The sequence below is a fragment of the Zea mays genome, chromosome 7 (assembly GCF_902167145.1).
Source record: "Zea mays cultivar B73 chromosome 7, Zm-B73-REFERENCE-NAM-5.0, whole genome shotgun sequence".
Classification (NCBI taxonomy): Eukaryota; Viridiplantae; Streptophyta; class Magnoliopsida; order Poales; family Poaceae; genus Zea; species Zea mays.
The window spans coordinates 125,592,368-125,664,456 of record NC_050102.1 but is presented as its reverse complement, the minus strand read 5'-3'; the positions used below and the strand labels follow the sequence as shown (position 1 = coordinate 125,664,456).

General features: G+C 43.6%; 2 pseudogenes; both read left to right on the top strand.

The window, feature by feature from the left end:
- Positions 1-16,296: 16,296 nt before the first annotated feature.
- On the top strand, positions 16,297-18,060 carry LOC103634141 (pectinesterase 31-like; annotated as a pseudogene).
- A 23,410-nt stretch (positions 18,061-41,470) lies between these two features.
- Positions 41,471-54,281, top strand: LOC103634140 (methyl-CpG-binding domain-containing protein 2-like; annotated as a pseudogene).
- Positions 54,282-72,089: the final 17,808 nt, after the last annotated feature.

Genomic DNA, 72,089 nt, shown 5'->3' with positions numbered 1-72,089 from the left:
GTCGATGTAGGCTTGATGACCGAGGACCCTTTAACTGGTCACATGCCTCGTCATGGGTAAGCTTTGCCTCGGGCAGACTAAGGCCAGAATAAGATACCACGCAATGGGAGTGGAGAGATGGCGAGAGTAGCGTGTACCCTTCGTGGCAAGAGGCTGGACGGTGGTGTATCTGTGCTCTCGGTTGGCGTGAACCTGATCTGGTCTTAAGAACCACGGTGGCGAGTTGACATATGCAAGGGTTAAGTGCTACATATGTCGTGTGATTGGAGATCCTCAACTGAGTATAATCGATTCGGATCGCCGTACCTTTGCGGTTATGAAGACTTGGTCACTGACCTATACGTAGAAATCCAGTGAAAATAAAGGGTTGTTAAGAAATTGGCTAGTGTAGGCCAAGTGATTGAACTAGGGTAGCAAGAACTCTAGCTGCAGGAAATTTTACTTAAACTTGATAAATAAAACTGGATTTTAAGGATCCACTTTTAGTAAGCATTTCTGCAGACAGTCATTGATCATTGAGAAACCTTACCTTGACTCCCTGATAACCAGCATACCCTTGAGAGTCTTTTCTTTAGTCGGGTAAGACTTGCTGAGTAATTCCATACTCAGGGTTTTATTCCCTGTTGTTTTTAGGTGAAGAAGCGACAAACTTTTGTTGTTTCTGTTCTAAGGTGGTTTCAAAGGAAGAACACCAGGAGTAAAGCTACGGGAGGAAAGGATCCTCCATAAAAACTTTTGTTTGAAACTTATCGGGAGGGGTTTTTGCCTCCCTTGGTTCTATAATAATAATAATACTCTACACTCGTTTAATTATATCCTGGTCTATAATATATAACTTTGTCTTACTTTTAAATAATGGTAAGTTTATGTAATTGCTTCCGCATTTCTGTATCTTCGATGATTTATAATGTCTGCGTGACGGGTAAAACGCTCTTGGGAAAGATGAGAAAAGCAGATACCGAACTTATCAAGTGATTCAGGAACACCTGCAGGGTTGTCTGAAGTCTGTTAGACAAAGACAACTGTAGGTGGGCCAAATGACTTGAGAGGTTCTGTCACATGTACTAAATTGGAACAATCCAACAGCCATATAAGTGTGAAACAACATCAACATCTTTTAGTCTCAATCTAAACAAGTTGGGATAGGCTATAGTTAAAACCCAACAGAAATCCAAGAAAAAAAACCAGTTACAATAGCCTGAAAATAGATGTTCCAAATATTCTGAGCACAAACCCAACTTGATCTTTCCATTGTAGGTTACTTTTCAAATTCATATATAATTAGAAACAAAAAGTGTTGGGCTCTCAAGTAATACACTAATACTTCATTCATGATTCTGTAGGCTACCCGTGTGTTGTCACGACAGCTTAAAAAGGAACCCTAAACAGTGATGCAATAATTGCAACCTGATGTAATTGATGTTGTTTACTTGACAAATAATAGTCACATTATGTAATTGAATATGCCGATGACATAACGTAAGGCGACGCCGAGGTTGTAGATAGGCGATGCGTCGCGATGGCAGCCGCGCCACAGTTCATAGATACTTTGAGTTTGGTTTTTGGTGGTGAACTTGGCTATCAAAGTTCAAGTCTGAACTTGATCTGGGTGTTCATATTTTTATGCGTTTATTTTAGGTTATAACGATGTTGATCTTTCAATGGTAGGCGATAAGGCTGTGATAACTTCGTTAATCTTGAGGATTTACCTTAATTCTTCGGAGCAACTAATAAGGATAGGGTGTGCGCGTATTCATTGGGACACGAGTATCTGCGTTTATATTGGTTCATATTGGTTCTAGATTACAGTTATTACTTCAAATATCTCTACTATCTATTAAGACGATAGTGTAGACCATATACGTTCCCCCGCCTCCCCCTCCCCCTACGCTCATGCGATGCCACTTCCCACGCCCACGTCACATCCTCACTCGCCCGCCTGCCTCGGTGTCCTCCGCATCCATGGCCAAGCCACCGCCACGGGATCGAGCTGGGCTTGTTGGCCTCGCCTCGGTTGGTGCCCTCTCTGCCGCCACGGAGGAGAGTCGCCACCACCACCACCATCCAGCCAGCTCCTTCCCTTTCCCCAGCAGCAGTCTCCAGTCGCAGCCATGGCCAAGCCACCGCCGCCCACCTCCACCTTTGACCCCACGCTCCCCACCACTGCTACAACCACCTCATTGGCCCCCAAGTCATCGTCTCACCCCTACCCCCGCCCCCAAGGCCTCCTCGATCTGCTCGCAGCCTCCGCGTGCTCCCTCCTCGCCTCATCGCACCGCTCCCCGGTCACCACGCTAGCCGCCGCCTTCTTCCTCCTCGCGCTTGTCATGTACGGCGAGGACGTCTGCACCATCGCCGAGCTCTCCATCGATGACTACCTCTACCCGGACGCCGACCTCTACAACGTCTCCGGCCTACCGCCCCTCACGCTGCCTCTGTTCACCTGCGACCTCTCCCACAGTAGATGGGTCTTCGACAACGTCTCCGTTCTAGCATATTGGGAGAAAGACTGCACCTTCCTCACCAAGCAGGTCTCCTGCCTCCCTAACGGCCGCCCCGACGACATGTGGCAGTACTGGAGATGGCAGCCCAATGAGTTCTCCCTCCCCATGTACGTCTTCCTTCTCCTCCAGATCGCATCTTCCAAGCCCAGTTGGCCAGTTGTGTGATTCGATTGATTGGCAAAGCAGGTTCGACGCTCGAAGATTCATGGAGGCGATGCGCGGGAAGCGGCTCATGTTCGTGTGGGGGACTCGCTGAACCGCAACCAGTGGGAGTCGCTGGTGTGCCTCGTGCAGTCCATCCTGTCCAAGGGCAGGAAGAAGATCGTCAAGCGGGGCGCCTTCAACACCTTCTACGCCAAGCTCGAGTTCTACTGGTTAGGGTTTGGGTGATGGAGTGATACTCGATCTGGCGGATTCAGATTTGATTTTCTCCTTGCCTTTTTGTGCAGCTTGATGGCTTGCCAACGATGGTATAGGTCATCCTCTCCAATGACCCCACTGTGCAGCTTGAGGCCACAACATAGTTCAAGAAGTTGCTCTCCATTGGCGAGGTTTGGATCTTATGTGCACTTACCTATTCCAGTGTAGGTAACTGCACATAATCATTGTGGCAAGGTTTTTGAAGCGAGTAGCTGAGCCTCGGCAGTCAGTAATTTCTGTTGTTGCTTCGCCACCCTCAGCACGCGATGAAGTTGTTGTTCTGAACATACAGTTGGTTCAGAGTAACTGAAAAGCCTATACCAGAAAATATGCCCCCACTAAATGCATTATCAGCAACATCAATGATTTTAACAGTAATATTTCAATACTATGTTTGTGGCACTTGCGAACTGTAATACTCAAAGTTGTATACAAAGAATAATAGAGAGAGAGAGCTCCTCATTTTGTGTGCCTTATTTGCATCATAAAAAGAGCACCTATGTAATTGAGAGTGACTAAATAAAACAATTACTCTAAAATAAAAAAAATGCATTTGTTGGAGTTTTTAGGTTTGTGCATTAAATAAAAGTAATAATAATATAAAAGTGACTAGAAATTGGATTAAGCCCTACATTGAAAACTAGGGTTTAAAAGTAAGAAGAGAAATGATATGAAAATAAAAATAATATAAATATATTTCTAGAATTTGTACTTTTCATTTCATAATATGATTTGATAACAAATTTGTACAAGGTTTGAAACTAAATTTGAATTCAAACTAAAAAAACCTTAGAAATGAAGAAAATAGAAAGAAAAATAAAAAGAAAAAGAATAAGAGCTTACCTGGGCCGGCTGCTTCATTTCTGGCCCACTTCCGCTTTCACAGCGCGCAGCCCACACTTACACCGCAGGCGCCGACACCTGGGCCCCTCTCGTCAGTCAGCTTCCTCGCGCCCACACTGTGACCGCGTGCGCCGACAGGTGGGGCCACGTTGTCATCTCTCCCTCGCACTCGCGCTCTGCCTCTGGTCCGTGGGGTCCACTTGTCAGCCGTCTTCCACCTCCCTCAACAAACTCCCTCGCGCATGGCGGGCGCACGGAGACCGCGCGCGGTTTGTTGTGCGCTTGACCACGACCGCGACCTTATAGGGAGATAAAAGCCGGGCGCGCCCACGATCTCCTCCTCCCCTGCTCTATCCCATCACCCAGACCGCGCCGCATCGTCCACAAAAGGCTGACGCCACCATTGGGCGAAGGTTCCGCCGCCGGTGAATCTCGCCAACCCGCCTTGTATACCCTCTGCGATAGGCCAGGGCGATCCGCCTGGGCCTGTGGATCGTGACCGTGGCGGATTGGGGCCGGAAGGCCTCGGTCGTTGACGGAATTACTCGCCGGAGTAGAGAGAGTACCGCCGAGCCGCCATACGTCGTCAACCGAGCTGGGCGCAACGTTATCTCAAGGTGAGAACCCCCTTTCCGTAATCGCCAGCACCCCCTCTAGGTTTGGCACCGACCAATTTTGGGTTTGGAGTGTCCGAGCATTGGATTGCGCGTCCGCCGACGATGTTCCGCCGTGGGCGGACAGTGCGCCGCCGTCGCGGGGATTTGGGGAAGGAAGAAGAACCGTGGGCCATAGGATCTCAGGTTGACGGCTCAGATTAGATTCTAGGATACCCCCTTCGCGATAGTCAATCTGCGACGTCCGTTTCTGATCGGGCGGGCGCGATTCGATCTGGTTACTTTAAATCCAATGCGTTCGCTGATAATCGGACGGCGGAGTTCGGATACCGGTTCGCGAGGACTGTGATTTAATCTGGACACTCGGTCTGGGATCCAACGGCCGAGACTCGCCCGTACCCCTTCGCGGGTCAATTTTTCTAAAGAGACCCTCACCTCTCTGGAAATCAACCCGCAGTCCACCTGGTGGGTCGTCTGAGTCTTAGGATTAGTTACACCTAGGCCCCTGTGTTTTCTGGAATTCGAGGCCTAGTCCAGGGGATATTAAAAACCGAGAAAATGATTATAGAATTTAGTTTTTAATACAAAAACAATTCTAGAAACTTGTAAAATTCATAGAAATTCCATTTTTGACCCAAATTGAGCCATTCCAATTTCTAAAATTTTGTAATAATATTCTCTACCATTTAGAGTCACAGTTTTGACATGAACTCTGTTAGAACATTAATTTAACATTTAATCCTAATTTAATCACATTAAATCTTAGAAAATTCACAACTTGAAACCTATAACTCCAAATTTAGTGATTCCAGTTCCTATGATCTCATTTTAATGTGTAGATTTTTACTGTATATTTTATTTACATGTTTGGTGTGATGTTGATTTTGGCTATACTATGTATGTATTGTGTTGATGCGAGTAGACGAGCAAGCCACTGTGGAAACTGAGGTTCAGCAAGTAGAAGTAGCTGAGCAGGAGCTCATTGAAGGCAAGTTGTGCCCTTGATCACTTACTTTTCCCAGCCATGTTCTTATTAATTTTAATGATCTGCATAGGTTAATTTTGATGGGAGCCTTTATGTTACCCAGTTTTGATTACCTCTATACCTTGTTCACCCCTGAAACATTTTTGGGTAGTACTTGCTATTGCTTTATGTGGATTGGGTATGGAGATACACTACTCATGATTATTCTGTTATTATCTTGTTATTATTACTGTTCATGTTAAGATCATTAAATTAATGGGAACATGGAGCGACCACCCGGGAAAACAGTGCTACCACAAGGGTTTAATGGGACGCCCTTGGCTGATTAACTAGGAAAGCTAGTGGAGGGCTACCTTACCCGAAAGGGGCAAGGGCAGTAGGGGAGTGGTTAGTGTGGGGAGGTCCTTGTTTGATTTTGCTGCGATGGCGGTCAGGCAAGAACCCTGCACTGGAGCTTCCTATAAACTGTAGCGGGTAGTCTGAAGCTAGTGGAACTTTGTAAAGGCCTCGTAGTGTTACCCTGCCTCGCTTCCTTGGTAGAGGTGTATGGGATTCATGACCCCTTGGCAGATGGGTAACACGGCTTGTGGGTAAAGATGCGCAACCTCTGCAGAGTGTAAAACTAGTATACTAGCCGTGCTCACGGTCATGAGCGGCTCGGACCCTCACATGATTAATTATGGAACTTAAATTTAATTTGACATTTGCATCGCATTTGGGATTATTTTACTATTACGGTTCTTTATTATTATTAAGGTTTGGTATTTACTTACACTTAGTAATTGCTAATAAAATTTTGACCAACTTATAAAAGCAATGCTCAGCTCAGCCTTTATTTCATTGATCAGCCTTACACTTCTTGAACTCCCACCTTTGGTGAGTTCATGCCACATTATTCCCCACGACTTGTTGAGCTATGAACGTATGTGAGCTCACTCTTGCTGTCTCACACTCCCCCCACAAGTGAAGAACAGGTGGTCGAAGAGGAGCCGCCTAACACTGAGGAGTTCGATCTGATCTAGGTGGCGTTTCTCAGTCGACATTGGCGCCGACGATCCTTAGTTCGTTTTATGGTTATACTTTTATTTTGTAATAAGTCTTCCGCTATGTAATAATTACTCTGATGTTTTATGACATTTATCTCTATACACTCTGTTATTATATATGTTGTCTTCTTGGCGCATGTATGAGATGCACCCGGCTTTGTCCTTTAAAACCGGGTGTTACAGAAGTGGTATCAGAGGAAATGTTGACCGTAGGACGAGACCTAGATAGAAATGGACAAACCCTTTCCTACTTACCTTACTCTGACTCATTCTATACTTATCCCATCTTGATCTTGTCTCACCCTCTGCTAATCCACTCTGGTTAATCTTATCTTTTCTCCTCTAAGACAAGATGGATTTCATACCTTGGAATCCTACCACTATGATCTTTTTAAGATATAGGGGACCTAAGACAAAATTCAAAAACTACTTTCTTTAAAAATGTTGTTTGATTGTGCTGATGCTAAATGCCTGATTTGCTTCTTTGATTGATTGAATTATTATAGATGGACATCTTAGTATGTACCACCATAAGGTGTTGAATTAGCTTTGGTAGGTAAAATATTAATCTGCTTAGCTAATAAATCCCCCAAAATAACCTGATTTGTAAGTACCTGCCTTGGCTACTATTCTCTTACCATATGTATCTAACTCAGATGGTCAATACCAGGAAAGGAAAGATTATCACACAACAGCAAACAGAAATGAATCCTCCAAATCCTCCACCTGTTGAAACCGATCAAGTGATTGCAACCCAAAGGCTGGTAATACAACAATTGACAGACATGGTGACCGAAATGCAAAACCAGATAAGACAAGAACGCGAGGAAATACGTCAGGCCCGTCTGGAGATACATCAAGAAATAAGGCAGTCACGGTTGGAGAGACAACGACAACAACCACCATCTCCACCACCACCAGCTCCACCAAGCTACATAAACATATATATAAATTACTACTATTTGTAGGATCTACAGGTTCCTTTAGTTAGTATTCGGTACGATACTATTTTAGGAGGAATAAAAAGGTCTATCTGTCCCCATGTGTTGCTAATAAAATTATGCGTCATGCTGAGATTTTGGTTTGTGCAAATGTGTTGGACAATATGAGAAAACCCATGAGAGTAATTACACCTAAAGGACCTGTTGAGGCGAATCAAATGACCTGTAGATTGACCTTGACCATTATGGGTAGAGAATTTGGAGCTACTGCTATAATATTAGAGTCAAGCGGTATAGATCTGATCCTTGGTATGTCATGGCTAAGAAAGGCAAAGGCCGTTATAGCATGTGGTAGAGGTACTGTAGAGCTCACTACCACTAAAGGAGAAAGATTTCAAGTTAATATTGCAGTAAACTCCTCATCCATGCGTGCAATGTTCATTATGCCTGAGGAGTTTGTTGGTGACAACATCCGGGTGGTTAGAGATTTTCCGGATGTCTTTCCAGAGGAGTTACCAGGGATGCCACCTGATAGAGAAGTTGAGTTTGTTATTGATCTCTTACCTGGAACTGCCCCTATTTCTAAGAGACCATACAGGATGGCTGTAGAAGAGTTGAAGGAGCTTAAGAAGCAGTTAACTGAGTTACAAGAAGCGGGGTTTATTCGTCCGAGTTCCTCACCTTGGGGAGCACCGGTGTTATTTGTATAGAAGAAGGATGGATCGCAGCGGATGTGTGTGGATTATAGATCTCTTAATGATGTTACGGTGAAGAACAAGTATCCATTGCCCCGTATTGAGGATTTATTTGATCAGATGAGAGGTGCAAGGGTATTTTCGAAGATCGATCTCCGATCGGGTTACCATCAGATGAGGATTAGACCATCAGATATTCCTAAGACGGCTTTCTCAACTCGATATGGATTATATGAGTTTACTGTTATGTCATTTGGATTGTCATTTGGATTGACCAATGCACCAGCTTATTTCATGAATTTGATGAACAAAGTGTTTATGGAGTATTTGGACAGATTCGTCGTGGTGTTTATCGATGATATTCTTATCTATTCTAAGAATGAAAGTGATCATGAACAACATCTAAGGTTGGTGCTACAGAAGTTACGAGATAATCAACTCTACGCTAAGTTCAGCAAGTGCGAGTTTTGGATTGACAAGGTGCCATTCCTTGGTCATATTATTTCTAATGGAGGAATAGCAGTGGATCCTGCTAAAGTGAAGGAGATTATGGAGTGGAGAGTGCCCACTACAGTTACTGAGATTCGAAGTTTCTTGGGACTCGCAGGATATTATCGGAGATTCATTGAAGGGTTCTCTAAGATTGCCAAGCCTATGACATCGCTTTTGGAGAAAGGAAGAGAATTCAAGTGGGATGAGAAATGCCAAGAGAGTTTCGGTCAATTGAAGGAGAGACTAATGTCGCCACCAGTATTGATTATGCCAGATCTACAGAAGGGATTTGATATTTACTGTGATGCATGTGGCCAAGGACTTGGATGTGTGCTCATGCAAGAAGGACATGTGATTGCCTATGCATCTCGTCAGTTGCGGAAGCATGAATTGAACTACCCCACTCATGACTTGGAATTGGCAGCGGTTGTGCATGCACTTAAGATTTGGAGACACTACATTATGGGAACTAAGTGCCAAGTATACACGGATCATAAGAGTTTGAAGTACATATTCACTCAGAAGGATCTCAATCTTAGGCAACGCCGTTGGTTGGAGCTCATTAAGGATTATGATTTGGAGATTCACTATCACCCAGGCAAGGCAAATTTGGTTGCAGATGCCTTGAGTCGGAAGGAACATGTTCACTCCGCTTTCGTTGTCCAGCTACCTGATGAATTAGCAAAAGATTTTGAGAGGCTCAACCTGGGAATTGTTACACATACGGAAGGAATGATTATTGAATTGGAACCTACCTTGGAGCAAGAAATTCATAAAGGTCAGATTGGTGATGCTAAGATCTAGGAGATCAAGGATCTGATAACAGAGGGTAGAGGCCCGGAATTCACGGAGGATGAGCAAGGCACGATATGGTTCAAGAATCGGATCTGTGTTCCCGAAATTGATAGCCTTCGGGAAACTATATTGAAGGAAGCACATGACTCAGTTTATTCTATCCACCCTGGGAGTACTAAGATGTATCAAGATTTGAAGCAGAAATATTGGTGGTATGGACTAAAGAGAGATGTGGCTGCACATGTGGCTATGTGCGATGTGTGCCAAAGAGTTAAGGCTGAACACCAGAGGCCAGCCGGACTACTGCATCCACTGAAGATACCTGAGTGGAAATGGGAAGAGATTGGCATGGACTTCATTGTTGGATTACCCCGCACGTCTGCTGGATATGATTCGATATGGGTGATTGTGGACAGGCTAACTAAAGTAGCCCACTTTATTCCAGTGAAGACCACGTATTCAGGAGCCAAGTTGGCAGAGTTGTACATGGCACGGATTGTATGCCTGCATGGTGTGCCAAAGAAGATTGTGTCAGATCGAGGATCACAGTTTACCTCTCGATATTAGAAGAAGTTGCACGAGTCCTTGGATACAAGATTAAATTTTAGTTCGGCTTACCACCCACAGACTCATGGGCAGACTGAGAGGACTAACCAAGTACTGGAAGATATGTTAAGAGCTTGTGCCCTTAAGCATGGTGGAAGTTGGGATAAGAGTCTGCCGTATGCGGAGTTCTCATATAATAATCGCTACCAGGCCAGTTTGAAGATGTTACCGTTTGAGGCTTTGTATGGCAGAAAGTGCAGGACTCCCTTGTATTGGAATCAAACTGGTGAAAGGCAGTTGTTTGGACCTGAGATTATACAAGAAGCAGAGGAACAAGTTCAGCAAATAAGGGAGAATTTGAGAACTGCGCAGTCAAGACAGAAAAGCTATGCTGATACCTGGAGAAGATTGCTTGAGTTTAAGGAGGGTGATTATGTTTATTTGAAGGTGTCACCACTCCGGGGTATGAGAAGATTCAAAGTCAAAGGAAAGTTGTCCCCTCACTTTATTGGACCCTTCTTAATCTTAAAGCGAGTGGGAGAGGTTGCATACCAATTGGAGTTACCGGATCATCTTGCGGATGTTCATGATGTCTTTCATGTATCTCAGCTGAAGAAATGTCTCAGGGTGCCTGAAGAACAGTTACCAATGGAAGACCTTAGTGTTCAAGAGGATTTGACTTATGCTGAATACCCCATCAAGATTTTGGATACTTTGACTCGAGTTACGAGGAATAAGGTTATAAAGATGTGCAAAGTGCAATGGAGCCACCATGGTGAAGATGAAGCAACTTGGGAAAGAGAAGAAGAGCTTCGTATAGATTTTCCCCACCTTTTCCCTAGATCTTCTTAAATCTCGAGGACGAGATTATTTTTAAGGGGGGTAGGATTTGTAATACTCAAAGTTGTATACAAAGAATAATAGAGAGAGAGAGAGCTCCTCATTTTGTGTGCCTTATTTGCATCATAAAAAGAGCACCTATGTAATTGAGAGTGGCTAAATAAAACAATTACTCTAAAATAAAAAAAATGCATTTGTTGGAGTTTTTAGGTTTGTGCATTAAATAAAAGTAATAATAATATAAAAATGACTAGAAATTGGATTAAGCCCTACATTGAAAACTAGGGTTTAAAAGTAAGAAGAGAAATGATATGAAAATAAAAATAATATAAATATATTTCTAGAATTTGTACTTTTCATTTCATAATATGATTTGATAACAAATTTGTACAAGGTTTGAAACTAAATTTGAATTCAAACTAAAAAAACCTTAGAAATGAAGAAAATAGAAAGAAAAATAAAAAGAAAAAGAATAAGAGCTTACCTGGGCCGGCTGCTTCATTTTTGGCCCACTTCCGCTTTCACAGCGCGCAGCCCACACTTACACCGCAGGCGCCGACACCTGGGCCCCTCTCGTCAGTCAGCTTCCTCGCGCCCACACTGTGACCGCGTGCGCCGACAGGTGGGGCCACGTTGTCATCTCTCCCTCGCACTCGCGCTCTGCCTCTGGTCCGTGGGGTCCACTTGTCAGCCGTCTTCCACCTCCCTCAACAAACTCCCCCGCGCATGGCGGGCGCACGGAGACCGCGCGCGGTTTGTTGTGCGCTTGACCACGACCGCGACCTTATAGGGAGATAAAAGCCGGGCGCGCCCACGATCTCCTCCTCCCCTGCTCTATCCCATCACCCAGACCGCGCCGCATCGTCCACAAAAGGCTGACGCCACCATTGGGCGAAGGTTCCGCCGCCGGTGAATCTCGCCAACCCGCCTTGTATACCCTCTGCGATAGGTCGGGGCGATCCGCCTGGGCCTGTGGATCGTGACCGTGGCGGATTGGGGCCGGAAGGCCTCGGTCGTTGACGGAATTACTCGCCGGAGTAGAGAGAGTACCGCCGAGCCGCCATACGTCGTCAACCGAGCTGGGCGCAACGTTATCTCAAGGTGAGAACCCCCTTTCCGTAATCGCCAGCACCCCCTCTAGGTTTGGCACCGACCAATTTTGGGTTTGGAGTGTCCGAGCATTGGATTGCGCGTCCGCCGACGATGTTCCGCCGTGGGCGGACAGTGCGCCGCCGTCGCGGGGATTTGGGGAAGGAAGAAGAACCGTGGGCCATAGGATCTCAGGTTGACGGCTCAGATTAGATTCTAGGATACCCCCTTCGCGATAGTCAATCTGCGACGTCCGTTTCTGATCGGGCGGGCGTGATTCGATCTGGTTACTTTAAATCCAATGCGTTCGCTGATAATCGGACGGCGGAGTTCGGATACCGGTTCGCGAGGACTGTGATTTAATCTGGACACTCGGTCTGGGATCCAACGGCCGAGACTCGCCCGTACCCCTTCGCGGGTCAATTTTTCTAAAGAGACCCTCACCTCTCTGGAAATCAACCCGCAGTCCACCTGGTGGGTCGTCTGAGTCTTAGGATTAGTTACACCTAGGCCCCTGTGTTTTCTGGAATTCGAGGCCTAGTCCAGGGGATATTAAAAACCGAGAAAATGATTATAGAATTTAGTTTTTAATACAAAAACAATTCTAGAAACTTGTAAAATTCATAGAAATTCCATTTTTGACCCAAATTGAGCCATTCCAATTTCTAAAATTTTGTAATAATATTCTCTACCATTTAGAGTCACAGTTTTGACATGAACTCTGTTAGAACATTAATTTAACATTTAATCCTAATTTAATCACATTAAATCTTAGAAAATTCACAACTTGAAACCTATAACTCCAAATTTAGTGATTCCAGTTCCTATGATCTCATTTTAATGTGTAGATTTTTACTGTATATTTTATTTACATGTTTGGTGTGATGTTGATTTTGGCTATACTATGTATGTATTGTGTTGATGCGAGTAGACGAGCAAGCCACTGTGGAAACTGAGGTTCAGCAAGTAGAAGTAGCTGAGCAGGAGCTCATTGAAGGCAAGTTGTGCCCTTGATCACTTACTTTTCCCAGCCATGTTCTTATTAATTTTAATGATCTGCATAGGTTAATTTTGATGGGAGCCTTTATGTTACCCAGTTTTGATTACCTCTATACCTTGTTCACCCCTGAAATATTTTTGGGTAGTACTTGCTATTGCTTTATGTGGATTGGGTATGGAGATACACTACTCATGATTATTCTGTTATTATCTTGTTATTATTACTGTTCATGTTAAGATCATTAAATTAATGGGAACATGGAGCGACCACCCGGGAAAACAGTGCTACCACAAGGGTTTAATGGGACGCCCTTGGCTGATTAACTAGGAAAGCTAGTGGAGGGCTACCTTACCCGAAAGGGGCAAGGGCATTAGGGGAGTGGTCAGTGTGGGGAGGTCCTTGTTTGATTTTGCTGCGATGGCGGTCAGGCAAGAACCCTGCACTGGAGCTTCCTATAAACTGTAGCGGGTAGTCTGAAGCTAGTGGAACTTTGTAAAGGCCTCGTAGTGTTACCCTGCCTCGCTTCCTTGGTAGAGGTGTATGGGATTCATGACCCCTTGGCAGATGGGTAACACGGCTTGTGGGTAAAGATGCGCAACCTCTGCAGAGTGTAAAACTAGTATACTAGCCGTGCTCACGGTCATGAGCGGCTCGGACCCTCACATGATTAATTATGGAACTTAAATTTAATTTGACATTTGCATCGCATTTGGGATTATTTTACTATTACGGTTCTTTATTATTATTAAGGTTTGGTATTTACTTACACTTAGTAATTGCTAATAAAATTTTGACCAACTTATAAAAGCAATGTTCAGCTCAGCCTTTATTTCATTGATCAGCCTTACACTTCTTGAACTCCCACCTTTGGTGAGTTCATGCCACATTATTCCCCACGACTTGTTGAGCTATGAACGTATGTGAGCTCACTCTTGCTGTCTCACACCCCCCCCCCACAGGTGAAGAACAGGTGGTCGAAGAGGAGCCGCCTAACACTGAGGAGTTCGATCTGATCTAGGTGGCGTTTCTCAGTCGACATTGGCGCCGACGATCCTTAGTTCGTTTTATGGTTATACTTTTATTTTGTAATAAGTCTTCCGCTATGTAATAATTACTCTGATGTTTTATGACATTTATCTCTATACACTCTGTTATTATATATGTTGTCTTCTTGGCGCATGTATGAGATGCACCCGGCTTTGTCCTTTAAAACCGGGTGTTACACGAACTCTCATTTCTTGCAAGCACTCTTTTTTGAGAAATGCTTATTGATTTGAAGGTGCTTTCAGATCATGTTTCCTTCAACACTACAAGGAACTGGTGAAAATTGGACAATGATGAAGACCATTTGTGTCACTGAATATCTAAATTATGAAGGAGGTACATGCTATGGATGCTATTCTATTTGTTATTTGTGAATTAATATTTGTTCATTCCATCACGTAAGCTATCAACATTTGCTGAAAACAAAGGTTCTTTACTGTCAAGCATTGGAAGATATTTTTGGTCGTTTCCTCAATGTTGATCTTGCACTGCTAGATAATTTAAAAAGGACAGATCCAGTACTAATTGTTCCCACTTAAGTGGGGTATAGGGAAGGAATAACCAAGGCAAGCCTTAACCCTGTATTTTTTAGAGAAATTGCATCGAACCCAGGACCTTTGGCTCAGTGTAAAGGCCTTTCACCACTGTGTCAAGCCTTTGGCTCAGTGGAAAGGCCTTTCTGATCATAGGTATATTCTCAACTTGATCTATAATTCTGTATGCTTGCATTTTTCTTGATTTTAATTTAGGATTCAATGCAGTCACCAACTATGTTGGAGACTTGGATTATTAAAAAATGACCACATCCTTCAAATTTCTTCCCTAAGGTATGCTGAAGACAAGTTGCATAGATAATTTCATCCAAGGTCAATCGCACTATTTAAACAACTAATCCAGCTTTGGTATGCAATCGGTGAATCTGTGTTGATCACAAGGCTCATGATTTGTCTATATTTTGTCAAGTTCTATAGATGAAGGGACCCATGGCTCACCAAGTCGTTCCCCCGTTCCCTTTTCCCCTTCAGGAAACCATGCTCAGCTCCCAAGTGGAAGGAGATGACAAGAAGTGGCATATTTGTTGCTAGGGGCGAGACTGAATGAGATGAATCTGCCAATACTTTTGCAACTCCCATTCCGATGACTCCAAAGAATTATCAAGTACTACTTATGTAGGTTGATTTCTATTCTATCTTGTTCAGGCTTCATAGCTGGCAACCCTTCTATGTTGAATTGTTGATATTAGGAGTATATTTACCTTTTCTTCATATAGTTTAACTTTTTTCATAACGACATTTCCATGTGTACCTCTTTATGCAAACTTTATCTATGTTTTTCTTCTTTTTTTTAATCGACATGCCCCCTTATTTTGTTGAAAACAATCGTTATAAGTTATAACACTGTGATCAGCTGTGCAAATGTTCAGGTGAATTTGAGTTCCATCTGGACTCTGAAAGTCATTGGATAATATGCTTCTAGGCCAGAAATGAAATTGGATTGTTACTTGACAAGGCTAATGATTCACATTTCACAAGCACATAATACATGGACCTATGTAGTTCCTAGATGAGTTAGTTCATGCATGTGCATAGCTTACATGACTACAAGTCTGCAAATATATATAGACAAAATTAATTAGTTGACACTACATATCCTTGCTATCTTGATCTTACTCCCTCTATTTTGTAATAATTATCAGCATGCCCTGTGCGAAAACAAGGAAGTGTTAACTTCAAGAAAATAATGTGAAATGACCAACCATTAATCATACTCCTATTTAATGTAACTATATAGAACCATATCTCTTCTATCTGAGCATTCAATAGACACTGCAACTAAAAGGACTTGTCTATTTTCTTTGCAACATCAGCTGGTTTGCTTCTCTTTGGCTAGGTCTTGTTTGTCAGGACCATTTCTTTTTCGCAATTTGTGAGGAATACACACAATTTCAGAGGTTCAAGAGTTTTGCTACATAACTGAATTTGTTAGGAGCACACATTTCAGAACTGGATTTTTGAGTTGCACACACATTTCTTTTGTTTCAGAACTGAATTTTTGAGGTGCACAGACATTTATTTTATTTTAGAATTGAATTTTTTGTTTTAGAACTGAATTTTTAGTGAAGAGCACACATATTTAATAGTTTCGGAGCACGACATTTTAAAACTAATACAAAAATGAATTTATTACAGAGCGCACACATTTCACTTTTTGGTTGCTTGCTAGAATTTACTCTATGGAGAGATGCCATTGCATACGACAAAAGCTAAGAGCAGCTTCTAAAATGTGTGATGTGCAATAGTTATCATGTGCTTCAGAATCGAAAGATCAGTCTTCATAGAGTAGAGTATTGGAAGATTAGGCTTCATAAAAACCAGATCCTTCCAACATCTGTATAGGCCAGAAAGTTTCAACGACCAAAGACTCGAAAGAAAATAAGGAGCGATGGGGGATAGGAGGGTTCTGCTTGTTGCGTCTCCTGAGGTAGTAGTCCTTTGTTATGATGGGGTCGTCTCATTCGCAAGCGTTCAGGACGTCGTGGATGTTGTTCCGTCGAACAACCAAGTGGGCACCGTCATCAGGATCAGTCCTGGTGTGCACCGGCAGCAGGTGCGCATTCCTAGGACCAAGAACTTCATCACCTTGTGTGGATCTTCGATAAAGGACACTGTGATCTGTTGGAACAACAGGACTACGACTTGCATCAAACACACTCAGGTAGCTTTTCTGAATACCCTTCACATAATCGGATGCGATCATGTAAAGTTCTTGTACTGGGATTTTCTCCTCTTGTATTTTTTTTCTGAATACCCCTCACATATTCCGCATCTGTTCTCTCACCAGCCATCAGGAGCGATTGGCGCAGGGACACTGAGCAGTGCAACAGTTATCATGGAAGGGGACGAATTCATCGTAGAGAATGATGTTTTTAAGAACTCAGCTCCCTAGGTACTATATATCCTAGCAGGCTTGTGTTTATGTGGTACCTATGGTGGAGGATCTGGTTAGTCACTGATGCTGGTGTGGTGTGTTGTGTAGGTTTCTGGACAAGCAGCAGTAGTTCGTGTGACGGCTGACAGGTGTGCCTTTTACGGCTGCAGATTCCTCGGCTGGCAGGTACTTTCCTTTCTTTTACCCTATTGGTTGTATGAGTTCATTGTTTTTTGTTATTTCTCTTTTTATTAGTTCATTTCCACGCTAGCTGTAGGTGCCTCATCACATTGTGCTATTTATTCGATGTTTGCTTCTTCGAAAAATGCCCTAGCTTACCTGAGCTTCCAAGTCGTATGGAGATATAAACATAGCTGCCATTATTTAGTTCTATCATTCTGTTACTATAATATTCTAACTTGCTATGCAAATGATCCAGGAAACCTTACATTTGCATGGGGAAAGCAGCTCCTGAAGAACTGTTACGTTGAAGGTAGTTGTGACTTCATCTTTGGAGATTCCACTGCCCTTCTGGAGCATTGCCATATCCACTACAAATCAACGGGGTATATTACTGCTCATGGCCAGAAATCCTCTTCAGAACCAACTGGATTCGTGTTCTTCAAGTGAGTCGTTCGCCACTCACCAGTGTTCTTACACATAATGTGTAAATATGCCTGCTACATGATTATCTAGAGACTAGGCTAGATAATCTTCCAAGATGTGTGTTACCATTTCCTTCTTACTAACAAACTTACCTGCCCAATGACATGACATTATCCAGATGTATTATTACTGGTAACGGAGAAGCTACCTACATGTAGCCGGTCCTGGGAGCCCTTCGGGAGGGTTCTTTTTGTAGAAACTTTCGTGGATCGCTGCATAGAGCCTGCTGGGTGGCATAATTGGGACAAGCCTGAGAATGAGCAAACCGCCTGCTTCTACGAGTACAGGTCTCAGACTTGTGTCTTTCTGTTTCTCATTGTTCCTGAACACGGGTGTTACTTGAACCTCAAAAGGGCGATGTCTTTGCTGGTTGATCATTCCTTTTCTATTGTACTTTATAGCTCTTCCTGGCTAGCTCTTATTAGCATTCTTCGCAGGTGCTCCGGTCCAGGATCAAGCGTATCAGGACAGGTACCTTAGTGCAAAGAACTGTTCGGTGATGAAGCTATGTCGTTCCTTTTACAGACTTTCATTAATCCAGATATCGAGAATCCATGGTTGGTCCATAGGTTGGGAACTCTGGTCCCAGTTTCAGTGTCTTCGCTTCAGTGACTTTATGTAGATGAATAAATTATAAAAGGGATTGTAACGAGAGGTGAGCAGTAGGTACTGCGATCATGTGTACGAAGAAACTGTCTTTCTTAGCAATGCAGACTTGTTTTGTGATTGCTAGGAAATGTGAACTATACATCCTATTCAAGGACTTCTCGATCATATAAATAATACAGAATCCACATGGAAAACTTCTTCCTTTGGGCCTCTTCGGTTGTCCAGGATTAGACCCAGAATTATTCCACCTTCCACCTGATGAAATCTCTATCTCCAATAGTAGTCTGCCTCTGACCTGTTTTGCCACCAGCTATTCTGCCTCTGAACCATGAACCTGTGTTCTGCCATCTACCTGCCCCCACTAGCCGTACATGCCTCTTACATGTGGGCCCCACCGACCGTACACCCTCCAAAATCACCCAAGCAGCCCCGCGCAAAAAGACGCACCTCAGTGTGGCACTAGAGCTAGAGGAGTTAGAGTGAGCAACACATGATCCACGACAATGCTTATAAGCCACGTTCCGTCTCTCTCAGTGGCCGGTATGGCACTAATCAAACAAATCATCTAGCCGACTGAATACTTAAAGTGTACTTTGCTCTGTGGCATTAATCCCTTGTCTAGCATTATCTGGTACTTGAATACTTAAAGTGTATTTTTTATTCCAAATGCTACATACATATGTTTTTCAATCAACACAACTCCATCTCATTTTGTATTTTTCTTAGTGTTCAATACTATTTGGATTCTATTAAGTTAGAAATAGCAAAGATAACATAGAAAGGTGGACTTCCAAATGCAGAAGCAGTTGGAAAAATTGTACATCTTATGCAACTTGATCGAACCGTTATATTTTAGATCTTTTGTTTAGCATTTTTTAATCCACATGTATTTCTCTATCATATAAAACTCTATATTGACTATTTAAAATAATTTATGTGAATTTGATAATTTCTGTCACACGGATTCTGTATACCATAGTGAATTGATGGTTGAGAGACTATGCACGAGGCATGCAAATTAACAAGACTCATACAAGCGTCGAACAGTGTGCTGATGATGATCAGAGACACAAGGACAGCACATGATCAGGTCTTAACATGTTTGGCTTCCGAACAGGCTTTTCTCTAGATCCCCAAGGAGGGAGAAGATCCGGTCAGATATGTGTCGATGCTCATCCCCAACGTACATAAGTTATTAATGGTATTATATGTTCCCGTTGCAACGCACGGGCACACACCTAGTATATATTATAAAAAGAGTAGATATATAATATAAGGAGTACCACCACTGGTCAGGGCATGTGGCGAATTTGGATTGGATACAAGTGTGTTTGGTTTGAAAAATAAGTTAGTTTATCGTCTTCTTACTACTCACCTTTTACTCCTCACTTTTTATTTGGTTTGTGGGATGGAATAAGTTGATCTATCATCATTTGTTTCGTCATAGGCTAATAATTAGTAATAATACGAGGAAATGAATTAATCACACCAAATTTGTGAAATAGGTTTATGATGCACCACCTAATTTAGAATGTATTGATTCTTCAAACCAAACACCATGTAAATATATTATAGAGTCTATACTAAAATTTGTTAACTTACGGTGTTTGTTTTGAGGAATCATGTAGTCCATCATCTTCTCACTACTCACTTTATTGTTTGGTTTGAGAAATAGAATGAGTTGACCCATCACCATTTTATTTCTCATAGATTAATAATTAGTAACTAGGTCTGTGCCCATACGTTGCCACGAGGCGGCGAGCGGCGCATAGGCTACAAATATAATTATTGTTTATTTTTAAACACTAAGGTATATAAGGTCTGATGATTAGCCTCAAATTTCTAAAGCAGAGGGGGTTGTGGGTTTGAGTGCTCGCTTTGCACTATTTTTTGCGGGCGCTAGACATGGAGAGGGTGAAGGCATAATAGCACCAAATGCCCACATTAGCAGTGGCAGATCTACACCCCGGGCCACCCGGTCCGTGGCCCGAGGCTTGATCCATGTAGCTCTATATACCTCTATATAAGTCTCTATTTAATATGGTAGAAAATAGTTAAGATGAAATGAAGAGAAGGAAATTTGGTAGATTTGGCCTGGATCATAGAAAAATTTTGAATCCGCCCCTGCACATTAGGTTCTTAATAGAGTAGTATAGATAATGAGTAATGAGTTTTGCACTATTTTTTGCGGGCACTAGACATAGAGAGGGTGAAGGCATAATAGCACCAAATGCCCACATTAGGTTCTTAATAGAGTAGTATAGATAATGTTGGGGACTTGTTCTCAGATGCTATGAATCCAGAACAAGGCAACACAAAAAATGTTAAATATCAAATGCTCTTCGTCCGCTGAAGCATTATCTCCCCAAGGATTTAATGAACTTCGGACGAAGACCATGAACATAATATTACGAAGGTTTCACATTCGTAATTAAACTTACAAAGATAATATAAAGTAATGTAAAATGTAAAACATCAAAGATAAATATGTCAGAAATAGATGGCACCATTCACATATTTTATTATATGAATATAAAATGTTTGAATACAATGTTTAAGGTACATGTATACCTTCGCCTTGGCAAGTAATAATTCTCGAGTGATGCACTTGCAATTACAAGAATGCGTGAACAGTAAAGAAATATTGTTCACTATTTATAGGCATAGGACACAGCCTGTGAAGAATTACAATCATGCCCCTCATAAGAGTTTACAACATTGACTCAGACCCTTAAGGACTAAAAGGTCATTCTATCTTTAAGTCGGTTCGACCCCCATCTTCGGACATGCTGTAATACCGAAGCTTCATGAATGGTGCCTTCGGCATTACGTTCAAGCAGCTTCAGCCGAAGCTGTTTTCTTTCCATAGGACCTTCGGCGATGAAGCATGGTCCCAACAGTAGCCCCTTCGCGGTGCTAGATCGTTTTTCGTAACGAGCTTGATCCGTAAAAAAAGTCTCTTAGACTTCAGGAAGCCGAAGGTCCGAAAAACACCTTCCCTGAGCTCGTTGTCGAGAAACGATACAGTTTTCTAGCGCGTAGTGGTCCCACCATGTAGGTTCACTATTTTGATCTTTGCGGCCCACCGTGCAGCGGGTGCGAGCAACTGTTTGCGTGGTGTAAAAATCCTGACGATTCACCTTCTTACCTGCAGCACTATATAAACAGACAGGTAGGTGTGAAGTTACCACAGCATTCATTGCTATTGCACTGTTTTGCTGCCAAAAATTTAACCATAGCCGAAGCTTGACTTTTGCATTCAAACGAAGCTCCAGTTCGGTGCCTGCTTCGTCAGAAGAAGAGCTTCGGAAGAAAGGTTATTAATTTCCAAGAAATTTTCAAGAAATTCAAAATCAAATGGCCAGAGTGCGTTCTACTGCTAGAGTTGAGCACGAAGGAGACGAAGCCGAAGCTGCTGAAACTGTTCCGATTTCTGAAGCGATGAAGCGCTCCGGGCTAGTTACAGGAGAGGACACACCTGCTGCCGAAGCAACACAAGCTGATGTTGAAGAAGTTGGTTCCGAAGATGAGTACAACTGCGGGATGCCAAGCAAACCTAGTCATTTGGACTTTGCAAAGTCCACCATCTCTGAAGCTGATCTTCCAAAAATGGTGAAGATGGGCTACTTCAGCGAAGCAAAAAAGAAGCTGGTTCATTTTGGCGGAGAGGAAACTACTCCGAAGCCGGAAAAGAATGAGGTGGTAGTGTTCAAAAGCTTCTTCAAAGCAGGATTAAGATTTCCTTTGAATGGAATGATTGCTGATGTGTTGAAGAAGTTTGGGGTTTACCTTCATCAGCTGACCCCTAACGCTATTGTTAGATTAAGTGTTTATATCTAGGCCCTTCGTAGCCAGGGAGTGGAACCGTTCGGCGAAGGTTTCTGCCGAGTCCATGAACTACACTATCAGACTAAGGCCAGAGGAGATGGGTTACATGAAAATTTTGGATGTTACAACTTTGCTTATCGTAAAACTTCGAAGTTTCCAGTGATAAGCTACCGAAGCAAATGGCCAGCCGGATGGAAGTCTGAGTGGTTTTATGTTAAAGTTGATAAAGATGAAGATAAATTGGTCCAGAGTCCACTAGAGCTAACCTTCGGAGAAACGAGGCCCCGATGCAACATGATAAGTGGAAGCCCGAGCCAAATTGCTTTGGGTGAATTTCGAATAATTTCAGAACATATTGGCACTAGGGACTTGGTGCAGGAATTTTTGGCTTTTAAAGTGTTCCCAACAATGAGGGATTGGGAGATGCCGAAGCTGAAGGGGAAAAGAAAAAGGGCAAACTTGTTCGATTACCCTATTACTACAAGTTTAAGAAAAACTTTAAAGAACCCTGCCAGGAATGGTTAGACACAATCGATATTATGTGCAACGATATCCTTGGAAATTATTCTAAGAAGGAAGATCAGTTGATGACAGCAGCCTTCGGTAGTCGCCCGAAGCGAAGGTTGAATCGGGTGCTAGATGCCTTGAATTTTGACTATCCTGATTACGAGCAATTGGGCGGAGATGCCGGAGGACAGAAGAGAAAAAGAATTGCCAGCGCCCTTGACGAAGAAAGCACCAGATTGGCCAAAAAGAAAAAGGAAATTTCTGAAAAGGTGAGCCCTGAGCCGAAGGTAGCTGCTTCAAGAAAAAGGAAAACTGCATCTCCAGAACCAAAAACATTGGTCCAAGAGGAGGAAACTCATGTGACACCTTCTGCTGCCGAAGTAGAAGAGATCCTGAAGGTAATGACTGAACCCTTGCCTGTCAAGCTAAGTACGCTGGCGCCGCAACTGACGAAGTTTTTTCAGAAGGACAAAGAAGCTTCGGTAGTAGAAAGCCATGTAAAGCCGAAAAAACGAAGAATTATCCAAGTAACAGATGTGATTCATCAGACACCGCCACCGGCAATGGAGTCAAAAATTGTTTTTGCCGAGACCGTCGAAGCCGAAGCCGCCGCAGCCGCCGCTACCGGGGCCGAAACCACTGAATTTGCAACCGCCGGAGCTGAAGCTACCGGCACCGAAGCCGGGACCACCGAAGATTCAAACCTGGAAACCACACTTGAAGTTATTGACGATATACTTCTGAAAATGGCTGAAGAAGAAGCTGATGTGGCTGCAGTGAGCACGGCTACTGAAAAAGGAAAAGAGCAGGTTGAAGAAATTTTGGAGGGAGGAAATTTTAACTTTCAAGATTTACTTGGACAAGAATTAACAGGTGCTGAAAAAGAAGAGCTGAAAAAATATGCCACATCCTGTGGATATAAACCAGGGTCTATGCTATTTGGTGGGGTCAACGAAGGGAAGCTAAGATGCCTTTGGAATCGCACTGAGGCCAAAATTGTTAGAACCTTCTCCAAAAGCGTTGGCCTGCCGAAGATAGAGGCGGACCTCTGCAGGTACCAGCGACACCATATCGCTGGTAGCCTGCTTTATGCTAATTTTAAGGTAAAAATTATTATTACGATTTTATTGTTATTATTATTTTTAGGTCGTTTTCTGACGAAGGTTGCTTTGGCAGAGTATACTATTAAGTAAAGTGCTAAAAATGCAACAAGATCTTGAAGAGGAGAAGAACAAAGCTATCATCAAAGATTTAGAAGAAAAAGCTGAAAATTACGAAGCTGTTCTGAAGAAGAAAGACTTCACCATTCAAGACCTTGAAATCATAGCTAAAGAACACGAAGGTGCCTTAGAAAAGAAAGACTTTGTTATTCAATCTATGGAAGGCTCCTTGGCTGAGGTCCAAGCCGAAAATGACAGTTTAAAGAATGAATTACTCAAACAGTCAGAAAAATATGAGCAAGAAAAGAAGGACCTTGAAACAAATCTCAAGACTGAGATCGAGAAAATTCAAATTTGCAAAAATCATTGAAGGAACTTCAAGAGAGATGCCTAAATTTCGGCAGCCGATGCGTGCAGCGGCTGAAGGATGTGTTTCACTCTATCGGAGCCAGTTCTAAAAAATTTACACCTTCAGCTGAAAACCTGCCCAACACATTGGAATATATTGAAGGCGAGGTTGACGCTCTTGACGAAGTTATCGCTGGGCATGCTGACTTCTACGCCCTGGTAGCTTCTCGAGGCACAGCTACCGCTTTTCTGAAGGCTGGCTGTACGCATGGAAAAATTGTAAATAGACCAAACTTCAGCTTATCAGCATCAGATTTGATTGATATCCCAAGCCTAGCCCAAAGCATCGGAAATAGATTTATGACCCAGATTTGGGTAAATGGCGGGCGAAAAATGGCTGGTGACGAAGCTCGAAGTCACCTTAAGCCGGTAAGGAACTTATATTTATAATTTTTACCTTCTCCTTGAAATTTGCACCTTTCTTATTCTGCTCTTTAATATGTGCAGGATGACGAAGCTGAAGTATGACGGTCTGAAGCTTAATAGTTGCTATAATAAACTTTCCTGCAAAAAATTCTAGAGAGATCTTTGTAATATAGTTATGAAAAAACTTATGTAAATTTGTACATACCTTGTAATATATCTTATCTCCTTTATCCGTGTACAGTCTGCTTTGCTGTGGACGAAACTTCTCTTTTGAGCCGAAGGCGAAAAACACCTTCCCTTCTTTTCGTACACAACGAAGCATGAAAACTTCCTCTTTCTACGAAGTTTTTCCTCATTACCGAAGCATCTGTCTTTTTTGTGTGGTATGATGATGATTCTATATGTCTAAATGAATGTTTATGAATGCAAATGACATGATGTAATGTATCGCGCAAATGAATAGCGGAACACATATTCAAACACCATAATCATAGCCCTTCATCCCCTTGGGAATGATTAAAATCTTTTTGCCGTTTACTTTTCGGCTTCACTGTTTACTTTTCGGTGTATCAGCGTTGACTTTTCGCTGTAAGCCTCCCTTAGGAGCTTCTTCGCCTTTTACTTTCAGCGGAATCAGCGTTTATTTTTCGCTGTAAGCCTCCCTTAGGAGCTTCTTCGCCTTTTACTTTCGGCGGAATCAGCGTTTATTTTTCGCTGTAAGCTCTGCATTCCCTTAGGAACGACTTTTGAGCTTCTCCCTGTTTTCTTTTCTTTTTCCTTTGCATTTACATTTACATTTTTGGGGGATATCACTCTTATAGAATTGAAATAAGGAAAATTACATGTTGTGGCCCCATTAAAAACCTTTCTCCCCCTTTGGAAAGGAAAAGGGTGCCACAAAAAAAGAATAGAAAAAATTACATCAAGCTAAACATAATATCGCTGAAGCTCATCCGCATTCCATGACCTAGGAATGTCGTTGTCGTCCATATCCTTCAATCTGTAGGAACCGGGTCTTGACGAAGATACTACCAAAAAAGGTCCTTCCCACTTCAGCTGTAATTTGCCTACTGTCTCAGGGTTGGCTACTCTTCGAAGCACCAAGTGTCCTGGTTCAATATTCTTCAGCCTAACCTTTCTGTCACGCCATTTTATTGTTTCAGCTTGATATTTGTTGATGTTTTCCACAGCTTGAAGCCTGATCCCCTCTATAGCATCTTTTTCCACAGAGTGATCAGCTTCATCTTCGCCTTCTGCCGAAGCTATTGTTCTTATTGATCCTGCTTTGGCTTCTTCCGGGGTTATTGCTTCGTCACCAAACAATAGTTTGAATGGCGTGAAGCCTGTTGATCTTGACACTGTTGTGTTATGGCTCCACACCACTTTGATTAATTCTTCTGGCCACTTTCCCCTGGGCTGATTGAAGATTGACTTCATTATTCCTGTCATTATGATCCCATTAGCTCTTTCGACAAGTCCGTTTGACTCCGGATGTCGAACTGATGCAAAATGGATCTTCGTGCCAATTTGATCACAAAATTCTCTGAAAGCTTCAGAATCAAACTGCGTTCCATTGTCCACAGTGATAGTCTTCGGCACTCTGAAGCGACAAACAATATTTTGCCAGAAAAACTTTTGGACAGTAACCGAAGTTATTGTGGCTAAAGGCTTTGCCTCAATCCACTTAGAAAAATATTCCACTGCCACTACAACATATCTTAAATTTCCTTGTGCTGGTGGTAGCGGACCTAACAAATCAAGGCCCCACCTTTGTAACGGCCAAATGGGTTGTATTAACTGAGTTAGAGACGAAGGTTGTTTTTGATCTCTTGCACATTTTTGACAACCTTCGCACTTTTGGACTAGTTCCGCTGCATCTGAAGCTGCTTTTGGCCAATAAAATCCTTGGCGAAAGACTTTTCCCAGCAAAGGCCTAGATCCAATGTGAGATCCACACAAGCCTGCATGTATTTCCTTCATCAATTCTATGCCTTCGGTTCTGGATAAACACTTGAGCAACGGGGAACAGACCCCACGCTTGTATAGCTCCCCTTCTATTATGACATATGGTCGAGCTCTTGCTTCTATCCTCCTGTTATAAGCTTCGTCATCTGAAAGAAGATTACCCTAAAGGAAAGAGATGATTTCAGTTCTCCAATCTTCACTATAGACAGAGGATATGTTGAGGACCGCTCTTTCAAAAAGCTCGACCGAAGGTGCTTTTATTGTTTCAAAAAATACTTCCGAAGGTAAAGGCAGCCCCTGTGCTGCTGACTTGGCTAATAGATCAGCATATTCATTTTCTCCACGAGGAATGTTTTTAACAGAGAATCCTTCAAAGGAAGCCTCAATCCTTCAGACTGCATCTAAATATTTTTCAAGCTTCGAATCTCTTGCCTTATAGCTCTTGTCAATATGACCAGAAATAACTTGGGAATCAGTTTTAAGAATGGCCCTTCTGATTCCCATTGCCTTTAACTTCCGAAGACCCAAGAGCAGAGCTTCGTACTCAGCAATATTGTTTGTGCAACTGAAATCAAGTCTTGCCGCATAACAAGTTTTAACTTTGGAAGGTGAAACCAACACAGCAGCTGCTCCTGCTCCGAAGGTTCCCCAAGACCCATCGCAAAACACTGTCCATGCTTCGGCATCTTTATTCGTTTCTTCCTCTTGAGCCCCTGACGTCCAGTCAGCAATGAAGTCTGCCAACGCTTGGGACTGAATTGAAGATCTATGCACATAATCAATACAAAATTCATTGAGCTCTGCAGCCCATTTTCCAATCCTTCCAGTAGCTTCTCGATTTCTCATAATATCCTTCAACGGTTGTGAAGAAGGAACAATTATATTATAAGCTTGAAAATAATGCTGAAGCTTCCTGGAGGCCATCAAAACAGCATACAGTACCTTCTCCAATTCTGTATAATTTTTCTTTGATAAACTAAGAACTTCGGATACAAAATATATTGGGGCCTGCTTTTTGACTTGGCCTTCAAGCTTCTCCTGAACAAGTGCTGCACTTACCGCTGAGTGCGAAGCTGCCACATATAATAACAAAGGAGCCCCTGGCGTTGTGTAACACCCACTTTGTAATTGCTAGAAATAATACCAATAGAGAAACAATTTCTCTTTATGTGAGTTTGATCTTTATAAATCATCTTATGTGAACACCATGTCCAAGAACAATTAATAAAAAGATATGCTACTAAATCCTTGCATCATGCTGAATATTTTATTTTTGTGTGCATTTTGTGACAATACAAAAATAATGTAAAAAGAGATATACTAAAGGCCAAAGTGGAATTTAAGATAAAAAAAAAGAAATTCTAGAATTTACAAAAGGGAAGAAAGAAAATATTTTGTGGATGAAAATAAGTATATAAAGATATATTATCCATACACTAGTGAAATGAAGTTGAACATTTTGATCAATGGTGAACCTCATAACAATATTTAAATTCAAATTTGGATTCTAAAGACAAAAGAAGGAAAGAAAATAGAAATAAGAAAAAGAAAAGAGATTTACCTACCCTGGGCCGGAATCCCCTCACGGCCCACTTGCTCGCTTGTACCCGCGCGGCCCACTTCTCCTACGATCTGCACGCGCGTTGTGCCACTGCCCTATGGGTCCGCTCAGTCAGCCACTTGGTGCATCACTCCCTTGGCTCGGGTCAATGAAGTGTGGGCCCAAGGCCACTCTGCATCTTCCCCGCGCCTAACAACCCGCGCGAACACCCCGCGCGATGGCCAGCTGACTCGTTCGCCGTCCAACCACCCGGCCACACCCGTATCGCATAAATTGCGTCCCTGGGCTATCGAGTGCCCCAACCTAGGCCCTTGGAAGCTTAATCCCACCACAAACGGAGGAGAGCGGCACCACCGAGGTCGGATACTAGGGTCTGTCGCGACCTCACCATCGAAGTCTCCTCCGAGCGATTCATTGGGATCCGCGGGGTGCGAGGCGACTTGGGCGTGCAGTGAATCGCTGCCTGCGCCAACGGAATTACCCATCGACGTCGGGTTTTGCTACCGTGCCGCCATCGTCCGTCGCTGGGGCGCTGCGTAGCTCGACTGCTGGTATGAAGTCCCTAATCGGGTTCCCCTATGTCTTTTCTACGTACTGCACACTTCGAATCGGAGTTTGGAGCGGGGGGGTGGAAGAACGTAGTCGCCAGCCATGGTTTCCGCCGTAGGACTCGTGCAGTGCCGTGGACCGAACTCTACGCTCGTCGACGACACAAATTGGTGGGGGAAACAGGTTCATAATGTCACCAATTGGGCGAGGAGCGAATGAATTAGGAAATGGAGGATGGGAGGGCCGGAATCGCGATCTCTGGTGAACTCGCCGCCGTACGGTGACCTGCCACCACAAGGGTTTAATGGGACGCCCTTGGCTGATTAATTAGGAAAACTAGTGGAAGACTACCTTACCCGAAAGGGGCAAGGGCAGTAGGGGAGTGGTCAGTGTAGGGAGGTCCCTGGTTGATTTTGCTGCGATGGCGGTCAGCCAGGAACCCTGCATTGGAACTTCCTATAAACTGTAGCGGGTTTTCGGAAGCTAGTGGAACTTTGTAAAGGCCTCGTAGTGTTACCCTGCCTCGCCTCCTCGGTAGAGGTGTATGGGAAGTCGCGATCCCTTGGCAGATGGGTAACATGACTTGTGGGTAAAGGGTACAACCTCTGCAGAGTGTAAAACTGGTATACTAGCCGTGCTCGCGGTCATGAGCAGCTCAGGACTCTCTGATGTTTAAATTATGGAACTTAAATTCAATTTTGTCATTTGCATTGCATGGGATTATTATTAATTTTGTTCTATTATCTTTATTATGGTTTGGTATTTACTTACACTTAGTAACTGCTAATAAAATTTTGACCAACTACTTAAAAGCAATGCTCAGCTTTAACCCCTATCATTGATTAGCCTTACACATCACATGAACTCACACCTTTGTGAGTTTATGTCCACTGGTTCCCCACAACTTGTTGAGCTATGATCATGTGTGAGCTCACCCTTGCTGTCTCACACCCCCCACAGGAGAAGAGCAGGTGGTTCAGGAGGAGCCACAAGGCGAGGAGTATGATCTGATCTAGGTGGCGTTTCTCAGTTGACATTGGCGCCGACGATCCTTAGTTCGTTTTATCTTTATTACTTTATTTTGTAATAAGTCTTCCGCTATGTAATAAATACTCTGATGTTTTATGACATTTATCTCTATACACTCTGTTATTATATATGTTGTCTTCTTGGCGCATGTATGAGATGCACCTGGCTTTGTTCCTTAAAGCCGGGTGTGACAGAAGTGGTATCAGAGGAATGTTGACTGTAGGACGAAACCTAGATAGAAATGGACAAGCCCTTACCTACTTACCTTACTCTGACTCATTCTATACTTATCTCATCTTGATCTTGTCTCACCTTCTGCTATTCTACTCTGGCTAATCTTATCTTTTCTGCTCTAAGGCAAGATGGATTTCATACCTTGGAATCCTACCACTATGATCTTTTTAAGATATAGGGGACCTAAGACAAAATTCAAAACTACTTTCTTTAAAAATGTTGTTTGATTGTGCTGATGCTAAATGCCTGATTTGCTTCTTTGATTGATTGAATTATTATAGATGGACATCTTGGTATGTACCACCATAAGGTGTTGAATTAGCTTTGGTAGGTAAAATATTAATCTGCTTAGCTAATAAAAATTCCCCAAAGTAACCTGCTTTGTAAATACCTGCCTTGTCTGCTATTTTCTTACCAGATGTATCTAACTCAGATGGTCAATACCAGGCGGGGTGGTGGAATTGATTTGCCTCCTAATCAGCACACTCGGAGGATATATAGACAACCCCAGCAACAACCTGCTGAGATGAATCCTCCTAATCCTCCACCAGGCGGAGTTGACCCACTGGTTGCTGCTCAGATGGCGGTGATGCAGCAAATGGCAGACACTATGGCTGATATGCGTGCTCAGATGCAGCAAGAACGCCAGGAGATGCGATAGGAAAGAGAAGATATACGCCAGGAGTTGCGCCAGGAGCGAGATGAGATACGCCAGGAAAGGAGGGCACAACAACAGCAGCTGCAACAACAAATGCAACAGCAACAACAGCAACAACAAGTGCCACTGCCTCCACCACCACCACCAGTTCCACCTCGTGATAAGCACCGGGAGTTCATGAGTCATAAGCCACCTACATTCGCTAGCTCACCTGATCCACTGGACACGGATGATTGGCTGAAGTCTGTTGAGAAGATGTTGAATATTGCACAGTGCACTGATCGGGAGAAGGTTTTATATGCTTCTGGACGTCTGACAGGTCCTGCTGCTGACTGGTGGGATTCTTATACTGCTGCCCACGATGCTGCTGATACTATTACTTGGGCAGAGTTCAGTACACAATTCAGGAACTACCATATTCCAGCTGGTATGATAAAAATCAAGAAGGAATTTCTGTCGCTGAAGCAAGGAAGTATGTCAGTTAGCGAGTACAGAGACAAGTTTATTCAGTTATCCAGATATGCCCCTGAAGAAGTTGCTGAAGACGAGAGGAAGCAGGAGCATTTTATTGAAGGACTTAATGGACCCCTGCAGTATGCTCTAGTGGCACACACATTTCCATCATTTCCGAGACTGTTGGATAAGGCTCTTGCTATTGAACACAAGCGTGTTCAGCTGGGAGATTTGAAGAGAAAGGCTATATCTCAAGGACAAGGAAGCAGCAGTGTTCGTCCTCGCTACAGTTCACCACAGGGTACACCGACTCGACCAGGAGGACCGCGCCCAGTTCAGCAATCACCACTGAGGACTCCACCTCCTCGACAGGCTACCCCCACTGGCACCCCGACGAAGTTTTCAGGACAGAGTCCAGGCACTACTTGTTTCAAGTGTGGGAAGACTGGTCATTATGCAAATGTCTGCCCGCAGAGGATTGCTACTACTCCAGTACAGAACAGGCAGCAAACTCCAGGATCTGGCAAGGGATATTCTATTGCCAAGGTTAACCAAGTCAGCGTTGATGCTACTCCGGATGGTGGGGACCTCGTACTTGGTATGTTTTATGTTAATGCAATTCCTACAACCATATTATTTGATTCTGGTGCTACACATTCATTCATGTCTGCTAGATATGCCAACACAAATGAAATACCACTGCTAAATATGAGAAAACCCATGATAGTAATTACACCTAAAGGGCCTGTTGAGGCGAATCAAATGACACGTAGATTGACATTGACCATTATGGGTAGAGAATTTGGAGCTACTGCTATAATATTAGAGTCAAGCAGTATAGATCTGATCCTTGGTATGTCATGGCTAAGAAAGGCAAAGGCCGTTATAGCATGTGGTAGAGGTACCGTAGAACTCACTACCACTAAAGGAGAAAGATTTCAAGTTAATATTGCAGTAACCTCCTCACCCATGTGTGCAATGTTCTTTATATCGGAGGAGTTTGTTGGTGACAACATCCGGGTGGTTAGAGATTTTCCGGATGTCTTTCCAGAGGAGTTACCAGGGATGCCACCTGATAGAGAAGTTGAGTTTGTTATTGACCTCTTACCTGGAACTGCCCCTATTTCTAAACGGCCATATAGGATGTCCATAGAGGAGTTGAAGGAACTTAAGAAGCAGTTAACTGAGTTGCAAGATGCTGGGTACATTCGTCCGAGTTCCTCACCTTGGGGAGCACCGGTCTTGTTTGTACAGAAGAAGGATGGATCGCAGCGGATGTGTGTGGATTATAGATCTCTTAATGATGTTACAGTGAAGAACAAGTATCCGTTGCCCCGTATTGAGGATTTATTTGATCAGATGAGAGGTGCAAGAGTATTTTCGAAGATTGATCTCCGATCGGGATACCATTAGATGAGGATTAGACCATCGGATATTCCCAAGACGGCTTTCTCGACTCGATATGGATTATATGAGTTTACTGTTATGTCATTTGGATTAACCAATGCACCAGCTTATTTTATGAACTTGATGAATAAGGTGTTTATTGAGTATTTGGACAGATTCGTCGTGGTATTCATCGACGATATTCTCATTTATTCTCAGAGTGATAACGATCATGAGGAACATCTCAGATTGGTGCTACAGAAGCTACGAGATAACCAGCTATATGCTAAGTTCAGCAAGTGCGAGTTTTGGATTGGCGAGGTGCCATTTCTTGGTCATATCATTTCTAATGGAGGAATTTCAGTGGATCCTGCTAAGGTTAAGGAGATAATGGAGTGGAGAGTACCCACTACAGTTACTGAGATTCGAAGTTTCTTGGGATTAGCAGGCTATTATCGGAGATTTATTGAAGGATTTTCTAAGATTGCTAAGCCTATGACTTCGCTTTTGGAGAAAGAAAGAGAATTTAAGTGGGACGAGAAGTGCCAAGACAGCTTTGATCAATTGAAGAAAAGATTGATGTCGCCACCAGTATTGGTTATGCCGGACTTACAGAAAGGATTTGATATCTATTGTGATGCATGTGGCCAAGGCTTAGGATGTGTGCTCATGCAGGAAGGACATGTGATTGCTTATGCTTCTCGTCAGTTGCGGAAGCATGAATTGAACTACCCCACTCATGACTTGGAATTGGCAGCCGTTGTGCATGCGCTTAAGATTTGGAGACATTATATCATGGGGACCAAGTGCCAAGTATATACGGATCATAAGAGTTTGAAGTATATATTCACTCAGAAGGATCTCAACCTTAGGCAACGCCGTTGGTTGGAGCTTATCAAGGATTATGATTTGGAGATTCACTATCACCCGGGCAAGGCAAATTTGGTTGCAGATGCCTTGAGTCGCAAGGAGCATGTTCATTCAGGTATTGTTGCCCGGCTACCCGATGAGATTGTTGAGGATTTCAGGAGACTTAACCTGGGGATAGTCGCTCATACTGAAGGAGTTACTATTGATGTGGAACCTACTTTGGAGCAAGAAATCCGCAAAGGACAAATTGGTGATGCTAAAATCAAAGAGATCAAGGATCTGATTACTGAAGGTCGAGTTCCGGAATTTACAGAAGATGAGCAAGGCACCGTATGGTTCAAGGACAGGATGTGTGTTCCTGATATTGAAAGCCTTCGAGAGACTATTTTAAAGGAGGCCCATGATTCGGATTATTCTATTCATCCTGGTAGTACCAAGATGTATCAGGATTTGAAACGGAAGTATTGGTGGTATGGATTGAAAAGAGATGTGGCGGCACATGTGGCTATGTGCGATGTATGTCAAAGAGTTAAGGCTGAACACCAGAGGCCAGCTGGACTACTGCATCCACTGAAGATACCCGAGTGGAAATGGGAAGAGATTGGTATGGATTTCATTACTGGATTGCCTCGCACCCAGAAAGGATATGATGCTATATGGGTGATTGTGGATAGATTGACTAAAGTGGCTCACTTTATTCCTGTCAAGACTACTTATAAAGGTTCACAGCTAGCAGAGTTATATATGGCTCGGATTGTGTGTTTACATGGAGTACCAAAGAAGATCGTGTCTGATCGAGGTTCGCAGTTTACCTCACGATTTTGGAGAAGCTTTCATGAGAACATGAGTACGAAGTTGAATTTCAGTACGGCTTATCACCCTCAGACTGATGGACAGACTGAAAGGACTAATCAAGTATTGGAAGATATGTTGAGAGCTTGTGCCCTTCAGCATGGAGGAAGTTGGGATACAAGTCTACCGTATGCTGAGTTCTCATATAATAATAGTTATCAGGCCAGTCTGAAGATGTCACCTTTTGAAGCTTTATATGGGAGGAAGTGCAGGACTCCTCTATATTGGGATCAGACTGGAGAGAGACAGTTCTTTGGGCCTAAATTGATTCAAGAAGCAGAAGAACAAGTCCGTATAATTCGGGAGAATTTGAGGGTGGCTCAAACCAGACAGAAGAGCTATGCTGATAATAGAAGGAGGCCACTGGAATTTGAAGAAGGAGATTATGTGTATCTCAAGGTGTCACCACTTCGTGGGATGAGGAGATTTAAAGTTAAGGGCAAATTGTCCCCTCGTTATATTGGACCATTCCTGATCTTTAGAAGAGTTGGGGAGATGGCATACCAACTCGAGTTACCTGCTAGTCTATCGGATGTGCATAATGTGTTTCACGTATCTCAACTAAAGAAGTGTCTCCGTGTCCCTGAGGAACAGTTACCAATGGAAGAGCTCAGTGTTCAGGGTGATTTGACTTACACGGAGTACCCGATCAAGATTTTGGATACATTGACTAGAGTTACGAGAAATAAGGTGATAAAGATGTGCAAAGTGCAATGGAGTCACCACGGTGAAGATGAAGCAACTTGGGAAAGAGAAGAAGAGCTTCGCATAGATTTTCCTCACCTTTTCCCTCGTTCTTCCTAAATCTCGAGGACGAGATTATTTTTAAGGGGGGTAGGATTTGTAACACCCACTTTGTAATTGCTAGAAATAATACCAATAGAGAAACAATTTCTCTTTATGTGAGTTTGATCTTTATGCATCATCTTATGTGAACACCATGTCCAAGAACAATTAATAAAAAGATATGCTACTAAATCCTTGCATCATGCTGAATATTTTATTTTTGTGTGCATTTTGTGACAATACAAAAATAATGTAAAAAGAGATATACTAAAGGCCAAAGTGGAATTTAAGATAAAAAAAGAAATTCTAGAATTTACAAAAGGGAAGAAAGAAAATATTTTGTGGATGAAAATAAGTATATAAAGATATATTATCCATACACTAGTGAAATGAAGTTGAACATTTTGATCAATGGTGAACCTCATAACAATATTTAAATTCAAATTTGGATTCTAAAGACAAAAGAAGGAAAGAAAATAGAAATAAGAAAAAGAAAAGAGATTTACCTACCCTGGGCCGGAATCCCCTCACGGCCCACTTGCTCGCTTGTACCCGCGCGGCCCACTTCTCCTACGATCTGCACGCGCGCTGTGCCACTGCCCTATGGGTCCGCTCAGTCAGCCACTTGGTGCATCACTCCCTTGGCTCGGGTCAATGAAGTGTGGGCCCAAGGCCACTCTGCATCTTCCCCGCGCCTAACAACCCGCGCGAACACCCCGCGCGATGGCCAGCTGACTCGTTCGCCGTCCAACCACCCGGCCACACCCGTATCGCATAAATTGCGTCCCTGGGCTATCGAGTGCCCCAACCTAGGCCCTTGGAAGCTTAATCCCACCACAAACGGAGGAGAGTGGCGCCACCAGGGTCGGATACTAGGGTCTGTCGCGACCTCACCATCGAAGTCTCCTCCGAGCGATTCATTGGGATCCGCGGGGTGCGAGGCGACTTGGGCGTGCAGTGAATCGCTGCCTGCGCCAACGGAATTACCCATCGACGTCGGGTTTTGCTACCGTGCCGCCATCGTCCGTCGCTGGGGCGCTGCGTAGCTCGACTGCTGGTATGAAGTCCCTAATCGGGTTCCCCTATGTCTTTTCTACGTACTGCACACTTCGAATCGGAGTTTGGAGCGGGGGGGTGGAAGAACGTAGTCGCCAGCCATGGTTTCCGCCGTAGGACTCGTGCAGCGCCGTGGACCGAACTCTACGCTCGTCGACGACACAAATTGGTGGGGGAAACAGGTTCATAATGTCACCAATTGGGCGAGGAGCGAATGAATTAGGAAATGGAGGATGGGAGGGCCGGAATCGCGATCTCTGGTGAACTCGCCGCCGTACGGTGACCTGCTCCGCCGTGAGTTAGTGACGGGGGAAAGAGATGGGTTCGGCACCGTTGATCTATTCGCGGACGGCTGGATCTGGGCGTTGGACACCGCTTCGGGGGGGATGGGATCCGTGTCGTGGATTGGGATCCAACGGTCACTGGTTAATTCCGACCACATAAAATCCTGGCCGTAGATTAGCGATCCGATGGATCCGGTTGGGTACCGCTTCGGTTGAAGTAGCGATCTAATCCGTGCCCTCCGCTGCGGATCCAACAGCCCTGAGTGCACGGTACCCGTTCGGCCTGTAAAACTTCAAAAGAGACCCTACTCTTTACATATATCAACCCGCCGTCCTATTACACTGCGCTCTGTGTCTATAGATTTTTACCCCGAGGCCCCTGGCATTTCTAGAAATTGAGGCCCAGTCCATAGCTCTTTAAATTCAGTTATTTAATTATAGAAATTACTTTTTAATACAAAATAATTGCTAGAACTTTGATAATTCATAGAAAATACATATGAACTCCAAATTAATCCATTCCACTTTCTAAATTTTTGTAATTTTATTCTTTATCACTTAGAGCCTCTGTTATGTCATGAAAACAGTAAGAAAATTTATTTCACACTTAATCCTATTTTAAACACATAAAACCTTTGAAAATGCATAACTTAAATTCTATAACTCCAAAAATTATGACTTCTGTTCCTAGGTTTTTATTTTAATATGTAGATTATTACTGTGTATTTTGTTTACATGCTTGGTGTAATGTTAATTTTCCCTGTATCCTGTGCTTGTTTGTATTGTGGCGAGTAGAAGAGCCCGTTGCTGAGGACCCTGGTGAGCAGCAGATTGAAGTAGCTGAGCAGGAGCTCATTGAAGGCAAGTTGTGCCCTTGACCACATTTTACCCAATAATGTTCTTTAATATCATTTATCCATGCATAGGTTAATTTTGATGGACCCGATAGGTCACCCTAGATTGTTTATCTCATTACCTTGTTTACCCCTGAATCACTTGGGTAGTTTGCTATTGCTTTACATGGTTTTGGGATAATCATTTATTACCTCTATGTTCCAATTCTTTTTGTTATTCTATTTATGTTCATGTTGAGATCATTAATGTTAATTGGAACATAGAGCTTAACTTGAGAACCACGTGCCACCACAAGGGTTTAATGGGACGCCCTTGGCTGATTAATTAGGAAAACTAGTGGAAGACTACCTTACCCGAAAGGGGCAAGGGCAGTAGGGGAGTGGCCAGTGTAGGGAGGTCCCTGGTTGATTTTGCTGCGATGGCGGTCAGCCAGGAACCCTGCATTGGAACTTCCTATAAACTGTAGCGGGTTTTCGGAAGCTAGTGGAACTTTGTAAAGGCCTCGTAGTGTTACCCTGCCTCGCCTCCTCGGTAGAGGTGTATGGGAAGTCGCGATCCCTTGGCAGATGGGTAACATGACTTGTGGGTAAAGGGTACAACCTCTGCAGAGTGTAAAACTGGTATACTAGCCGTGCTCGCGGTCATGAGCAGCTCAGGACTCTCTGATGTTTAAATTATGGAACTTAAATTCAATTTTGTCATTTGCATTGCATGGGATTATTATTAATTTTGTTCTATTATCTTTATTATGGTTTGGTATTTACTTACACTTAGTAACTGCTAATAAAATTTTGACCAACTACTTAAAAGCAATGCTCAGCTTTAACCCCTATCATTGATTAGCCTTACACATCACATGAACTCACACCTTTGTGAGTTTATGTCCACTGGTTCCCCACAACTTGTTGAGCTATGATCATGTGTGAGTTCACCCTTGTTGTCTCACACCCCCCCACAGGAGAAGAGCAGGTGGTTCAGGAGGAGCCACAAGGCGAGGAGTATGATCTGATCTAGGTGGCGTTTCTTAGTTGACATTGGCGCCGACGATCCTTAGTTCGTTTTATCTTTATTACTTTATTTTGTAATAAGTCTTCCGCTATGTAATAAATACTCTGATGTTTTATGACATTTATCTCTATACACTCTGTTATTATATATGTTGTCTTCTTGGCGCATGTATGAGATGCACCTGGCTTTGTTCCTTAAAGCCGGGTGTGACACGTTGGTGGAGTTAGTGTTGTTAGATCTATCAAATATTGCTTCAGCTCTTCGAAGGCTTTCTGCTGGACTGGTCCCCATTGAAAAACTTTGGCTGATTTCAGCACTTCGAAAAATGGTAAATTTCTCTCTGCTGATCTAGATATGAATCTGTTGAGAGATGCCAGTCTTCCTGTCAATCTTTGAGCCCCCTTCTTTGTACTTGGTGGTTCCATTCGAAGGATAGCTTCGATTTTGTTTGGATTAGCCTCAATTCCTTTTGTTGAAACTAGACAACCAAGAAATTTCCCCTTCTTCACTCCGAAGACACATTTTTCTGGATTCAGCTTTAAACCAGCCTGTAGCGAAGGTCTCCTGCAGATCAGCAATGTGATTATCTTGCTTCGTGCTTTTCACAATGATATCATCAACATAAGTTAGCACATTCCTGCCTATCTGAGAATGGAGAACCTTCGCTGTCATTCTGCTGAAGCTTCCTCCAGCATTTTTAAGCCCTTCAGGCATCCGAAGGTAACAATATGTTCCACTAGGGGTTATGAAGCTGGTCTTCGGCTCATCCTCCTTCTTCATCCAGATTTGATGATAGCCTGAATAACAATCCAACAGACTCATAAGCTCTGATTAAGCTGCTGCATCAACTAAGGAATCTATCCTTGGCAATGGAAACTCGTCCTTCGGACAGGCCTTGTTGAGATCAGTAAAATCGATACACATCCTCCATTTACCATTGGCCCTTTTTACCATGACAGTGTTAGCCAGCCATTCTAGGTATTTTACCTCTCTGATAACTCCAGCACTGAGAAGTCTTTTCACTTCATTTCGAGCACCTTCAGCCTTGTCATCAGACATCTTCCGAAGCCTCTGCTTTCTGGGTCTGAAGGATGGATCAACATTAAGCGAATGCTCAATAACATCCCTGTTAACTCCGCAAAGATCATTAGCTGACCAAGCAAAAACATCTTTGTTGTTGAACAAGAATCTTATCAAGGTTTTCTCTTGTTCCTCAGACAATTGAGATCCTAGCAGCACCTTCTGCTCTGCGATATCTTCGCATAAAAGCATGGGTTTCGGCTGATCGGCCGAAGCAGCCTTCTCCCTTCTATGCTTGTACTGCTCACAAGCTTCGACTTCATCTATGTTATGGATTGCTTTTGAATCAGTCCAATTCCCTTCGGCCTTTCTGGCGGCTTCCTGACTCCCATAAATAGCAATAGGTCCCTGATCCGAAGGTATCTTCATGCAAAGATATGCTGGATGAAGTATTGCTTCGAAAGCATTGAGTGTTCCGCGACCAATGATAGCATTGTAAGGATACTCCATGTCAACAATGTCAAACACAATTTGCTCAGACCTTGTGTTGTTGACAAATCCGAAGGTTACTGGCATAGTAATCTTCCCAAGTGCTACAATCTGCCGCCCTCCGAAGCCACAAAGAGGGTGCGTAGTATCATGGATCTTGTCTTCGGGCTCTTGCATTTGTCTGAAAGCCTTAGCAAATATGATATCTGCTGCACTGCCTGTATCAACCAAAACATTATGGACCAGAAATCCTTTGATCACACAAGAGATAACCATAGCATCGTTGTGTGGGTAATCCTTGAGTTGAAGATCTTCTTGAGAGAAGGTAATTGGAATGTGAGACCATCTTGACTTGATGAAGGGTCCTTGCACCCTGACATGTTGTACCCTTCTCTGTGCCTCCTTCTTCTGCTTCTTGTTGGCTGGCTCTGAGCATGAACCGCCTGTTATGGGGAGTACCAGCTTTGGAGCCGAAGCAGCTCCAGCTTGATCGTTGAACGAAGCCATCAGCTCAAAAAAGTGGGAGTGAGTTCACCGGAGGTGGGCGCCAATGTTGGGGACTTGTTCTCAGATGCTATGAATCCAGAACAAGGCAACACAAAAAATGTTAAATATCAAATGCTCTTCGTCCGCTGAAGCATTATCTCCCCAAGGATTTAATGAACTTCGGACGAAGACCATGAACATAATATTACGAAGGTTTCACCTTCATAATTAAACTTACAAAGATAATATAAAGTAATGTAAAATGTAAAACATCAAAGATAAATATGTCAGAAATAGATGGCATCATTCACATATTTTATTATATGAATATAAAATCTTTGAATACAATGTTTAAGGTACATGTATACCTTCGCCTTGGCAAGTAATAATTCTCGAGTAATGCACTTGCAATTACAAGAATGCGTGAACAGTAAAGAAATATTGTTCACTATTTATAGGCACAGGACACAGCTTGTGAAGAATTACAATCATGCCCCTCATAAGAGTTTACAACATTGACTCAGACCCTTAAGGACTAAAAGGTCATTCTATCTTTAAGTCGGTTCGACCCCCATCTTCGGACATGCTGTAATACCAAAGCTTCATGAATGGTGCCTTCGGCATTACGTTCAAGCAGCTTCAGCCGAAGCTGTTTTCTTTCCGCAGGACCTTCGGCGATGAAGCATGGTCCCAACAGATAATGAGTAACGAGTTATTACCACCAAATTTGTAGAATAGTCCACCTCATCTAGAATAAATTGACTCTTTAAACAAAACATAAGGATGGAATGAGAATTCAATGATAGTTTAGGGATCGACCACTTGAATTATAAATCAATTTGGTCAAAGACCTAAACACTATTCTAAATTATATTCTTTCTCTAATCTTTACTACTCTATAAGTCCTCATGGTAGGCGTCCACACCCTTGCGGTTCTGCCACCGCGCCTATGCCGTTCCCCACCGCGCTCCCTCCGCGCACGGGCGTCTCCCCCACAAATTGCGCCTCTTTCACCATGCCCCCTCCACGCTAGGTCGGTCCCTTCCATGGCAGTCGCGCTCCCTCGCCCTCGTCCCCCCCAGAAATCTCGCCTCCTCCGCCCACGCCATCAGCGCTGCCCTCCACCCTCACCCTCCCTTCTCGCCTCCTCACCGAACTATAATGGCGCTGGGTCGATGGAAAGGCAGCCTCAACGCAGTCGATGGAAGGTCCGCCTCCGCTCCGCTTGCGTCCACACCTGCATATGCCCTTGCCCCCCGAGTTCTAGCGTCGTCCGGACCCTCTCACGAAAAGATCTCGTCTAACCATCTTTCTCGGATCCGGTCGCCGCAGTGGCGCCACCGCGCGCTGGATCAGGGCGGTAGTGGCCACCGTGGCGATGGTGCTGGTGGGAGTGATGGGACTGTGAGAACGAGGTGCGGCGAGGAGGCGGCGGCAGGAGCACGGTCGGCGACACGCCAGCCCCGAGCGCCTGGGCCGGCGGCGCGTGGTGGCGCCAACTGGCTTGCTGGAGCGTGAAGGTGATGTCGCTGACGGGGAAGAACTGCTGCATGTGGATCACGTGTGGCCAGTGGTGGTGGCGCTGCTGGACAAGAGAGAAGACATGGTCGTACTCGCCCGACTCGCTGATGGAGCGAAGGTGGAAGACGAGGTGGTCGACAATGGCGTTGGCGGCGGCGAACTCGCAGCACAACCAGGTGATGAAGTCGTCGCGCTCGTCGACGAGCCAGGCGACGGGCTCGGCCACGGCGGTGCCGGGGGCCAGCGAGGCGATGACGGCGGTGGTGGAGGCCATCGTCGTGCGTCCCTCACCACTGCGGGCCGTCGCATAGCCCAGCCAGCAATGCCGAGGTCCATCACCACTGCAGACCGTCGTTCGGACCCTCTCCCATCCCGCACCCATTCCTGTCCTCTGTCTCTGTGATGCGCTTGGCGCCCTCACCACCTCCACCTCTAATCCACCTCCCCAGCCACCTTCGACCTCACCGCCTTCCCCCCTTAATCCGAATGGGATCTTCTCGTCTGACCCGCCATCGACATGGACGCCACCACGGAGGCCGAGTTGTGGGAGAACGAGTTCTAGAACACACGCCGCACCAAGATCGTTTGCACCATGGCCCATTGGCCAGCACCTCACCGCCATGGAGGTGCACAAGTGGCTTCATGCCTCCAAGGTACCTTTGTGACATCCTGGCTCGTCCCCTCCCTCCTCCCTCGAGTCGCGCTGCTACCTTGGAGGCGTGAAGCCTCTCCTCCCCTCTCTGGCGTAGCAGCAATAGCCGTCGAGATCCGCTCGGGTTTGGGATGTTCTGCTGTGAATGCTCCCCCCATCCTCGCCCTGCACGCCCTCGCCTCCGTGACCCCCGTGCCCCGCGCAGGTCTGCGCGAGCCGCCGCCCCCAGAGTAGAGAGCCTGAGCCTCACCACTCGCCAGTCCCCCCAAACGCTCCCAAAGAAAACGATGGCAGCAAGGTGCCACCGTGGTGAGATCCATCCGAGGTGACCAAGTTTGCGCCTACGAGGAAGCGTCCCAGGAAAAACAATGGTTCCACGTCGTCGTTCTCGATGCGTCGAACTTCAAGCCTATCTAACCTCACGCCGCCTTCGGATCTCTCAGGGAGGCCCAAGACACGGGCAGAGAGGGAAGATGCGATGGCAGGGGTAGGGACCGTGTGGGGCGCCGAGATGACGATGACACACTCAGCGGATTTCATCCCCACCATGGAGACGACAACCTTCCTGAAGGCCTGTGGGCTCTGCAAGCGCCGCCTCGGCCCCGGCCGTGACACCGTCTACATGGGTGAGGTGGCCTTCTATAGCTTGGAGTGTAGGCAGCAGCAGATGAACCTCAACGAGCTCTTAGGGAAGAAGTACCCCACTCTGGCTAGTAGCGGCGGTGGCAGCTCAGATTAGTATGGTGCTACCCCTTCTTCCCCCACCTGTCTTCGGATCTGCAACCGCCCACCCGTCTTTGGAGCTGTTGTATTCATCCCCACTTGCTTATCTATTCCTCTTAAAATAGTGATGGATTTCGGTCCCCGGATTTTTACCAATCGGACAAATCCAGTGAATTAAGTTGAGAAATTGTTATACTAAATTTAGTGGTAGGTTGGTATTACGACCTGCAAAACTTAGGTTTGGTTATATGTTTCTTTACTGGCTTGTAGGTACGACGTTGTTACATACTTTAAGTACCTTGACACATTGAGAGTATCAGAAGGTGTCTGATCAATTTGGATACTTGCTGATCCAAGCCATAGATATTTGAGCTTGCAAAGAGGTGCGTTTACCAGGCAGTGAGAACAAATGGTGTTAATGTTAACACAAATATTAAGGGCACACTGACAAAGAAGAGGAAAGTGGCACATAATGCTATGAAGAAAGGAAAAGAAATCGGTAGTGGCTCTTGGCCCCTTCATTTTGCAGGTGGTATATGTTTTTTGAAAGAATTTTAGTGTAACAAGTACCTTCTGATACTATGCAGATGGTATATGTTTTTGAAAGAATTTCTGTTGGGTACATAGTGGTGTAGAAGCAGGGCCAGTCTCATAACTGTCTGCTCGTTCTAGTAATTAAGTTAAAATAAATGCTAGTAAACAAGTTAAGAAAAATTCCATCATGGAGGATAGAATTGTCCAAGAGTTACTTTCTTGTATGTTGTAAGGCCTTTAATGACATATTACGAATAAATAGTATGCAGATGTTAACTGTACCAGTTATGCACTGCCTTTATTCCTTATATTTCTGAATTGTATACATATGCTTCAACCTGTCTGTCTTAAAGCCTCCATGTCTTACTTTTGGCAGGTTCCTCCAAGAGAATCCAGAGTATGTTGCACAGGGTGTAACTTTAGCTCAGTTTTCGTTCCAGATACCTAGACCTCTGTGGCAGGACTATGTAAAAAAGAAACCGAAGTTGATAAATTCAAGTGATGAAGCAAGTACAATTACCTCTAAGTCTTCTAAACCAGAAGAAGGTCTCTAATTCGGTATCAACAAACTAATGATTGTTTTCCAGTGTAATGCATGAACTATTGATTCTTTGATGAAGTTCTCCAATTTCCATGTTAATTCATGAATGATATAGCTTGAAACACATGGGCAGACTGAGAGCACCTAGAGGGGGGGTGAATAGGTGATCCTGTAAAAACTTAAACTTATAGCCACAAAACTTAGATTAAGCGTTAGCACAGTAATTGTCAAGTGGCTAGAGAGAACTCAAAACACGATAACCACAAGAAAGCAATCACAGAGTTGACACGGTGGTTATCCCGTGGTTCGGCCAAGTACAAAACTTGCCTACTCCACGTTGTGGCGTCCCAACGGACGAGAGTTGCACTCAACTCCTCTCAAGTGATCCAATGATCAACTTGAATACCACGGTGTTTTTCTTTCCTTTGATCTTTTCCCGTTTGCGAGGAATCTCCACAACTTGGAGTCTCTCGCCCTTACAATTGAGTTCACAAAGAAATACGGAGTAAGGTGGGAATGAGCAACGCACACAAGACTCGAAAATCAGAGCAACAACACGCACACAAGTCGCAACAAGAGCTCGCAATGCAACACAAAGAGTTCACAACTCCACAAGAGCTCTATATGCTATCACAATGAAACGAATGCGTGAGATTGATGTCTTGGTGCTTAGAAGAGTTGTAGGAATGCTTGGTGTACTCCTCCATGCGCCAAGGGGTCCCTTTTATAGCCCCAAGGCAGCTAGGAGCCGTTGGGAACAAATCTGGAAGGCCATCTTTGCCTTCTGTCTCGTGGCGCACCGGACAGTCCGGTGCACACCGGACACTGTCCGGTGCCCGATTTGTTTCCATAAACAGCGCATCCGACCGTTGCTGTCTGAGTCAGATCTGCGCACCGTTGGCGCACCGGACATGTCCGGTGCACACCGGACAGTCCGGTGCCCCTTCCCGACCGTTGGCTTGGCCACGTGTCGCGTGCCGATCGCGCGGCTGACCGTTGGCCCGGCCGACCGTTGGCTCACCGGACAGTCCGGTGCACACCGGACAGTCCGGTGAATTTTAGCCGAAGTCGCCGGAGAAAAACCCGAGAGCGGCCTCTTCGGCCGAGGCAACCTGGCGCACCGGACACTGTCCGGTGCACCACCGGACAGTCCGGTGCCCCAGACCGAAACAGCCCCTTGGCTGTATACAGCCAAGTCTTCTCTTCTCTTCTTCTTTCTGATTCTAACACTTAGACAAATATATTAGTACATAAAACTAATGTACTAAGACTTAGAAACATACCTTAGCTCTAGATTTGCACTTTGTTCATCCATAGGCATTGAATCACATATAAGCACTTGTGTTGACACTCAATCACCAAAATACTTAGAAATGGCCCAAGGGCACATTTCCCTTTCAATCTCCCCCTTTTTGGTGATTTATGCCAACACAACATAAAGCAACTAGAACAAGTGCGAAATCACTTCAAATAAAATTCAAATTGATTTTGACTCACTTTTGGCATATATGGATCATCCTTTGCCACCACTTGGTTTGTTTTTTTTTTTTGCAAATCAAACTCAAATCTCTATTTCTATGTCAAACACACATGTTGAGGCATAAAGAGAGTCATTCCAAAAGAGATTGATCAAAGATTTCAAAAACTCCCCCTATTTCCCATAATCAATACTTTTCCCCACAAGAAACCAACTTTTGACAATAGAGACAATAAGAGACAATAAAAGCTTTTGACAAAACAAAAACTCTATTCTACTATTTTCAAAATCTCTCAAGTGGTAGCTGATCCATTTATCGCTTTGGCCTTTATTTTCTCCCCCTTTGGCATCAAGCACCAAAACGGAATTAATCTTGGCCCTTTAACCCCATTGCCTCACCAAAATCTTCGGGCAATAAGAGTCTAAAGATGAACTTGGAATAAGTTACCCTCTCATCGGAGTGCAGTGGAAGTCTTTCATGGTCCAAGTCCACCTTATCCCTTTCAATCCTCCTTCGAGACTAAATCATCAACCTCAAGCACATGGTTAGTCTCAAAGGGTCAAGTTGTAACACATCTCCCCCTAAACATGTGCATCACTTTGCAACGGACTTGTGAGGTCTAGGGAGTGTTTGTACAACTTGAGCACCACAATAAGCAACAAAATGCAGAATGAACATGATCAAGGGCATAAACACATGTATGCTACAATTCAATCCAAGTTCCGCGAATCTAAGACATTTAGCTCACTACGCAGCCTGCAAAAGGTCTTCTCATCTAGAGGCTTGGTAAAGATATCGGCTAGCTGGTTCTCGGTGCTAACATGAAACACTTCGATATCTCCCTTTTGCTGGTGGTCTCTCAAAAAGTGATGCCGGATGTCTATGTGCTTTGTGCGGCTGTGCTCAACAGGATTTTCCGCCATGCGGATAGCACTCTCATTATCACATAGGAGTGGGACTTTGCTCAGATTGTAGCCAAAGTCCCTGAGGGTTTGCCTCATCCAAAGTAGTTGCGCGCAACACTGTCCTGCGGCAACATACTCGGCCTCAGCGGTGGATAGGGCAACGGATGTTTGTTTCTTAGAGTTCCATGACACCAGGGACCTTCCTAAGAATTGGCACGTCCCTGATGTACTCTTCCTATCGACCTTACATCCAGCATAGTCGGAGTCTGAGTATCCAACTAAGTCAAAGGTAGACCCCTTTGGATACCAGAGCCCGAAGCAAGACGTAGCAACCAAATATCTAAGAATTCGCTTCACCGCCACTAAGTGACATTCCTTAGGATCGGATTGAAATCTAGCACACATGCATACGCTAAGCATAATGTCCGGTCTACTAGCACATAAATAAAGTAAAGACCCTATCATTGACCGGTATGCTTTTTGATCAACGGACTTACCTCCTTTGTTGAGGTCTGTGTGTCCGTCGGTTCCCATCGGCGTCTTTGCGGGCTTGGCGTCCTTCATCCCAAACCGCTTTAGCAGATCTTGCGTGTACTTCGTTTGGGAGATGAAGGTGCCGTCCTTGAGTTGCTTCACTTGGAACCCAAGGAAGTAGTTCAACTCGCCCATCATCGACATCTCGAATTTCTGCGTCATCACCCTGCTAAACTCTTCACAAGACTTTTGGTTAGTAGAACCAAATATTATGTCATCGACATAAATTTGGCACACAAACAAATCACCATCACATGTCTTTGTAAAAAGAGTTGGATCGGCTTTCCCAACCTTGAAAGCATTAGCAATTAAAAAGTCTCTAAGGCATTCATACCATGCTCTTGGGGCTTGCTTAAGTCCATAGAGCGCCTTAGAGAGCTTACATACATGGTCGGGGTACCGTTCATCCTCGAAGCCAGGGGGTTGCTCCACGTACACCTCCTCCTTGATTGGCCCGTTGAGGAAAGCGCTCTTCACATCCATTTGGTACAACCTGAAAGAATGGTGAGCGGCATATGCTAGCAAGATACGAATGGACTCTAGCCTAGCCACAGGAGCGAAAGTCTCCTCAAAGTCCAAACCTGCGACTTGGGCATAACCTTTTGCCACAAGTCGAGCCTTGTTCCTCGTCACCACCCCGTGCTCGTCCTGTTTGTTGCGGAACACCCACTTGGTTCCCACAACATTTTGCTTCGGACGAGGCACCAGTGTCCAAACTTCATTGCGCTTGAAGTTGTTGAGCTCCTCTTGCATGGCCAACACCCAGTCTGGATCTAGCAAGGCCTCCTCTACCCTGAAAGGCTCAATAGAAGAGACAAAGGAGTAATGCTCACAAAAATTAACTAATCGAGATCGAGTAGTTACTCCCTTGCTAATGTCACCCAGAATTTGATCGACGGGATGATCCCTTTGAATCATTGCTCGAACTTGGGTTGGAGGTGCCGGTTGCGCTTCTTCCTCCATCACATGATCATCTTGTGCTCCCCCTTGATCAAGCGCCTCCACTTGAGGTACCTGTTCGTCACCTTCGGTTGGGGGATGCACCATAGTTGAGGAAGAAGGTTGATCTCGTTCATCTTGTTCCTGGGGCCGCACTTCTCCAATCGCCATGGTTCGTATAGCGGCCGTCGGAACATCTTCTTCATCTACATCATCACAATCAACAACTTGCTCTCTTGGAGAGCCATTAGTCTCATCAAATACAACGTCGCTAGAGACTTCAACCAAACCCGATGATTTGTTGAAGACTCTATACGCCTTTGTATTTGAGTCATAACCTAACAAAAACCCTTCTACAGCTTTGGGAGCAAACTTAGAATTTCTACCCTTCTTCACTAGAATGTAGCACTTGCTCCCAAATACACGAAAGTACGATACATTGGGTTTGTTACCGGTTAGAAGTTCATACGACGTCTTCTTGAGGAGGCGGTGAAGGTAGACCCTGTTGATGGCGTGGCAAGCCGTGTTCACGGCTTCCGACCAAAAATGCTCGGGGGTCTTGAACTCTCCAAGCATAGTCCTCACCATGTCGATTAGCGTCCTGTTCTTCCTCTCTACCACACCATTTTGCTGTGGTGTGTAGGGAGCGGAGAACTCATGCTTGATCCCTTCCTCCTCAAGGAACTCCTCCACTTGAAGGTTCTTGAACTCGGACCCGTTGTCGCTCCTTATCTTCTTCACTTTGAGCTCAAACTCATTTTGAGCTCTCCTGAGGAAGCGCTTGAGGGTTCCTTGGGTTTCAGACTTATTCTGCAAAAAGAATACCCAAGTGAAGCGGGAAAAGTCATCAACTATAACTAAACCATACTTACTCCCTCCTATGCTCAGATAGGCGACGGGTCCGAAGAGGTCTATATGCAGCAGCTCTAGGGGTCTTGAAGTGGTCATCACGTTCTTGCTGTGATGCGCTCCTCCCACTTGTTTACCTGCTTGACAAGCTGCACAAGGTCTATCTTTTTCGAAATGTACGTTAGTCAAACCTATCACGTGTTCTCCCTTTAGAAGCTTGTGAAGGTTCTTCATCCCCACATGTGCTAAGCGGCGATGCCACAGCCAGCCCATGCTAGTCTTAGCTATTAAGCATGCATCTAGACCGGCCTCTTCTTTTGCAAAATCAACTAAATAAAGTTTGCCGTCTAATACACCCTTAAAAGCTAGTGAACCATCACTTCTTCTAAAGACAGATACATCTACATTTGTAAATAGACAGTTATACCCCATATGACATAATTGACTAACAGATAGCAAATTATATCCAAGACTCTCTACTAAAAATACATTAGAGATAGAATGCTCATTAGAAATCGCAATTTTACCTAACCCTTTTACCTTGCCTTGATTCCCATCACCGAATATAATTGAATCTTGGGAATCCTTATTCTTGACGTAGGAAGTGAACATCTTCTTCTCCCCCGTCATATGGTTTGTGCATCCGCTATCAATAATCCAGCTTGAACCCCCGGATGCATAAACCTGCAAGGCAAATTTAGGCTTGGGACTTAGGTACCCAACTCTTGTTGGGTCCTACAAGGTTAGTCACAATTTCCTTAGGGACCCAAATGCAAGTTTTGTCTCCCTTGCATTTTGCCCCTAACTTCCTAGCAACAATTTTCTTATCCTTTCTACAAATAACAAAGGAAGCATTTAAAGCACAATAAATTGTAGAAGGTTCATTTACTACTTTCCTAGGAGCATGAATAACATTCTTTCTAGGCATAGCATTTTTCCTAGACATATTTCTACCATGCACAAAGGAAGAACTATGAGCATCAAAATCATCATAAGCATTATAACCCCTATAAGCACTTCTATCATGATACAAAAAAGCATGGTTCTTTTTAGTGCTACTAGCCATAGGAGCCTTCCCTTTCTCCTTGGCGGAGATAGGAGCCTTATGGCTTGTCAAGTTCTTGACTTCTCTCTTGAAGCCAAGCCCATCCTTAATTGAGGGGTGTCTACCAACCGTGTAGGCATCCCTAGCAAATTTTAGTTTATCAAAATTACTCTTGCTAGTCTTAAGTTGAACATTAAGACTAGCTAATTCATCATTCAATTTTGAAATAGAAACTAAGTGTTCGCTACAAGCATTAATATCAATATCCTTACACCTAGTGCAAATTTCAACATATTCAACACAAGAGTTGGATTTATTTGCTTCTACTAGTTTAGCATTTAAATCATCGTTTATGCTCTTTAAGTTAGAAATAGAATCATGGCATGTTGACACTTCACAAGCAAGCATTTCATTTCTCTTAATTTCTAATGCAAGGGATTTTTGAGCCTCTACAAACTTATCATGTTCTTCATATAACAAATCCTCTTGCTTTTCTAAAAGTATATTCTTTTCATTCAAGGCATCAATTAATTCATTAATTTTGTCTATCTTAGATCTATCTAAGCCCTTGAACAAACATGAATAATCTACTTCATCCTCATCACTAGATTCGTCCTCACTTGAAGAAGCATAGGTAGAGTTGCGAGTACATACCTTCTTCTCCCTTGCCATAAGGCATGTGTGACGCTCGTTTGGGAAGAGGGTTGATTTGTTGAAGGCGGTGGCGGCGAGTCCTTCATTGTCGGAGTCGGAAGAGGAGCAGTCCGAGTCCCACTCCTTGCCTAGATGCGCCTCGCCCTTTGCCTTCTTGTAATGCTTCTTCTTTTCCCTCTTGTTTCCCTTTTCCTGGTCACTGTCATTATCGGGGCAGTTAGCAATAAAATGACCAATCTTACCGCACTTGAAGCATGAGCGCTTCCCCTTCGTCTTGATCTTGCTCGGCTGCCCCTTGTGACCTTTCAGCACCGTCTTGAAGCGTTTGATGATGAGAGCCATCTCTTCATCATTAAGTCCGACCGCCTCAATTTGTGCCACCTTGCTAGGTAGCGCCTCCTTACTTCTTGTTGCTTTGAGAGCAAAAGGTTGTGGTTCGTTGATCGGTCCATTCAAGGCGTCGTCCACGTACCTTGCCTCCTTGATCATCATTCGCCCACTGACGAATTTTCCTAAGACTTCTTCGGGCGACATTTTGGTGTACCTGGGATTCTCACGAATATTATTCACCAAATGAGGATCAAGAACGGTAAATGACCTTAGCATTAGGCGGACGACGTCGTGATCCGTCCATCGCGTGCTTCCATAGCTCCTTATTTTGTTGATAAGGATCTTGAGCCTATTGTATGTTTGTGTCGGCTCCTCGCCCCTTATCATCGCAAATCGTCCGAGCTCGCCCTCCACCAACTCCATCTTGGTGAGTAAGGTGACATCATTCCCCTCATGAGAGATCTTGAGGGTGTCCCAAATCTGCTTGGCATTGTCCAAGCCGCTCACCTTGTGATACTCATCCCTGCACAGAGAGGCTAGCAACACAGTAGTAGCTTGTGCATTTTTATGGATCTGTTCATTAATAAATGAAGGGCTATCCGAGCTATCAAATTTCATTCCACTTTCTACAATCTCTCAAATGCTTGGATGGAGAGAAAATAGGTGAGTACGCATTTTGTGACTACAAAATCCGTAGTCCTCTCCATCAAAGTGAGGAGGCTTGCCAAGTGGAATGGGGAGCAAATGAGCATTTGAGCTATGTGGAATGCGCGAATAATCAAAAGAAAAGTTTGAGTTAACCGTCTTTTGTTTGTCGTGGTCGTCGTTGTCCTTTTGAGAAGAAGAGGACTCGTCGCTGTCGTAGTAGACGATCTCCTTGATGCGCCTTGTCTTCTTCTTCTTCCCATCTTTGTGCCTGTGGCCCGAGCCCGAGTCGTTGGACTTGTCATCCCTTGGCTCGTTCACGAAGGACTCCTTCTCCTTGTCGTTGATCACAATTCCCTTCCCCTTAGGATCCATCTCTTCGGGCGGTAAGTCCCTTTGTGAAGAGAACGGCTTTGATACCAATTGAGAGCACCTAGAGGGGGGGTGAATAGGTGATCCTGTAAAAACTTAAACTTATAGCCACAAAACTTAGATTAAGCGTTAGCACAGTAATTGCCAAGTGGCTAGAGAGAACTCAAAACACGATAACCACAAGAAAGCAATCACAGAGTTGACACGGTGGTTATCCCGTGGTTCGGCCAAGTACAAAACTTGCCTACTCCACGTTGTGGCGTCCCAACGGACGAGAGTTGCACTCAACTCCTCTCAAGTGATCCAATGATCAACTTGAATACCACGGTGTTTTTCTTTCCTTTGATCTTTTCCCGTTTGCGAGGAATCTCCACAACTTGGAGTCTCTCGCCCTTACAATTGAGTTCACAAAGAAATACGGAGTAAGGTGGGAATGAGCAACGCACACAAGACTCGAAAATCAGAGCAACAACACGCACACAAGTCGCAACAAGAGCTCGCAATGCAACACAAAGAGTTCACAACTCCACAAGAGCTCTATATGCTATCACAATGAAACGAATGCGTGAGATTGATGTCTTGGTGCTTAGAAGAGTTGTAGGAATGCTTGGTGTACTCCTCCATGCGCCAAGGGGTCCCTTTTATAGCCCCAAGGCAGCTAGGAGCCGTTGGGAACAAATCTGGAAGGCCATCTTTGCCTTCTGTCTCGTGGCGCACCGGACAGTCCGGTGCACACCGGACACTGTCCGGTGCCCGATTTGTTTCCATAAACAGCGCATCCGACCGTTGCTGTCTGAGTCAGATCTGCGCACCGTTGGCGCACCGGACATGTCCGGTGCACACCGGACAGTCCGGTGCCCCTTCCCGACCGTTGGCTTGGCCACGTGTCGCGTGCCGATCGCGCGGCTGACCGTTGGCCCGGCCGACCGTTGGCTCACCGGACAGTCCGGTGCACACCGGACAGTCCGGTGAATTTTAGCCGAAGTCGCCGGAGAAAAACCCGAGAGCGGCCTCTTCGGCCGAGGCAACCTGGCGCACCGGACACTGTCCGGTGCACCACCGGACAGTCCGGTGCCCCAGACCGAAACAGCCCCTTGGCTGTATACAGCCAAGTCTTCTCTTCTCTTCTTCTTTCTGATTCTAACACTTAGACAAATATATTAGTACATAAAACTAATGTACTAAGACTTAGAAACATACCTTAGCTCTAGATTTGCACTTTGTTCATCCATAGGCATTGAATCACATATAAGCACTTGTGTTGACACTCAATCACCAAAATACTTAGAAATGGCCCAAGGGCACATTTCCCTTTCACAGACAAGCAGAGGTTTGGAATATGATTGGCTAGGATGATGTAGCTATCCGGCCTCTTACTACTTGATTAGTATGAAGCCCTGGTTAGATATGGGAGTAGTGAATTTATTTAACCTGTTGAAATGCTTTTGTGGTACATAATAATTCAAATGATTTTTTGTGAGGTTATTTGGGTTATGGGATTTGTTAGGAAAACTTTTCTCACCCCCCCCCATCCCCAAAAAAACTATATAAACAGGCCTTGCTAATTGCCGTATGTTGGGTATGTGTACTAGAAAATATCCTTTAATGTCCTGGCATCTCTATTGTACTCTCTCCGTTCTAAATAAAAAGATTTTGTCTTTTCTAGACACATTATTTTTACTATGTATCTAAACAGTGTATATCTAGGTGCATGGTAAAAGCTATGTATCTAGAAAAGTCAAAATATCTAATAATTTGGAACGGATGGAGTAGACACTAAGACAAACGATTTTTTTCATCATGGTTACTTACTGCTAAGTGTTAGATTGTGCAGCAAGTTCTCTTCTACATTTTAATAAGAAACTTAATTAACTATGTCATGGTGTTGTTGTATTGCAGTAGTATGTACACTGCTAGACTCACTATACTTTTCTGATTAAACATTTTTTCAGTGAACCCTATAGCCTAGGCAGTTCCTACAAAACATGAGGGCGATGCCAGTGAAGAAGCTTCTCTCACCGATGAGACACTTGCATCAGAAGTAGCGCTAACCCGGAAGAGGAAAATAGGAAGCTCTTTGTCAGTAGAGCCAAACCATCTCCCTGATGAACTTGAACCAAAGTTGAAGGATGCTTAGAACGGGGAGACGTCTAACTGAAAAGTAAAAGTGGGCAGCGTCGTGATGCCAACTTACCCCCCTGCCATGGTTTTATTGGTCCTCTGCTTGTTTCTCGTTTTCCTTAGGAGTCAGCTTCTCTATTTTATGTGGTCGCACACGGCCTTATTTGTAGTATTACACCACAGAAGCTGGCTGACCCCCACTGAGGGAGGGTAGGTAATCATTAAAGAATATAATAAAATATCTGCAACTTTAAAGTGTCATTTTTGAGAAGTCAAAATATAATTATTGAACAATTCACTTTGCTTACTGATTGTGCTATAGGTGATTGATGCAAGCATTGTGTATGATCCTTGGACAAGGGAATCACGATGGTTTGGTTTTGTCACCATGGCTGCTACTAAGGAGGCAGATCACTGCATCAAATATCTGGACTGTTCTGTGTTGCAAGGTCAGGTCATAATTGTTTAGAAGGTAAAATCATAAGATTGGGAGCATCTGAATTTCCTTTATTTAATTTCGTTAGTGAATGATATTTATATACTTGCTTAGTACTCTACACAGAACATTTTATTGTTTTGTCTTCACCACCGAGAATCTAAGATCGCCTCCCATAGCCTCCACATCCACAAGGTCCTGCTTGACTGCGACGACGTCCAGGCTGATGCCCTCATCGTGGATCGACTCGCCTCGCTCTAGAAGGTTTGTTTTTTGGCTCTGCTTTGCATTTTGCACACACAACACGATCGTCATTTCCATTGTTCCATCACCTCATTCGCTTCGAAGAGTGGTGGGATTGTACTATGTGACATTCTTAGTGAGTTGTGGTTGTGAACTTATGATTTGTAGTGCACTTGTGTTATTGTATTCAACTCATGTTATCAGTGGAATTCTGGTATGAGTACTGCTTGTGAAAAGTAAACTGAATTCTGGTTGTGAACTACTTGTTTAAGTGAATGCGTGTTTCTGTTTTTTGTTGTCAGTGCATTTCTATTTTCACTGATGAAACCACCATTTCTGTTTTCAATGAATCTATTGAACTGAACTGCAAAAATAGAAATTGTTCTATTTTGTTTGAGTGCACAAACAAAACTCAACGGAACTATATCTGAATATGTTTGAGTGCACAAACAGAAATTGTTCTGTTCTGGTTTCAGTGAACTCCACAAATAGAACTGAATCTATTATGTTTGAGTGTAGAAACAGATACTGAAATGCTACATCTAGCACTTAATCTGGCAGAATCAGAAAATTGGGGCAAACACAAGCTGTTTAAGAGCACAAACAAAAACTGAATCTGTTTGATTGCAGAAACCGATAAAAACATAAATATATGCTGAAAATAATTCATAAGTAGGCAGTGGTGGTGCTATGGTGCATACCAGGTTCTTATTCAAATGATTTGCTAAAGCCAAATATATGCTTCCGGTCTGATTGATTTGTGAAACTGAAATGGATATTTTATTTCGGCACTATGAAATAAACTCACTGTGATCCTGAAACATATCAGTTGTGTTTGTTTTTGTAAATCTTTTATACTACTATGGGAGAAAATTAGCTTAGTTCAATCGCATCTCATATGTCTAACTACCAGGGGAGAAAATTAGCTTAGTTCATTTTGTTGCTGCCATATGGGTGAAAAAATAATAAGACATCTAAATCAGTAAATTGGAAATATAGCATCTTAAACCTGCAGGTAGTTTCTTGAACCTGATTCTAGCTACAACTTAGTACAACTACTGGTAGTTTCTTAAACCTGATTCTAGCTACATGTTTCATATTGTGGCACAAGAACTTTTAAGAACATATGCTGATGCCCACTGTATTTAGTTACTACTTCAAGACCAACTGTATTTTAGTTACAAATGTGTTTTCAAGATTGTAGAAATTTGTAGCTGAAATTATCCACACCATATTTGTGAACTGACATCATTTCTAAGAATATTACTGATTAGAATCTTTCACTTTTATAATGCTTTGCAGGAGTGGCCCCTCTGGAGTTGAATATGCAGCTATAACCAATTTTTACCCTTTTTATCCCAGAAGAGTTGCCAAGACACGGTATAAGACCATGATAATAGACTAAGAGAGGATTTGGCTCTAATTACTATATGTTTTATTTATGCAGTCCCATGAGAACTTTGAGTATTTGCAGATTGCTTTATTAATTTATTAAAGTTAAAGATTGTATGTGTTGAGTATGTATCCACTCTTGTTGGAAGTGTCTTGCAATTCCAATCGAAGGATGTATAAAAGTCTGCATGGGCTAAGTATGTGTTTTTTCATGTATTTGGAGTATATATACTTTTTGTTGCTTGAGAACATGTATGTACATACATAGACTTCGACATTTGTTATGATTTATGAGTTGATTCTTGATAGCATTACTAAAAAAATGACCTATGTATACACAAGTGTCTTCCGTTGCAACGCACGGGTATATAACTAGTTTTATATAGGGGTGTTTGGTTTGAATTGAGGTATTGGTGCATCATGAGTCTATTTTTTAAATTTAATAGAATAAACTCATTCTTCATATTATTAATAATTATTAGTCTATAAGAAATAAAATAGTGATGGATCAACTTATTCCATTCTACAACTATAAATCAAAGAAAACAAAAAAGTGAGCAATAAAAAGATAATGCACTATCTCACTCGAACCAACCAAACACGCCGATAGTGATTTATACTCATGTCGAGGTCGAGCGTTTATCTCAAAGAAATAACAGTGCACCGACCAAAGCACAGTTGATGTACGTAGTAATGCAGGCATGACGCGACACCATCTCCGCCTCTAGTTGAGGTAGAATATTATGCACAGATGTGAGCCAAATACAGCTTTGTTAACCAACACGATTTGACGCAATATCCAGCACAATTTGGCGCCATCTCTCTCATTTCTTTTTTTCCCTTCTTTTATTTTACTTCTCTTTCTCTCGGATGGATGCCTTCCTCTTTTTTTTTTTTTGTACTTCTCGTTTGTTTTCTTTCTTTTATTACTTCTTCTCTCCCGCTCCGCTGGATGCCATTTCACTACAAAACCAGCGAGATGCATCCATCGAAGCACACACAAAAGGTGCCCAAACAATTAAACCTGTCCTTGGAGCACCTCACCAGCTTCTTACCAGAATCGAAAAACACCAAATCGGTGACCTGCACATTGTAATCCCCTCAATTAGCACGACTAAGCTTTGCTAACCAATCAAACAGACTCAGAGACATGTGAAGCCTCAACGTACCAAGCCACTCAGTAAGACTATTGCAAAGGCCAGTGGGAGAATGACTAAATTGCCTGCTTATCTTGATTGTATTTGCGTGGAAAAAGTATGTCCAGAGCCTCCCATACATTCAAGATCAGCTGCTCAGGCACAAGTTCACCCTTCCAATTGTTCATTTTGTGCCCAGGAACAACAACCTGTGGAGGAAATTGCAAGTCATCAATGAATAACCATAGAGACCTCAAATCAAGTCAACATATTGAACAGGACCATTGTGAGTATCACATCAAGGCAACTGGATGGAATCTGAAGGGGGAAAAGGAGCAGTGAGCCAGTGACTGCTGGTGGTCGGAAGGGGGGGAAAGGACTAGCCTTCTTATCCAAATAAAGGCCTCCATCCTAGGCGTATTGTGTGTTTGTCAAAGCAGCCAGAAAATCGTACGTATCAACAATGAGCATGCCCAGCAGACAACTGCTTCGAATCAATGTAATTTGGATTTAGATCTTCTAAACATTGATAAAATCATTTCCAATCTGTGCCGCAATCCATCGCCTCAGCTAGGAGACCACACTTGAGGTCACAGGCCGCGAGGCGGTCAAGGGCGTGCAAAGTAAACCCAGTTTTGATCTGCAGTTGCACAGCGTTACAATTTACAATGTTCCGAGAAACTATTTTCTGTTTCCAACATTGGATAAAGAGTTGCTGCGTTGAGCAGCCTTTACCTTATGACAACCTTTACCTTAAGATAGTGAACCAAGGAGAAAAGGAACGACCAAAATAGATAAAACACAGGAAATGCTATAGACTTGCAACGTTCATTATCAAGAGGTCAGAGTTGTAAGTAGGGCTGACAATGGGCTGTAAATTTTACACTATAAGATTTAAGGATCGAGTCGGGTTAGGATCGGGCTTTATTTCAAGTCATTTTTGAACTATAATTTATTTAGGGCCTTGACATTTTGTGAAGAACCATTTGGATCACAATCCATTACCACCCTTAGTTGTAAGCAATGAGACTTTTACTCTCATCAAGAGTATGACATTATAAGTTAGAATAATTTTATGTTTATTTTATTGAATACTACACAATGTAATATTCATCTAAGGGTTGAAGATACATATTTGTAATCCTAGGACTACACTACACGTTACACAACATACTACACAAAAAAGTGTTGTCCTCTATTCTGCAGCACTAGAGATGCTGATGTCCCTAATATCCTCTAGATGTTAAAGGAGGACAGTTAAAAAGCTCCTGGTGTCCTCTAGTCATGAACATTATAAATTAAGGGGTTTTCTCTTCACCATCCATGCAAAAAAAAACATGGCATGTGATACACTGGTCACTCTAGGTTTGAACATAAAAATCTTCAGTTTTAAACGTAAAAGTCAGTTTTGACTCTAAATATCGAAGCAACACAAGGGACGTGCATATCTCTAGGACGTCGTATTCTTAAACGTCAAATCCTTAAATAGAAAACATAAATAGTGTAATTGTATGCATAAAATACAATTATAGAAGACATACAAAAATGATCTCACCACAGTCGGTTGCGGAGGCTGTGTGAGTGGCGCGAGGCGGAGTGGAGGGTCGAGCGGGTGGCCACACGAGGGCTCTTTCTTGCCTGCACACAAGATCGACGCTCCCATCCTCGTCGAGCCACTGGGATCTGGTTACCGAGGTAGGCCTCTGTTGCTGGACGGCCCGATGCGGGCGATTGACTATGCCTATCGTCGTTGGGTACTTGGGTTGCTGCCGACGCCCATAGCCGATCCTCGCTGCTATGATCCGACCGGTGCTTTCGACCGGTGCTTTCTCCAGTTATTAGAAGCTCGGAGCCAAATATGTAATTATATATATGCTATATCTATCAAAATATATCCTCTCCCTATATCGACGCATGGGTGGCGGGGGGAGGATGAGTAGAAAAAAAAGAAAGGGTGATGCCCTACTCCATTAGCGTCGTCTTCCTGTTCATCGTCGGCCCGCGTCGTCGCGCCCGTGGTCCATGGGCCGCTTCCTTCGCTATCCCTCCGCACAGGTCGGTCGTCCGAGGAGTCGGCTTCGGTCTCGGCCCGGAGCGACGCGCGTGTCGAGTCGGCGCGTGGAAGGGGGTTTCCTCCTGGTAAGGATTTAGGGTTTCCGCCCGATTTCGTTGGTTCTCATTCGTTCCCTTATTTCGCGTCGCGTCTCTCTCGCCTCTGGTCTCTCCCGATCTCGACGCGTTCAAGCTTTAGTGGTGGTTGGTATTCTTCTCCGTTTCGTCCGCCTGAGGTTGATGAGGAGTGGCCCCTCCCAGGTCGCTCTTCTGCTTCGCGTCGGATGGATCCGAAGAACCGTAACCCTAACTAGGACCGATGGGGTCCAAAAGATGCTCCTCAGGGTTCACAATCTTGGGGAAAGAATCAGAGTCTTAGCTGGCGCCTGAAGCCGGTTACAGGAAAACCCGAGAACAAGGATGACATCCTAACCTCTTCTTCCGGTGATGGCGGCCAGTCAGGTATTCTCAAACCCCCCCTCCTATTCTGAAAAAAGAGAATGAACTGGTGTGTCGTTTTTTCTGCCAGAAATGTGGTACGGATGGGCATCATGCTAGGGATTGCTTCAAATCTTTATGGTGTGAGATCTGTCGCAAAGAAACTCAGAACACAGCGAGGTGCGTTCTCCCCAAACAAAACAAGCCCTGTATGCCTATTGTAGGTATGGCGATGGATGGGTTAGGGTTTTACTCGTCTCACTTTTCCAAACCTCTGTCAAAAAAACCTAAGCACAGTTTCATTGGTTTGGTTAAAGTGGTTGAGGGCTTGATTTCTGCTGAGGATCTTGAGAAGGATTTTGGCTTTCATTTCCCTTAGGGTCGTACTTGGAAAGCCACCAAGTGTCACTCTGGTTTCCTGATGCAATTTCCTTCTCAAGAGAGGCTTGATGAAATGATCAATTTTCCTAAATTGAAAATGAAATTGTCTAGGGAAAAATTTCTGTATCTTCTTGGAGTTCACAGGCTAAGCCAAAATCCAAACTCCACTCTGTATGGATTGTTGCTGAAAATGTGCCTGAAGAACTTCAGAACTACCAAACTATCTGTGAGCTGGGCTCCACAATTGGGGCTATAGAAGAAGTGGACATTTTATCCTTAGACTCTAAAGATATAGTGAGATTCAAAGTTCATGTCAAAAGTGTTGCCATGATTCCTCTAATTATTGAAGTAGGTGTCAAGCCTTTTTTGTATGACATTTACTTTAAAATTGATATTATAACTGATGAAGGGTGGAATGATGACTCCATAAATCTGGGCAAGAGGGCTTCGGTTGATAGACAGGGTTTTGGTGATCCTTTTCTAGAGAAATCTGTTAAAAAGGCCAAAAGTGGTGGTGAAAAAACTGGCATGGATGATTGAGAGCACCTAGAGAGGGGGTGAATAGGTGATCCTGTAAAATTCAACAACTAATAGCCATAAAACTTGGTTAGAAAGATGTCAGTGCTCAAAAGAACCAAGTGGCTATAGAGTGAGTTCTTGCGAATCACAATAATCACAAAGAAAGACAACACAAGAGACACAGTGGTTTATCCCGTGGTTCGGCCAAGTATAACACTTGTCTACCTCCACGTTGTGGCGTCCCAATGGACGAGGGTTGCACTCAACCCCTTTCAAGTGATCCAATGATCAACTTGAATACCACGGCTTATCTTTTCTTATATCTTTTCCCGTTTGTGAGGAATCTCCACAAGTTGGAGCCTCTCGCCCTTACAACAAAGATCACAATATAAACACAAGAGTAAGGTTGGGAGCAATGCACACAAATTCGCAGCACAACACACGCACACAAGCCAAGACTTGAGCTCAAATGAAGCACAGAGAGTTCACAGCTAGAACGGAGCTCAAATCACTAACATGATCGATCAAATGCGTGGAGACGGAGTGTAGAGACTTAGAATTGCTTAGTGAATGCTTGGATAGCTCCTCCATGCGCCTAGGGGTCTCTTTTATAGCCCCAAGGCAGCTAGGAGCCGTTGGAGGCCAACAAGGAAGGCAATTCTTGCCTTCTGTCGGGTGGCGCACCAGACAGTCCGGTGCACCACCGGACAGCCACTATTCATGTTCGATGCACGATCTCCTTCCTATTCTGGCGCAGCTGACCGTTGCAACTCCGGGCTGGTTAGCGCACCAGACACTGTCCGGTGCTCCCAGCCGATCGTTGGCGTGGGCCACGCGTCGCCCGCGGATTGCACGGCCGACCGTTGCGCTAGCGGCCGTTGGCTCACCGGACAGTCCGGTGCACCACCGGATAGTCCGGTGAATTATAGCCGTATGCCGCCAAAATCTCCCGAGAGCGGCCAGTTCACCGGAAGCCAGCCCGGTGCACCGGACAGTCCGGTGCACCACCGGACAGTCCGGTGTGCCAGACTGAGCTGAGAGTTGGCTGCTCGAGCCAAGTCCTTTTATTCTTCTCTTTTCTCTGTTTCTAGCACTTAGACAAGTATATTAGTACACAAAAACCAATGTGCTAAGTCTAGAAAACATACCTTGTCTTTGTTTTGCACTTCTCTCTTCATTTAGCACAAATGAACTTAATTAAATGTGTTGGGCACTTAATCACCAAAACATACTAGAAATTGCCCAAGGGCACATTTCCCTTTCAATCTCCCCCTTTTTGGTGATTTATGCCAACACATCAAAAAGCAATGCAAAACATGCAACATCGATTCAAATTGAAGCCCAAATTGTTTTTAACTTAAATTTGGCATATTTGGATCATTCTTTGCCACCACTTGGTTTGTTTTTGCAAATCAAATTCATTTTCCTATCTCTAAGTCAAACTCACTTGTTTGGACATTAGGAGAGATAATCCAAGATTGAAAATGATCAAGATCTAAAAACTCCCCCTTTTCCCATAATCATACATTCTCCCCACAAGAGACCAAATTTTGACAATAAGAGTATTTTGACAAATCAAAAGTTCCAACTCAACTATTTTCAAAATTCTCAAGTGGTAGCTGATCCATTTGCTTTGGCTTTAATTTCTCCCCCTTTGGCATTAAGCACCAAAACGGGATCATTATCGGCCCTCTAACCCCATTGTCTCACCAAAAATGTCAATTAAGAGCAAAAAGGCAATAGGAGGTTAATAATGAACTTGGAGGTGAGTACATTTTTACCGGAGTGCAGTGGAAGTCTTTGTATGGTCTAAGTTCACCTTTCCCTTTCAATTCACCTTTGAGACTACATCAAGTAAACTCAAGAACAAATGTTAGTCTCAAAGGGTCAAGTTGTAGCACTTCTCCCCCTATATATGTGCATCATTCACACATGGACTTGTGAGGTCCGGGGATCCCTTGCACAACTTGAGCACCATAAATAAACAATAAATCTCATAAATGCATAAAGTAACTTGATCAAGGGCATAAAACACATGTATGCTATAAATCAATCCAAGTTACACGAATCTAAGACATTTAGCTCACTACGCAGCCTGCAAAAGATTTTCTCATCTAAAGGCTTGGTAAAGATATCGGCTAGCTGGTTCTCGGTGCTAATGTAGAACACTTCGATATCTCCCTTTTGTTGGTGGTCTCTCAGAAAGTGATGTCGGATGTCTATGTGCTTAGTGCGGCTGTGTTCAACAGGATTATCCGCCATGCGGATTGCACTCTCATTGTCACATAGGAGTGGGACTTTGCTCAGATTGTAGCCAAAGTCCTGGAGAGTTTGCCTCATCTAAAGTAGTTGCGCGCAACACTGTCCTGCGGCAACATACTCGGCCTCAGTGGTGGATAGGACAACGGAGGTTTGTTTCTTTGAGATCCACAACACCAGGGACCTTCCTAGAAATTGGCATGTCCCCGATGTGCTCTTCCTATCAACCTTGCACCCGGCATAATCGGAGTCTGAATATCCAATCAAGTCAAAGGTAGACCCCTTTGGATACCAGATCCCGAAGCAAGGTGTAGCAACTAAGTATCTAAGAATCTGCTTAACAGCCACAAGGTGACATTCCCTTGGATCGGATTGAAATATAGCACACATGCATACGCTAAGCATAATATCCAGTCTACTAGCACATAAATAAAGCAATGACCCTATCATAGACCGGTATGCCTTTTGATCAACGGACTTACCTCCTTTGTTGAGGTCGATATGTCCGTCGGTTCCCATCGGAGTCTTCGCGAGCTTGGCGTCCTTCATCCCAAACCGCTTGAGAAGATCTTGAGTGTACTTCGTTTGGGAGATGAAGGTGTCGTCCTTGAGTTGCTTCACTTGGAACCCAAGGAAGTAGTTCAACTCGCCCACCATTGACATCTCAAATTTCTATGTCATCACCCTACTAAACTTCTCACAAGACTTTTGATTAGTAGAACCAAATATTATGTCATCGGCATAAATTTGGCACACAAAAAGGTCATCGTCACAAGTCTTAGTGAAAAGCGTGGGATCGGCTTTCCCAACTTTGAAAGCATTAGCAATTAAGAAATCTCTAAGGCATTCATACCATGCTCTTGGGGCTTGCTTAAGTCCATAGAGCGCCTTAGAGAGCTTAAAAACATGGTCGGGATACCTGTCATCCTCAAAGCCAGGGGGTTGTTCCACGTACACCTCCTCCTTTATTGGCCCGTTGAGGAAAGCCCTCTTCACATCCATTTGAAACAACCTGAAAGAGTGGTGAGCGGCATAGGCTAACAAAATGTGAATAGACTCTAGCCTAGCCACAGGAGCAAAAGTCTCCTCAAAATCCAAACCTGCGACTTGGGCATAACCTTTTGCCACAAGTCGAGCCTTGTTTCTTGTCACCACCCTGTGCTCGTCTTGCTTGTTGCGGAACACCCACTTGGTCCCCACAACGTTTTGCTTTGGACGTGGCACCAGGCTCCAAACTTCATTTCACTTGAAGTTGTTGAGCTCTTCCTGCATGGCCAACACCCAGTCTGGATCTTGCAAGGCCTCTTCTACCCTGAAAGGCTCAATAGAAGAGACAAACGAGTAATGCTCACAAAAATTAGCTAATCGTGAGCGAGTAGTTACTCCCTTGCTTATGTCACCCAGAATCTGATCGATGGGGTGATTCCTTTGAATTGTCGCCCGGACTTGAGTTGGAGGGGCTGGTGGTGCTTCTTCCTCCATAACTTGTTCTTCTTGTGCTCCCCCTTGATCACACGCCTCTTATTGATGAACATGTTCATCATCTTGAGTTGGGGGTGCACCATTGTTGAGGAAGAAGGTTGATCTTGTTCTTGTTGTTCCTGTGGTCGCACATCTCCAATCGCCATGGTGCGTATTGCAGCCATCGGAACATCATCTTCATCTATATCATCAAGATCAACTTGCTCTCTTGGAGAGCCATTAGTCTCATCAAATACAACGTCGCTAGAAACTTCAACCAAACCCGATGATTTGTTGAAGACTTTATACGCCTTTGTATTTGAGTCATAACCTAGTAAAAACCCTTCTACAGCTTTGGGAGCAAATTTAGAATTTCTGCCTTTCTTCACTAGAATGCAACATTTGCTCCTAAATACACGAAAGTATGAGACATTGGGTTTGTTACCGGTAAGAAGTTCATATGAAGTCTTCTTGAGGAGGCGATGAAGGTAGAGCCGGTTTATGGCGTGGCAAGCTGTGTTCACAGCTTCCGACCAAAACCGCTCAGGCGTCTTGAACTCTCCAAGCATCGTCCTCGCCATGTCGATAAGCGTCCTGTTCTTCCTCTCTACCACACCATTTTGCTGTGGTGTGTAGGGAGCGGAGAACTCGTGCTTGATGCCTTCCTCCTCAAGGTACTCCTCCACTTGCAGATTCTTGAACTCGGACCCGTTGTCGCTTCTTATCTTTTTCACCTTGAGCTCAAATTCGTTTTGAGCCTGCCTTAGAAAGCGCTTAAGGGTCCCTTAGGTTTCTGACTTATCCTGTAAAAAGAACACCCAAGTGAAACGGGAAAAATCATCCACAATAACAAGACCATACTTACTTCCCCTGATGCTTAGGTAGGCAACGGGTCCGAAGAGGTCCATATGTAGTAGCTCCAGTGGTCTTGATGTTGTCATCACATTCTTGTTGTGATAAGTGCTTCCCACCTGTTTCCCTGCCTGACAAGCTACACAAGGTCTATCTTTTTCAAAGCAGACATTGGTTAGTCCTAACACATGCTCTCCCTTTATAAGTTTGTGAAGGTTCTTCATCCCAACATGTGCTAGACGGCGATGCCACAGCCAGCCATACTAGTCTTAGCGATTAAGCATGCATCTAGATCGGCCTCCTCTTTCGAAAAATCAACTAAGTAGAGTTTGCCATTTAGTACACCCTTAAACGCTAATGAACCATCACTCCTTCTAAAGACAGATACATCAACATTTGTAAACAAACAATTGTAGCCCATGTGGCACAATTGACTAACAGACAGGAGATTATAGCCTAGTGACTACTAAAAATACATTAGAGATAGAGTGCTCATTTGTGATGGCTATCTTGCCCAAGCCTTTGACCTTGCCTTGGTTCCCATCTCCAAAGATAATCGTATCCTAGGAATCCTTGTTCTTGACGTAGGAGGAGAACATCTTCTTCTCCCCCGTCATATGGTTTGTGCTTCCGCTGACGATAATCCAGCTTGAGCCTCCGGATGCATAAACCTGCAAGACAATTTACGCTTGGGTTTTAGGTACCCAACTCTTGTTGGGTCCTACAAGGTTAGTTATAACAGCTTTTGGTACCCAAATGCAAGCCTTGTCTCCTTTGCATTTGGGTCCCAATTTTTTAGCAACCACTTTTTCATTTTTACATGAAAGTACAAACGTAGTGTTGCAAGCATGAAAGACAGTAGTAGGTTTATTACACATTTTCCTAGGAGCATGAGACACAAAATTTCTCCTAGGCCTACCATTAAAATTAGAACTTGAAGCAAGCATAGCATGTGAATCATAAGCATCATAATCATATCTCCTATTATGACTAACAATTTTCCTATTATACATGAAAGCATGATTCTTTTGAACGTTACTAGCCATAGGGGCCTTCCCTTTCTCCTTGTTGGAAATGAGAGCCCTTTGGCTTGTTAAGTTCCTGACTTCCTTTCGAAAGCCAAGTCCATCCTTAATTGAGGGGTGTCTACCAATAGTGTAGGCATCCCTAGCAAATTTTAGTTTATCAAAATCAACCTTGCAAGTCTTAAGTTGAGCATTAAGAATTGTCACCTCATCATTTAATTTAGCAATAGAAGCAAGATGTTCATCACAAGCATTGATATCAAAATCCTTGCATCTATTGCAAATAACAACATGTTCAACACATGAGCTTGATCTATTAGCTACTTCTAGCTTAGCACTTAAATTATCATTCAAAGTCTTTAAACTAGAGATAGATTCATTGCAAGTATATAACTCAGAAGATAGTAATTCATTCCTCTTAATTTCTAAGGCAAGAGATTTTTGAACACTAACAAATTTGTCATTTCCTCATACAAAATGTCCTCTTGCCTCTCTAGAAGTCTATCTTTTTCATTTAAAGCATCAATCAATTCATTTATCTTTTCTACCTTTGCTCTATCTAAGCCTTTGAATAAGCTAGAATAGTCTACTTCATCATCACTAGAATCATCATCGCTTGAAGTAGTATACTTAGGGGTTTCTCGAACGCTTACCTTTTTGTCCTTTGCCATGAGGCAAGTGTGGCGTTCGTTGGGGAAGAGAGAGGACTTGTTGAAGGCTGAGGTAGCAAGTCCTTCGTCGTCGGAGTCGGAAGAAGAGCAGTCTGAATCCCATTCTTTGCCAAGGTGTGCCTCGCCCTTCGCCTTCTTGTAGGCCTTCTTCTTCTCCCTCTTCCCATGTCTTTCTTCTCCCTAGTCATTTTCATTATCGGGACATTAAGCAATAAAATGACCTGTCTTACCACATTTGAAGCAAGAGCGCTTTCCCCTTGCTTTACTCTTGTTGGGGTACTCCTTGCGTCCTTTCAATGTCGTCTTGAAGCGCTTGATTATGAGAGCCATCTCATCTTCATTTAGCCCGGTCGCCTCAATTTGTGCCACCTTGCTTGGTAGCGTCTCCCTGCTGCTGGTTGCCTTGAGGGCAATAGTTTGAGGCTCGTGGACGGGGAGTGGACCGTTTAGAGCGTCATCCACATATCGGGCCTCCTTCACCATCATGCGCCCGCTCACAAACTTTCCAAGAATCTCTTCGGGCGTCATCTTGGAGTACCTGGGATTCTCACGAATTAGGTTAACAAGATGGGGGTCAATTACCGTAAATGATCTTAGCATAAGTCGAACGACGTCGTGGTCCGTCCATCTTGTGCTCCCATAACTCCTAATCTTGTTGACCAAAGTCTTGAGCCTATTGTATGTTTGTGTTGGCTCTTCTCCCCTGATCATTGCGAACCTTCCCAGCTCGCCTTCCACCAACTCCATCTTGGTGATCATGGTGGCATCATTACCCTCATGAGAGATCTTGAGGGTATCCCAAATTTGCTTGGCATTGTCCAAGCCGCTCACCTTGTTGTATTCATCCATGCACAACGAAGCTAGCAAAACAGTGGTAGCTTGTGCATTCTTATGAATTTGCTCGTTAATAAATATAGGGTTATCCATACTATCAAATTGCATTCTATTTTCGACTATCTCCCAAATACTAGGATGGAGAGAGAATAAATGACTACGCATTTTGTGACTCCAAAAGGAGTAGTCATCTCCATCAAAGTGTGGAGGTTTACCAAGAGGAATTGAAAGCAAATGAGCATTGGAGTTAAAAGGAATACGAGAATAATCAAATAAATAATTTGAATTAACCGGTTTCTTTTTCTCGTCGTCGTCGTCTCTTGGTGAAGAAGAAGACTCATCGCTGTCGTAGTAGACGATCTTCTTGATGCGCCTCTTCTTCTTCCCATCCTTCTTCTTGTGACTGGAGCCAGAGTCAGTGGGCTTGTTGTCTCTAGGCTCGTTGAGGAAGGACTCCTTCTCCTTGTCGTTGACCACCATCCCCTTTCCCTTAGGATCCATCTCTTCGGGCGATTAGTCCCTTACGTGAAGAGAACGGCTCCGATACCAATTGAGAGCACCTAGAGGGGGGGTGAATAGGTGATCCTGTAAAATTCAACAACTAATAGCCACAAAACTTGGTTATAAAGATGTCAGTGCTCAAAAGAACCAGTGTCTATAGAGTGAGTTCTTGCGAATCACAATAATCACAAAGAAAGACAACACAAGAGACACAGTGGTTTATCTCGTGGTTCGGCCAAGTATAACACTTGCCTACCTCCACGTTGTGGCGTCTCAATAGACGAGGGTTGCACTCAACCCCTTTCAAGTGATCCAATGATCAACTTGAATACCACGGCTTTTCTTTTCTTATATCTTTTCCCGTTTGCGAGGAATCTCCACAAGTTGGAGCATCTTGCCCTTACAACAAAGATCACAATATAAACACAAGAGTAAGGTTGGGAGCAACGCACACAAATTCGCAGCACAACACACGCACACAAGCCAAGACTTGAGCTCAAATGAAGCACAGAGAGTTCACAGCTAGAATGGAGCTCAAATCACTAACACGATCGATCAAATGCGTGGAGACGGAGTGTGGAGACTTAGAATTGCTTAGTGAATGCTTGGATAGCTCCTCCATGCGCCTAGGGGTCTCTTTTACAGCCCCAAGGCAGCTAGGAGTCGTTGGAGGCCAACAAGGAAGGAAATTCTTGCCTTCTGTCGGGTGGCGCACCGGACAGTCCGGTGCACCACCGGACAGCCACTGTTCATGTCCGGTGCGCGATCTCCTTCCTATTCTGGTGCAGCCGACCGTTGCAACTCCGGGCTGGTTGGCACTCCAGACACTGTCCAGTGCACATCGGACAGTCCGATGCCCCCAGCCAACTGTTGGCGCGGGCCACGCGTCGCCCGCGGATTGCGCGACCGACCGTTGCGCTGGCGGCCGTTGGCTCACCGGACAGTCCGGTGCACCACGGACAGTCTGGTGAATTATAGTCGTACGCCGCCAAAATCTCCCGAGAGCGGCCAGTTCGCCGGAAGCCAGCCTGGTGTCCGGTGCACCACCGGACACTGTCCGGTGTGCCAGACTGAGCTGAGAGTTGGCTGCTCGAGCCAAGTCCTTTTCTTCTTCTCTTTTCTCTATTTCTAGCACTTAGACAAGTATATTAGTACACAAAAACCAATGTGCTAAGTCTAGAAACATACCTTGTCTTTGTTTTGCACTTCTCTCTTCATTTAGCACAAATGAACTTAATTAAATGTGTTGGGCACTTAATAACCAAAACATACTAGAAATTGCCCAAGGGCACATTTCCCTTTCAATGATAAGGGAAAAGCTCCCTTGGAGGATCCCTTAGTGCATGGTAATGAAGCTGGTTTTAAGACTGAACAGTCAGAAGGACTGAAGACTGGGAAAAATTCTGATGGTGACAAAGGATATCTAGACAATCTGGGTAATGAGGAAGATGATTATAATGAAAGTGATGATGATCTTTTGAACTCCCAAGATCTGGAAGAATTCATCAAAGATGAAGAACTTATTCTTTCCCCTTCTCAAGAGAAAGGAAAAATGAGTATAAGTGCTACTCATTCTGAAGATGCTGGCAAAGAAGCTGGAGTTAAGAAAGGAGGGTCCATGGAAGGGGAGCTTGCAGAAGGTGTCCGAAGAAGCAGCAGGTTGGAGTCCAAGGATGAAATGAAGATTGCGGATAAGGCTACCGCGAGAGCAATGGCTAAAGACGCGTTCATCAACAAAGGTACGTCTTACAATCCATTTTCTATTCTTAATACTGATAATGTTGTTCTTATGGATGTTGCGCACAAATTAAGGGTTGAATTAGGATCTTCTGTTAATGAAGCTGTGGAAAATTTAGACCTGATAAAATCTTTAGAGCTTTCTAGGAAGAATCTTGTTGTGCAATCTGTTAAGTGTAATTTTGATCCTAACAAGGCAGTTATTCATGACTCTGATATGGATAATAGTGTCCATAATGAAGGAGAGGATAATGCTTTGACTGATCTTGAAAATGTGATGGTGCTCAGAAAAGGTCGCTAAATTCGCCACAGAAAAAAGTCTATGAAGAAAAAGAAAGATAACAAATCTCCTAAACATAGGAATATTCCTATTAAAAGGAGAGGTCTGAAAGAGGGGCTCACCCAAAGTTGTTCAGAATGATAGGCTTAATTTGGAATTGTTAGGGCCTGGGTAAAGATGTGAAAAGTGATTTCCTAAGAGATATTATTAGGATAGAGAGAATTGATTTTATTGGTCTTCAAGAAACCAACAAAAAAAACTTTGATGACTCTTGGTTGAATTTCATTGGTGGCAATAGAAATTTTGCTTGGGTTTGGTCCCCCCCCAATGGGAGATCTGGTGGCTTACTCGTAGGGTTGATGCTGACATTTTTGATGTGAGAGAAAAAGATTTGGGGGAATTTATGATTCGTATTCTGGTGGTTCATAAAGAATCAGGCTTTATTTGGAACTTCATAAACGTGTATGGAGCTGCTCAAAATGACCAGAAACATAAATTTCTGAGTGAATTGTCTGCTTTCTGTTCCAAGTGCTCTCACCCCATGTTAATTGGTGGTGACTTTAACATCCTTAGGACTGAATAAGACAAAAATAAACCTGGAGGCACTAATAGGTGGAGTTCTTTATTTAATTATATTATTGATGTGCATGATCTGAGTGAACTGGAGCTTAGTGGTAGACTTTATACCTGGTCCAATAACAGAAATCCCCTACATATGAGAAGTTGGATAGATTTCTTGTCAGCCCGAAGTGGGATTTGCATTATAATAATCTGAATGTTTCTGGTCTCAGTAGATCTTTTTCTGATCATGTGCCTTTATGTCTCAAAACTGATTTTGCTCCCCCTTTAGTGAGAGATTTTAGGTATGAGTTATGTTGGATGCTTAGACCTGATTTTAGAAATCTAGTTGAAAATAATTGGTCTCTGCCTGTCAGAGGTAAAAAAAGTATTGATATTTGGAAAGAAAAAACAAAACGTCTCAAGAAAATGTTGAAAGGATGGAACATAAATGTTGAAGGTAGGTACATAAAACTGAAAAAAGATCTGATGAGTAAAATTGACATTTTAGATAAAAAATGTGAAATTTTGGGCATTTCGGATGCTGAAAGAATTGAAAAGCTTGAGTTGGAGTGGAATTTGAAAAAAAATTATGGAAGAAGGGTGCAAAAAAAGCAAACTGCGAGGGAGAAATTCATTAATGAGGGGGATGAGAATACCAAATTCTTTCATCTTATTGCGAAAGGTCGGAAACGACGTGTTAAAATTCCTTTTTTGATCCATGATGGTGCCTCTGTGAATGATTTTGTAAGTATCAATAAGATTGTGTCTTCTTATTATAAAGATCTTTTTGGCCCTTCTGTCTACTCTAGTATTAATGTCTCTAATCTCAATATGAATCAGTTGTCTGACATAGACAGATCGCTTTTAACTGCTCCTTTTAACATCAATGAAGTTAAAAAAGTGGTGTTTGAGATGAAACATAATAGTGCTCCTGGTCCGGATGGTTTTCCTGCTGAATTCTTTCAAAAATTTTGGGAGCTTATCCACATGGACATTTGGAACTTATTCAAAGACTTCTATGAAGGAAATCTGGATATTGAAAGATTGAATTATGGGATGGTTACTCTCTTACCAAAAGTGGATAATGTTGTTGATATGAAGAACTTTAGACTTATTTGTCTTTTGAATGTTTGCTATAAAATTATTACCAAAGTTCTGAATAACAGGCTGGCTAGTTGTATCACAAAGGTGATTAGTGACTCTCAGTATGGTTTTATGAAAGGCAGATACATAATGGACGGGGTCATCTCACTCAATGAAATTCTTCATGAGGTTAAGAGGAAAAAAATAAAGTGGTGTGGTCCTTAAGATTGATTTTGAAAAAGCTTATGACAAAGTGAATTGGCATTTTCTTTATGTCATGATGGAGAAAAAAGGTTTTGGGAGTACTTGGTGTGATTGGGTGATGACTGATGAGAACAGTGCGAGGTGGTAAAGTAGCCATAAAAACAAATGATATGTTGGGTCCATACTTCACTACGCATAAAGGGGTGAGATAGGGGGATCCTTTCTCTCCCCTTTTGTTTAATTTGGTTGCTGATGGCTTGGCGTGTATGATTCGTAAAGCTCAAGATGAGGGTTTGATTGAGCGTCTTATACCT